This window comes from Pinus tabuliformis, chromosome 1_1 (assembly GCF_031772625.1).
Source record: "Pinus tabuliformis cultivar Carrire ecotype Pingquan chromosome 1_1, CPIR1, whole genome shotgun sequence".
Taxonomy (NCBI): Eukaryota; Viridiplantae; Streptophyta; class Pinopsida; order Pinales; family Pinaceae; genus Pinus; species Pinus tabuliformis.
The window spans coordinates 184,819,365-184,891,453 of record NC_142297.1 but is presented as its reverse complement, the minus strand read 5'-3'; the positions used below and the strand labels follow the sequence as shown (position 1 = coordinate 184,891,453).

The window sequence follows — 72,089 nt, the reverse complement described above, 5'->3', positions numbered from 1 at the left end:
ATTTTTATTTTTCTGATCTTAAGAGGGAAGCTCACATAATTAAAACAAAATTAGTTAATTTTTCTTATATATAAATATATTGTATGCATGAAGATATATATGTTAATAGATGTATAGACATGACTGGAAATTCAAAAAGGAGACACCCTAAACAAAGTTGTCTAACTACTAGACAATTAAGAAGTTATGGTTCTTGGTTTCCTCTCATGGGAGATAAATGAGTCTCAAGGGAAAGGAAAAGGCTTCTTGCTTTTTATTCTTTTTATGAGAGAAAAGAAAGGAAAGGAGATCACACCAACAAGAAGCAGTTGTAGGCTATAGGTGGAGGGAATTTCCTGAGCCGGGTTGGACCTAGTGGAAAACTCCATACCAAAAACTTTGGACTAGACTCTGAGAGGTCTTGAGGTTTGAAAGTTGACCCAGTTGGGAATTGCTCTGGTAGTGGAGCCTCAGGGGAAATTCGGATGTCATTTCCAATCTCATTGGAAGGGTGGAGGGTGCTCTTCTAATTGAATTATTTCAGGCCATAAAAGCATATAAATACTTTACTGTAGTTAGTAAATAATTTTGTTTAGGTATTGTAATTATTATAACATCTGTATGAACTCTTTCTTCTGTAAGAAAGATTAGAAGTATACAGACTAAGGAAAAGAAAAATAAAATAGTAGGGTTCTGTGTTAAATATTTAACTAAGTCCTATGGGAGTGTCTACTCAGTATGTACTGTTTGAATGGTTGTAGACAAAATAAATACAGTTACAAGTAATATAGGTTGATAGGGAAACAAGCTCAAGATTGGTTTGGCAGTATCAGTTAGTCAGTCTTTAAACAATAAGTCTGAAGCCAAAAATCCAATATCTGGCTATAATTATATATGTATTGAGAGGATATGGGTAAATAAAGGTACTTTGTTATAGATTAAAATATACCTGCTGCAGGAATTGTCAAATACTACAATAGACAAGATAATCAAGACCTTTACAGAGAATATGTACATATAATTTAAAAAAAAAAAGACAAATATATCACCTAGAGTTTAATATTTATCCACCAGATAAATTATGCAACAACAATAGAACTAGAATTCCATTAAAATTTTGTGCTTAGTAGAGGAGATTGGGTTCAAATAACATAACAGATTTATTCCATATTTTGAGTAATAAAAAATTGGACAAGTATTTTGACAGTAAGAGAATATAAAGAAAACTTTGTAAAACCCTGAGCATAGTAACCCAAAAAATCCGCACAGCACAGCAAAAAGAAAAGCTATTCATGTAATATGTTATCATTGGAAAAAAACTACTACCAGGCATTGGAAAAATGGGCAAAACTTAAATTAAAATTCAACCTGTAAACTGAACTATCCACCACTAGTAGAAGCGTTCATGTTCGACATGTTCATAACAAGATAGTTTGACAAAATATGGGCCATGATAATTAAAATAAAACGACCATGAACATTGGGCCTCAGTTATTAAATTAATTTTTATAGCATCATTTCCTAAAATAATATGTAACAACACCACACAAAATTCTCAGATTGGGTCGGCACAGCTGAACCCTAACCCTATTACATGCATGGAAGCTAGAAAGGAAAGTTGAAGCTCGAGGTGAAGCCCTTAGGGTTTTCTGAGGATACCCGGTAACCATAGCGGCAATCAATTCCTTACATATGTCAAAGATGCATAGAGTCTAGTACACTTGAAAATGGCAGAGAATTATATTTGTAACATCACAAAACAAGGAAAATAGTTTATGGAGATGTCATAGTAAAATAAGGCTTAAACAACTTGAATAAAACATATATATCACCTGAGCGAAAGGGTGAACGAATTCTCCGTTGTAAATAGTTGGAACCTGCAGACAAGGAAAAACCCCTTATTAGACTCTCCTAAGAAAAACGAAACAAAAGAAGAGATTGGAAAGCTTCATAATCGAATCCACTTAACTATAGAGAAGTCGTCCCGTGAACCCTCATTAAAATACGTGTGATTCCATCGGTGGCTCTGCAACTTGGTGACAGATTCAACCTCATAATAACCTTCCAGGTGTAAAGAACCCTCAACTAAAGTATCCCAAACGGGAGAAGAGTTTACCGGAGGGTTACATGCATGTATGTGGAACCATTGAAGAGGTAGTTTGTTGAGTGAAGTCCAAACCAAACCAGGTCGCAGAGTGACACCTTGCCCCAGAGCAGTAACCAAATGAAGTCACAAGTGAGGGTTTGGGAGGGGTAAAGCCCTAACTGCTCTTCTCGACAGTAGAACCAGTGATCCAAAATATGAATCAACGATGTAGGAGAAGCCAGGTGTCCAACACATGACCACTGGATGGGAGTTCTAGAAACTTCTAAGTGAGCTATGTAAATATATGAAATGAAGTTCAAGTCATATCTTCAATTGCCAACATATATATATATAACCATGTAGACTATGGAGTACATGTATATTAAAGTTTTGTATGGTAGTTAAGACCTTGAGTAATGGAACATAAATTAACCATTATTTCCTATAACCTTTACCATGCCAAATTTATATTAACGATGCAGCTCGAGGCTCTGCTCTATCATAATCATAGTTCGGTAAAGTGATTTTTTTTTGTTAGTTGGAAGGGTTACAGTTGGTATCAGGGCCAAGTTATAAATCTGAGGCTTGAATGGGAAATAGAGAATTTATATGAGTGATATTGTTTTAACAATAGTGTTGTTGTTACACAGAGAAAGTGAAGAAGTAAACAACATGAGAAGAGGAGCAGGAGTCACCCCACCAGAGAAATCGTCAAGAGGAGTTGGGCCCGGATCCAACATGGAAGCCCCACCATAAATGTGAGTTCATCTAGGCAAACACACTTCTAATACAAATGAAATGTTAATGAAGATAGTACATCAACTGCAAGCTGAAATGACAAATATGAGGGCTAATAATGAAAGGTTGAGGCTCGAGTAGGAGAGAATTATGAAGATCATGTCAGATAGGCATAATCAAAGACATCCAAATCCTAGTCTGGAGGATGGAAACATGGTTGAGATGCAACAGCAGGGAGAATAACACTTAGAGTTTGAAGGAGGTCTAATTGAAAATGAAGAGGAAATGGAAAATGCCTCGGGTGCTAAAGTAAATAAAAAGCAGGAAGTAGAGCTCCAAGGGGAATTTAAAAAAATTTAACCTCCAATATTTGATGGAGAGAAGGAAGAGGTCACTAAAGCATGGCTAATCAAAATGAATAAATATTTCCAGATCTATGATTATAATGATAATCTTAAAACTAGATTAGCAATTTATCAGCTACAAAGAAAATCCACACTCTGGTGGGAGGAATTAAAATAGTACGAGGGATCAATGAGTAAGAAGTGACATGGTGATGCAGGAGCATTAGCTCGGGGAAAATACCTTGTATTTTTATTAAACCTAGGGGTCTCATGTTTTTGAGAAATTATTAATTTTATGTAAATATTAATGAGATTTTGATAGGATTTGTAATGTTTCCAAATAATTGGACAACATGAGAGAAATTAGCCTTGAGATATTTAAGAATTAATTATGAGCCTAAGTTAGATTTAGTTTCAAGATTTTAGGGATAAAATCTAGATTGTAGGCGTGTTGAGATATTTGAGGACTTTGTTGAGTGATTAAAGTGATTTGAACCTAAATTGGTTCAATTCAATTTGTATAAATTAATGAGCTTCAAAGGCAAAATAGATCAGGTAGAATTGTTGAAGAGAGAGTGAGAGTGTGAGTAGGGAGTTGGGGTTCTACTTGGAAGCCGTCAGGCAATTGTAAAGGGCCACTGATTGGAAATCAGGCCAAGGAAGGAGATTTTATGTAAGTAGTGTATGTATTAATACAGCGTTTGATGTTCTGAAGTTTATGCCATTATTGAAGTTATGTGTTCAATATATGAAGAACTGATTCGATATGCTTGAATCCACATCGTTTTGTGTGAAAAACTACAATCCATAATCATTGAATGTAAATGGTGTTAAATCTCTACGTGAATGATGGTATTCTAATACATTTGAGACTGTGGTTTTATGTTGAGCCAGTATATTAGGTTCCGCTCTTTTGGATTTCATAATTCTATGTTAGAATATGTTGTGTTAGAATGTTGGGTTAAAGTTGAAATCGGTTGAGTTGTGGTAACAAATCAATAACCAAACCAGCGCTTGCGATTTACTTAGAAGTATGTTTTGGTTTATATTGAGGATTGTACAGGTGTTATATGTATTGGAATCCAAACACTGTGAGGTTGAATCACAGATTGTATATACGGCATTGTAATGCTATAGTCGCAACAAGAGGAAGTACAAGGAGAAGCGTTAATGGAACGCAGAATTAAATGGTAAAGGCATGTGATTAAAAGGCGGAGTTTGGAGACCGAGTAAAGTCGGATGCAGAGAAAACACTGTGAATTCTTGGGAGGTATGCTGTTAGTAACTGGCCTTTGAATATAAATCTGAGTTTTGTAATTGCATAGCAGGATTTGAAGTATGGTAGTGTTGATCAAACTTGGGGGCGTATTATGAATTTCGGACGTGGAGAATTATAAGTCAAGTTTGAAATGGGATCGGGTCCGGAAAGCATCGCATCGCTTATGGGAACAAGTCTCTGCAACGAGCGATCTCCGATCGCCGATTGATCGCATCGGAACGGAGATGGATGCGATAAGATTATAAAGTTTTGTTTGAATTGTGAATTGGGTCCGGTGGACATTGCGACAGCTAAAGGGAGGCAATTTTGGGATTGGCCGATCTCCTATTTCCGATTGAATCGGATCGGAACTGTGGCAAGTGAATCGGGTCGGAACTATTTGTGACATTCAATTCGGCGATTAGTGCTTCCGATTAAATCACATCAGAGCAGTGGAGATTGGCATCGCATCAGATTTCCGATTGCCATCGCATCGGAATATAGGGATAGGCATCGAATCGGAGCTATGGAAGCGACCAACAATTGAACTGCTTTGCCAATTACCAATTTGCATATGTATTCAGGCGTCGAATCAACCAAATCTGTATTGCGTTATGAATTTGATTGCATCTGGTCAAAGATCTAAATATTGTTTAACTGTTATATATAGAGGCCGATTATAATTGTGAAATGTAGATTGAATAAATGCAGTCGAAGGTTCTTGAACAGCGAGAAGTCAGATCGGACCGAGAGATGTTCATATTGCAATAAATCGAGGCCATGAAATGTTATAAGCTCTTGTTGAAGTTAGATCGAGCCCGAGAAATATCATAACACTGTGATAGCAATCACAGATTGGTATTGCATCGGCGGATGTGAAATGTTATATTAAACTTTGATTGATTAAATCGGATCGGAGAGGTAGGAGATTTGGTTCCGATCGGAGTTGGTTGGATCGACGGAACCGCCGATATCTATAGAAGCGGGTATATATGTTTTGAAATCCATATATGTGAATTGGAGCATAATTCATATGTTTTCCATGTAAATGCATTACTTGTGGCAGTAGGGTTTGATGCGTATATTGCATGCTTAGGTTGGTGATTTAGACTTTGATAAGTGGAAATGCCAATGGTAGTGTGTGGAATTCGCTAGACATTGAAGTTTTGATTTGGGGATTTACTGAGATGCATTTTTATTTGCATTGTTCTTGAGAGAGATTCTGGGTTGGCGGGTTAAACTCGCCATCATTTGGTATCAGAGCTGGAATTCTCTGTTGAAGATGTTTTTTTTTTAATGAGTACAGTGAATGCGTGATGAATGATTGAAAGGAAGATCAGATTTTTAAATTTGATATGCAAGCTACACAAATGCAGTGAAGAAGATTGCAGAAGTGGAAAGAAGACAAGATCATGCAGGATCTTAAAGGTGAGATGATTTTTTTGATTTGAAATTTATGATTGAAGTTTATGGTTGCAGAGAAGATGATGGCAGTGAACCTGACATTCAGCTGAAGGCTGGATAGGGAGGACAATTGCAGTGTCCTGAAGAGAAAAGTGAGTTGAAGAGATAGCCTAGAGAGAGAGCAGAGGAGAATGCTCAAGAGGTTCCAGAGGCAGTGAACCAGTACTTACCAAAAGACTGAGTGAGGAGAGCTTGGTGAGGTAAGCGGTGGCAGCAGGAGAGCTTGTTGTTGCAGAGGCTAGTGCAACTCATGGTGAACGAACAACTGATGAAAGAAATGATCATGGAGGATCAGAGAAAAGGTTCAGAGGAATGCCACATAGGTGAGATGACTGATGAGGTCAGAGAAAGAGAGATTGCAGTAATGAAAGTACAATTGCAGGTACTAGAAGAATGGCTGCAAGAGCAGGAAAACCAGAATAGAGGATGGATCTTTCCACTGAAGGGAAAGAGAGTGATTTGGCAACCATTGCAGATGAAGTTGAGGCAGATTGTGATTGCCTTATTGAAGGAAGGACTTAGAATTCTTGAGCCAGAAATGGAATTTGAAAATTCCACATGCAGATTTGTTCAAAGGGAAGTGCTGGAAGGAGCAGTCAAGAATGAAAAGCCTTGTAGTTTTAAAACTAATGAGTTGTGTATGTTTGCAGGTACAGTACAGGGAGATGAGCAAGCTTTAGAGTTTGTTCAAGAAGAGTTGAATCTGAAGGCTGTTCAGATCGATGATGAGATGGCAAGATCTCAGGAGGAAATGAAGACGAAGGAGTCTAATCAGAATGTTGGACCAGCTGATGATTGGTCAAAAGTTGGTGAAGGTATGGAAAATTGTGTGAAGTTTCCAAGTTCTACTCCTAATGAAATTGTTGAATTGTATAGGAAACTAGATCTTCAGAGAAGAGAATTGGAGAGACAGAGGACTTATGCACAGGTTAATTTGCTGAGGAAGCAAGGCAGGGAAGTTTTCATGAAGCAGAAGATGGTAAGAAGGCGAGACTAGCTGACAGTCTCATGGTGAATACAAATCAGCATACTGATGTGCTGACAAAGGAGTTGGGAAGGAACTCAGAGCAGCATACTGAAGTGTTGCCAGAGAAAGCTGAGGAGAAAGCCAGTGAAGATTTTCTGAGTCCTGAAAAAGACTTGGAGCTGCGGATGACTGAATCAACAAGTGAGACCATTGGGTCTCGTGATTTTGAAACTAACAATTTGATTGTGTTGATAGGTGATGTAGAAGACAGTCCATCATTTGGAATTGTCTTGGAAGGAGGTGAACAGTTGAAGAAAGAAGATGAGACCGTAATGTCTCATATGCAGAGGCTTGTTACTATGGGTGACAAGGAAAAGTTGGCTTGTCTGTATAGCCAAGAGAAGACTGGTGGACAAAATTTTGGAACTGTTACAGTGATAGAGGATGAAGCTACCATGTTGGAAGAACTTGATTTGATTACTAGAATCAATCAAGATGATGATGGACAATTACTGAAGATTGTCGAAGAAGAAGATGGAGGTTATGCTAGAGTTAAATTGCAGCATGTTGATGAAATGCTGAAATGTTTGCTGAAGACATTTGAACCAGAGAAAGAAGTTGCAGATGATGAGCAAAAGGATGTTGCAGAGGGATAGGAAGTTTGGGAGGGAGAAACATGTGGGGAGACATTTATGGTGGCAACTGAGGCAACACTGACAGCAACAATATCTATGGGGGCACTAAAGCCTTATGTTTTTTATTCTAACAATTGTTTTGTGAATACAGGTTTTATTGCAGACGCTGGAGAAAATCTATTAGACAAGGAAATTGAACTAATGAAGCGAATGATGATGAAAGTATCCTGGAAGAGGCTAGCAGTGGTGAAACAAAGAAGTAGCAGCAAAAGAAAGACAGCAGAAGGTTGTGAAAGTGCAGCAAGTGGAGCAAGACAACATAAGAAATGGAGACCTGGAGAAAAGCAGCATACGACAGCAGATATAGATGATGAATTACAAAACAAAATGTGGGATCCAGGCGAACAAAAATTTAAAACGCATGATCTGGAGATCATGGTCATTTTCAACCTTGGGAGTCTGATGCAGGAGCATTAGCTCGGGGAAAATACCTTGTATTTTTATTAAACCTAGGGGTCTCATGTTTTTGAGAAATTATTAATTTTATGTAAATATTAATGAGATTTTGATAGGATTTGTAATGTTTCCAAATAATTGGACAACATGAGAGAAATTAGCCTTGAGATATTTAAGAATTAATTATGAGCCTAAGTTAGATTTAGTTTCAAGATTTTAGGGATAAAATATAAATTGTAGGGGTGTTGAGATATTTGAGGACTTTGTTGAGTGATTAAAGGGATTTGAACCTAAATTGGTTCAATTCAATTTGTATAAATTAATGAGCTTCAGAGGCAAAATAGATCAGGTAGAATAGTTGAAGAGAAAGTGAGAGTGTGAGTAGGGAGTTGGGGTTCTACTTGGAAGCCGTCAGGCAATTGTAAAGGGCCACTGATTGGAAATCAGGCCAAGGAAGGAGATTTTATGTAAGTAGTGTATGTATTAATACAACGTTTGATGTTCTGAAGTTTATGCCATTATTGAAGTTATGTGTTCAATATATGAAGAACTGATTCGATATGCTTGAATCCACATCGTTTTGTGTGAAAAACTACAATCCATAATCATTGAATGTAAATGGTTTTAAATCTCTACCTGAATGATGGTATTCTAATACATTTGAGACTGTGGTTTTATGTTGAGCCAGTATATTAGGTTCCGCTCTTTTGGATTTCATAATTCTATGTTAGAATATGTTGTGTTAGAATGATGGGTTAAAGTTGAAATCGGTTGAGCTGTGGCAACAAATCAATAACCAAACCAATGCTTGCAATTTACTTAGAAGTATGTTTTGGTTTATATTGAGGATTGTACAGGTGTTATATGTATTGGAATCCAAACACTGTGAGGTTGAATCACAGATTGTATATACGGCATTGTAATGCTATAGTCACAACAAGAGGAAGTACAAGGAGAAGCGTTAATGGAACGCAGAATTAAATGGTAAAGGCATGTGATTAAAAGGCGGAGTTTGGAGACCGAGTAAAGTCGGATGCAGAGAAAACACTGTGAATTCTTGGGAGGTATGTTGTTAGTAACTGGCCTTTGAATATAAATCTGAGTTTTGTAATTGCATAGCAGGATTTGAAGTATGGTAGTGTTGATCAAACTTGGAGGGCGTATTATGAATTTCGGATGTGGAGAATTATAAGTCAAGTTTGAAATGGGATCGGGTCCGGAAAGCATCACATCGCTTATGGGAACAAGTCTCTGCAACGAGCGATCTCCGATCGCTGATTGATCGTATCGGAATGGAGACGGATGCGATAAGATTATAAAGTTTTGTTGAATTGCGAATCGGGTCCGGTGGACATTGCGACAGCTAAAGGGAGGCAATTTTGGGATGGGCCAATCTTCGATTTCCGATTGAATCGGATCGGAACTATGGCAAGTGAATCGGGTCAGAACTATTTGTGACATTCAATTCGGTGATTAGCGATTCCGATTAAATCTCATCGGAGCAATGGAGATTGGCATCGCATCAGATTTTCGATTGCTATCGCATCAGAATATAGGGATAGGCATCGAATCGGAGCTGTGGAAGCGATCGACAGTTGAACTGCTTTGCCGATTGCCAATTTGCATATGTATTCAGGCATCGAATCAACCAAATCTGTATTGCGTTATGAATTCGATTGCATCTGGTCAAAGATCTAAATATTGTTTACCTGTTATGTATAGAGGCCGATTATAATCATGGAATGCAGATTGAATAAATGCAGTCGAAGGTTCTTGAATAGCGAGAAGTCGGATCGGACCGAGAGATGTTCATATTGCAATAAATCGAGGCCATGAAATTTTATAAGCTCTTGTTGAAGTTAGATCGAGCCTGAGAAATATCATAACACTGTGATAGCAATCGTAGATTGGTATTGCATCGGCGGATGCGAAATGTTATATTAAACTTTGATTGATTAAATCGGATCGGAGAGGTAGGAGATTTGGTTCTGATCAGAGTTGGTTGGATCGACGGAACTGCCGATATCTATAGAGGCGAGTATATATGTTTTGAAATCCATATATGTGAATTGGAGCATAATTCATATGTTTTCCATGTAAATGCATTACTTGTGGCAGTAGGGTTTGATGCGTATATTGCATGCTTAGGTTGGTGATTTAGACTTCGATAAGTGGGAATGCCAATGGTAGTGTGTGGAATTCACTAGACATTGAAGTTTTTATTTGGGGATTTACTGAGATGCATTTTTATTTGCATTGTTCTTGAGAGAGATTCTGGGTTTGGCGGGTTAAACTCGCCATCACATGGGATAGTTTTCAAAAACATTTTAAGGATAAATATTTGACAAAACACTTTTACTATGAAAAAGAAAAATAAGTCCATGATTTGAGATTGGGACATTAGACAATGGATGAATTTGTCACAAAATTTACTTCGTTGTTAAGATATGTCCCTTATATCTAGGAGAAGAAAGCTAAGGTGCAATGTTTTACCAACAGTTTGTCAGCATTCATGAAGGGGACACTTGAGTTTGTTAATCCAAAGACCATGGATGAGGCCATCTGGAAGGCCTGAATCTATTACGAATAGATGAATCAAAAAGGGGAATTTAGCAAAGGATGGAAAAGTAAGAAAGGGCAACTTCTTTTTTCCAAAAACCTAGGAATGTTAAAGCTGCTATAAATAGGGGGGTACGTAGAAAGCAATTTAATGGACCACCTAGAAAGAATTAGCAGAAGAACTGAATGCCAGATGAAAATAAACAAACAAAAGCATTAAGCAGGCCAGAATTAAACCATCCATCAAAGCCTCTTCTGCAATGTTGTGTTAGGATATTCTGACACATAGGAAATAGTTAAGTATAACTTGTTCTAGTGTAGAGTTAGGTAAAGTGTGTTACTTTACTATGTACTTTTGTAACTTACAATCTGATGGTCACAATATGTTCTAGACATGAAGTGATCTAACGGTTCATTCCCTCCTTGGTATTATCGACACTTGATCGGTGGCTTGACACCCGATTGGTCCATGATCTCTATTTAAATAGCAAGGAGGGTCATTTTTAGGGTGACCATTCATGAGAGAAGCTTATGTAAATTTTCTTTATTTTATTAATAAATTGCCTGAAGTGGTCGTGTTCGCTCACGTTGTGGACTGTTTCCCTCTTTGAGGGTTTTAACCATGTCAACAACACTGGTGTATTGATCTGTGATCTGCTTGTGAGCAGTGTCCTTTGGTGTTCTATCTGAGGAACTTACCCTGTAAATTCCTACATGGTATTAGAGCTATTTGAGGGCTGCATCCGTTGGTGATCCAAATCGAAATCCTGTACAACTGCATCCAATTGTTGTTTCCTAGATCTATTGTTTCTGACTGCTTTCGGGCCGAAAGGACTGCTCTGTTATGTTAGCAGCATCTATTCTAGTGAGGAACCCCTTTCATTTCACGTGAAAAGGTTTTCGGTAGCCCTAGCTATGTCATTTTTAAGATCTAGAGGTATATAGTTTTTATTTTTAGTTTTAGTTATTTATCTCTCTATTTATTTCGGTTTATTTATCTCTTTGTTTTTTATTACCAGATCTATACCTTTCATTTTTGTGTATGCTATTTGCCCCGTGACTCTGTGCGATCTAGGCAAATCAGAAATAGAAAGGAAGGATTTTTCTCATGTGTATGCTCTTTTCCGTCGCGCCTTAGCGTGAGCTTGGAAAATTAGAAACATTGAGAAAAATATTTAGTTTCTGACGAAAGCTAACTTCAAGCCATAAGGTTTGGTTTTGTTTGTATGTCCGTGTTGGGTTGTGTGGTTTTGTTTTGTAGGCAAAAGGGGATTTTTCAAGCAAGCACGCACCCCAAAGCTTCAGTGACTAAAAAAAAACCCCTTCCTCTTTTCCAAAAATTACCAACCTTTTAAACTAGCTCACTTGGTCCAAAGTTACTTTATGAGAATAGAGGTCTTGAGTTCAAGTCTTTCTTTTTGTTGAGTTAATTTTTCAAAAATCACATGTAACTTATGTTTTAAAGTTACTTTATGCAAAAGTGCTCTCACCCATTATAAAAAGTGAGTCACTTATAATTCTAAAGTGTCTTTATCTTTTATTTAAGTTACAATTTAGTAGGTAGCTCATAAAGTACCATTGTAAAAGTGACTTTCACTTATTTATAAAAGTGGGTCACATAAAATCTTCTTTTTAAAAGTGAGCTAATTAGATTAAGTTTGGAAGGGGAAGGGGAGGGGAAGGGGGAGGGGGAGGGTGGTGGAATTTTTTTTAAATATAACATTATCATTCACTTCCACACATTCACGCACTTTGTCAGCATTTTCAACAACTTTTCTTCAAAAAGCCATAACTTATTCATCCAGAAGCTGTTTTCAGAGCCATTTTTTTTAATCTACCTAATTTTTCGATATTTTTCCATTGGAACACTTATTTTCAGCATCTACAACTTCAATTTTGGTTAAAATGGAAAGTCCATGCCAATTTATTCTTGACAGTGCCAACTACTTCCAATGGTGGTCCTACATTGTGGATTTACTTAGAAGTAAAGGTATTTACAGATTAGCCTTAGGCTAAGAAACTAAACTTAAATATGAAGATAAGGCAGCCAAATGGGAAAATAAGCATCAAATACATGGGTTGATAGGGATGTCTACTTCTCTAGACCTTAGATTCTATATCACAGAACTTGATACCCCTAATGAAGCAGTGAAACAACTCACTAAAGTTTTTGGAATTAAAAATGAAATTAGAGCCTATCAACTCAAAAATGAGTTGCTTACGTTGGACCCCAATAATTTTTCTTCCATTGAAGATTTTTTGTTCAAGTTCAAGACCCTTAAAATTCTCTTGAAAGGTGTTAAGGTTAAGAAAGAATATGGTAGCCTTATCTATTCCATTCTTACTAAGTTTGGACCAGCCTACTCTATGTTTGTTTCCACCTTCCATTTTACTAAAGAAGCCTTTATTTCTCAAGGACAAGACTAGAAGTCCCCCTCTTTCGTTGCCTTTTGTGATTCTTTAATAAGAGAACAAGAAAAACTCTTACATCTTGGTCTTCTTAATCTTGGAAACTCTTCTAAGAAAGTCTTAGCTGCCTGGCAACAACCAAATTCAAAGAATCCTAAGAAGCAGTATCCTAAAAAGAATGGTCCTAAACCAAACAAGGGTCCTAAGAAATTTCATTCTCAAAATGAAAAATCAATTCAACAAAATGATAAGGCAAATAAAAGAAAAGGGAAGAAGACTAATAGACATTGCAACTTTTGTAATCGAGATGGCCACTTTGAATCCAAATGCATTAAGAAGATGGAAGCCTTGGAAGCAGCAATGAAGAAGCATAACATCCATTTGGAGCACTCTTCAACTTCCACTTCATCTTCAGGAATAACACTTTCTGCATGTGGTTGTCAAGCATCTCGATCTGGTTATGCACTAAATTTATCTTCTTCTTCTCATTCTCATGAGTGGCTCATTGATTCTCCAAAAATATATATGTTGGTGATGATAGATCTCTTAGTGTTGTAGGAACTAGAACTACTCATCTAGAAAATGGTCAATTTAATGATGTATTATGTGTTCCAACTTTATCCTGCAACCTTCTTTCTGTATATCAAATAACTCATTTAGGTGAAGGTAAAACCGTTGAACTCTCACCTCACGATGTTGTAATTAAGGACCTAAGAGATCCTAGAAAGATTTTAGCTACTGGCATTGTTGATGATTCTACAAGGTTGTATAATTTTAACAACTTTGGTTCATCAACTCTTCCCTCGGTATTTGTTTCTCATAATGATGAAGTGAGAAAACTTTGACATGAGTGATTTGGTCACTTAAACTATCGCTCCTTTCAAAATCTATGTAAAGAAAATATGGTGACATGTCTTCCTATGGTATCTTGCAAAGATGGTGTTTGTTTTAGATGTGTACATGGAAAACATCATCAGAGTAGTTTTGAAAAACGTGCATATTGGTATGCCTCAACCCCTTTACAGCGTGCATAGTGATTTATGTGGTCCACTTCCAGTTGTTTCATTCTTTGGCTACAATTATTTCTTAACTTTCATTGATGATTTCTCCAAACGCACTTGGGTATACTTCTTAAAACTCAAGAGTGAAGTATTTAACATGTTCTTGGCCTTTAAGGAATTTGTTGAGAAGCAATCTGGACATCAAATTTTTAAGCTAAGATCTGATAATGGCAGAGAATATGTTAACAACAAATTCATCAACTTTTGCACTGAGCATGGAATTCAAATGCAACATATTGTTTCATATACTCCACAACAAAATGGTGTAGTTGAAAGGAAGAATCACACCTTAAATAAAATGGCTAACTGAATGCTTCAATCTAAAGGAATTAGTATTAATTTTTGGGTAGAAGCAATTAACTGTGAAAATTACTTTGTAAATCACACTCCTACTAAGGTTTTAAATAATATCACTCCTAAAGAAGCATGGAGCTCAACTAAACCAAATGTAAGTCACTTTCATGTTTTTGGAAGTGAAGCATGGGCCCATATTCTAGATGAGAAACATAAAGCTTTAGAACCTAAGAGTGAAAAATGTATTTTTGTAGGATATTCTGAAGATGTCAAAGAATATAGACTTCTTTCACCCAAGTCCAAAAATGTTATCAGTAGAAGAGATGTAAAGTTTGCTAAAAATATATCGGCCTATGAGCCTAGTTCAGCGGATGTGCCTGCTCTCTCTTTCCCTTTTACTTATGAAAATATTTCTTCTTCAAATGATAACAACGAGGATGACAATCCTCCCCCACCTTCTCAAGATCCTCCTTCAGCTCCTCAGCTTCCAAAATGGGTTCGTGCTACTCGGGATGCAGCAAGTGCTCTTGCAGGTGATCCTACAAATCAGTGACGTACACATTCTCATTTCGATAGAGCCTCTTCTTTACTGGCTCAAGCTTCAGTGAATTATGATCCTGACACCTTTGCAGAAGCTTCAGGCCATCTAGATTGGGACACAGCCATGGATGAAGAATATTGTTCATTATGGGCAAATGATACATGGGATCTTGTTCCTCTTCCAAAGGGATGAAAACTTGTTAGATGCAAATGGGTTTACAGAACCAAGTTTGGACCAAATGGAAAATTTGATAAACATAAAGCTCATCTTGTTGCTAAGGGTTTTTCAGAAGTTCAAGGCATTGACTATACTAAAACCTTCTCCCCTGTTGCCAAAATGAACTCTATCCGCCTTGTTCTTTCCCTTGCTGCCTCTTTCAAATGGGAAGTCCATCAGATGGATGTTCAATATGCCTTCTTGCATGGGGACTTGCATGAAGAAATATATATGGAACAACCTTCTGACTTTATACAAACAGACTCTATCCTTGTATATCTGCTTAAGAAATCCCTTTATGGTCTGAAGCAAGCCCCTCAGGCTTGGTATGCCAAAATGGATAGTTTTCTTTTAGATACTGGCATTTCTAGGTGTCATTCTAACAATACTATCTACACCAAGAAAGTGGGTAAGTCCCTTATCATTATTTTTCTTTATGTTGATGATCTTATCCTTACTAGTAGTGATCCCAACCTTATAAACCATGTGAATTCTAGCCTTAAAAAGAAATTTGAAATGACAGACTTAGGACACTTGCATTATTTTCTTGGTCTTCAAGTCTTGCAATCCAAGGAAGGTATTTCCCTTTCCCAGTCCAAGTATTCCTGTGATATTCAATGCCACTTTCACATGGGAGACTGTAAGCCAACCCCTTCTCCCTTTCAGTCTAGAGCCAAACTTTTAGTCACTTGTACTTCCCCTAAAGTTGATGCTACCTTATAATGTCAGCTTGTAGGAAAAATTTTGTATCTGACCCATACCCATCCTGACCTTTCCTTTGTTGTTGGCCTTATTTTTCAGTTTATGAAAAACCCACATGAAAGTCATTGGAAAGCAGCTAAAAGAATACTTCGTTATGTTTGAGGTACAATTCAGTTTGGGATTCATTATAGTGTAGAAGCATCTCCTCTATTGGTTGGTTTCACTGATTCCGATTGGTCTCGTGATCCTGATGATCGAAAGTCTACTGCAGGTTATGTCTTCACTCTTGGTTCTAGACCTATTGCATGGGCTTGCAAGAAACAAAGTGCCATTTCTCTTTTTTTAGCAGAAGTAGAGTATTATGGCGTCGTAGAAGCTAGTAAGGAAGCCCTATGGCTTCGTCAAATCCTATCATAGTTTGGCTTTCAGCAGCAGCATCCGACTACACTTTGGTGTGATAATCAAAGTGCCATTCAACTATGCAAAGATCTAGTCCAACATTAGCACAGCAAACACATTGAACTACACATGCACTTCATCAAAAAGCTCATTCATGACCATGTTCTTGAAGTTCAATATTGTTCAACTGTTGATCAAGTTGCAAGCATCTTTACAAAGGCTCTCATAGAGGCGAAGTTTACTAAACTTCGCTTTATGGTTGGTCTTCAGGAAGTTGTCACTGGGGGGGGATAGGCTCTAATGCCTCCTTCCTTTTCCTGTTGTGTCATATTTGTACATCCTTTAATCCTATCCCAATTTGTTCTTAAGGGGGGATGTTAGGATATTCTGACACATAGGAAATAGTTAAGTATAACTTGGTCTAGTGTAGAGTTAGGTAAAGTGTGTTTCTTTACTATGTACTTTTGTAACTTACAATCCGATGATCACGATATGTTCTAGACATGAAGTGATCCGACTGTTCATTCTCTCCTCGGTATTACCGACACTTGATCCGTGGCTTAACACCCGATTGGTCCATGATCTCTATTTAAATAGCATGGAGGGTCATTCGTAGGGTGACCATTCATGAGAGAATCTTATGTAAACTTTATTTCTTTTATTAATAAATTTTCTGAAGTGGCCGCGTTGGCTCAGGTCGTGGACTGTTTCCCTCTTTGAAGGTTTTAACCACATCAAGAATACTAGTGTATTGATCTGTGATCTGTTTGTGAGCGGTGTCCTATGGTGTTCTATCTAAGGAACTTACCCTGTAAATTTCTACATGATATGGTTGTGGGGAGCCTCACTCTTATAAAAATTGTCCTCACCATTGTTATCACCAAAAAATTGATCATCTAGCCATAACTTACTAAATGGGTCAAAGTACACCATGTAGGGCCAATCTTACCATAGTAAAATTGCTTTCACTATAAGAAATCACTTAATAAACCACATTTATTAAGTCATTTCTAATTAAACCCGTGAAGAATAATTAAACAAATCATTATTTATTTAATTATCTTCTAGGAATAATTAATTAAACCATTGTTTAACTAATGTTCCTTGTCATATTTGACCCAGGTATGAGAAATAAATAGATAAACCATTAATTATCTTATTTTTGTCTAGGAATAATTATTTAATCACTAATTAGTTTTTATTCCTTGTCAAGTTTGACTAAATCCCCTAGGAATACTTAGCTAAATCATTATTTGTTTATTATTCATTAACCATATTCCTTGAGATGATAAATAAATCATTTATTTATTTATTATTTCTAAATAAAAGCATTTAACCAATTTAAATACTTTTTCCCTCCAACAAATATAATAAAATATTCCAAATGGTTAATTCTAGAATTTGGTTAATAATATTTTATTATTTCCCATTATTCAAGTATAACCTAATATTTCGCTATAAATTGGAGGGTTTTATATTCATTCTTCACTTTCAATCATTTTCATTGTTGTAACTTTGATTATTATCATTGTCGCACCCCATTTTCTTTTCCATTTGAGTTCTCATTGAGCTCAAACATTTTGTTTGTTGGGTTTTACGCATTATAAAGGAGAGACACTCTAAAAAATCTTAAGACATTGAGAATAGCTAAGAACCCATCCCATAGAGGGGGACTGATAACATTATTTTTTCCCTTCATAGGTGTCATATAATAAAATATATTCTCTATATATATGGTTTCCATTTGATTATTGGAGTTACTTGCACTTATTTTCTTATTTCATTTTGTTGTTTAACTATTTCTATTGCATAGATCGGGGCTTTGGAAGGTTTTTGTTGTATCATTTGCTATAGATCCACATTGTTTAACAACCATTTTTATTGTTGAGGTTGTTTTTCATCCACAGTCTAAAGTGGTTTCTTTTCATACACGTTCGAGAAGAAGCACTCCAACAACCATACCAGAATAGAACTGACTGCTAATCTCCAAGAAGCCTTTACAGTCAGGGAGGTAACAAGGAGTATTCCACAAATCAATGCTGCTTTGGAATATCATCAATCGGAGTATCAACCGACAATGGTGGAATTTGAAGGTAAACTAGCTAATCACTTTGTCTCAATTTTAATAGACCTTGGGGCTAGTTTGAGCTACTGTTGGGTAGCGGAAGCCCCACGCAACGGGTATGGGGCGCGAAGCCCGAAATTTTGGGTAATAGCAAGGTAAAGACTCTGCAAGATGTGCGGAGTGCGATTTGTAATAAGTCAAAGTCAAAAGGGTAGTCTGCCCAAAAATAATGTAAAGAAATGTAGGTTGAGTCGGCCCATCCATGGACCGCAATCCATAGGCGGGCCGACTCAGCCTACATTTCTTTACATTATTTTTTGGCAGACTACCCTTTGGACTTTGACTTATTACAAATCATGCTCCGCGCATCTCGCGGAGTCTTTACCCTGCTATTACCCAAAATTTTGGGCTTCGCACCCCATACCCGTTGTGCGGGGCTTCCGCTACCCAACAACTACCTTAATCCTAAGGTAGTTGAGTTATGTCATTTGCAAAGTATTAAATTTAAAAATCCTTGGTTAGTACAATTAGCCACTGGGGAAAAGCATAGGGTGGTTGCTAAAATAGAAAATTGCCCTATTGAAATAGAAGGACAACAAGTTAACGTGACCTTAAATGTACTACCTTTGGGATCTTATGATGTTCTAATTGGCATGGACTGGATGGAGAAGCATTGGTCCCTAGTAAATTGTAAAGAAAAGACTGTTAGTTTCCTTACTGATGAAGGAGACATGCAAGTTTTGTAAGGTATTTGAAGGGGTATAAAGTTGTAACCCATTACAGCCAATTAGTTAAGAAAATGTATTCGAAAAGGATGTGAACTCTATGTTGTACAGGTTGGGTATACCAATTCCAAAGATAAAATAACAGCTCTAGAAAACATACCTGTGATACAAGAATTTGTAGACGTGTTTTGGAAGAGATACCATGATTACCACCTAAGCGAAATATAGATTTTACTATAGAGTTGGTTCCAGGAGCAGCCTCGGTAACAAAGTCTCCTTACCGCATGAGTATCCCTAAGTTAACAGAATTAAAACTATAATTGCAAGAGTTACTCGAGAAAGGATATATCTGCCCGAACATGTCCCCCTGAGGAGCTCCAGTGTTGTTTATAAAAAATAAGGAAGGTATCTTTCAGTTGTGCGTTGACTACCGATAACTGAATAAATTGATTGTTAAGAAAAAATACACTCTACCAAGAATTGACGATTTATTTGACGAGGTGAAAGGCACGACCGTGTTTTCTAAAATAGATTTAAGGTCCGGGTATCATCAGATAAGAATAAAGGAGGATTATATCCACAAAACCACATTTTGAACCCTCTATGGTCATTATGAGTTTGTTGTCTTGCCATTTGTCTTACTAACACCCCGACCACATTCATGAGCCTAATGAATGGTATTTTTCATCCTTATCTGGATAAGTTTTCTTTGATCTTTATAGATGATATTCTAATTTATTCAAGGAACTTAGAAGACCATAAGGAACATATTCAGATAATGTTGCAAACACTAAGAGAAAACTAGCTCTACGCCAAGTTTAGTAAATATGATTTCTTTAAGGAAGAAATTCAATATTTGGGACATGTTATTTCCTTTGCAAGCTTGGGAGTGAACCCTGAAAAGATCAAGACCATTATGAACTGGTATGTTCCCAAGAACATAGCAGATATCAGGTTCTTTATGGGTTTGGCCGGATATTACCTTCGTTTTATTGAGGGATTTTCTAGGATTTCTTATTCTATCACTTGCAAAATAAAAGAAAAGTTCTTAGGTGGACAGAAGAGTGCCAACACATCTTTGAAAAGATGAAGCATTTATTATCAATGGCCCCTGTGCTGAAAATTATAGACCAGAACAAAAATTTACCATGTGCAGAGATGCTTGCCGAGAAGGAATTGAAGGGGTCTTAATGCAAGATGGAAGGGTCATAGCTTATGAATCCCTCAAGTTGAAGGAGCATGAGCACAGGTATTCATCTTATGACCTTGAGCTAACTACAATCATTCGTACCCGTAAGGTTTGGTGACATTATTTATTGGGGTAGAGATTTCTATTAATGACAGGTCATAGTAGCTTAACCAATTATTTTAAGCAACCTAACTTAAATGCTCATCAAGATAGATGGACTACATTCCTAAGTGAGTTCGACTTCGACATCAAACATTTGAAAGTAAAAGAAAATCGTGTAGCAAATACTTTGAGTAGAAAGCTACACCATCTCTATGAAATTGCCTACAGTCGGGGAGAGGTTGACTTTTCTAAACAAATTGAAGAAGCTGCCCTCAGAGATCTCGAGTATCAATTTTTGTGGCAACAAAGTAAAGAAATGAAAAATGTAGGACAACAATCTGATTATGATATAAATGAGTGTAATTTATTAACTTTTAAGGGGATAATATATGTTCCCAACCAAATGGAAACTAAAGAGTTTCTATTGGATGAATTTCACCGAAGCCCTTATGTCGCACACCCTAGATATCATAAATTGTTCTCTGCAATTAAGAAGAACTATTTCTAGACTGGTATGAGGAAATATATTATGGAGTATTTAGCTAAGTGCTTAGAATGTCATCAAGTCAAGGTGGAACACCAGCACCCAGCTAGACTACTTCAACCCCTACCTGTACCTGAATGGAAGTGGGACATTATTACATTGGATTTTATAACAGGTTTTCCACGGTCCAAAAATAAAAATGACTCCATTATGGTAGTTGTGGATAAATTGAGCAAGGTTGCTCATTTTATTCTTGTCAAATCTACATTCTGAGTTGTTCAAATCGCATATACATTCATGCGGGAAGTATTTCGGTTGCATGGAATACCGAGAGAAATAATTTATGACTGAGATGTAAAGTTTACATCTACATTTTGGAAGGCTCTCTTCACTGGATTGGGCACTCAGGTTCAATTCAGTACATCATATCACCCACAAAATTATGGGAAACATAATGGGTTTATCAAGTACTGGAAGACATGCTTCACATGTATGTAATGCAACAACCAAAAAAGTGGGAAGAGTATCTTCATTTAGTGGAATTCACATACAACAATAGTTATCATGAGTCAATAAAGATGAGTCCTTTTGAGGTAATGTATGGGAAAATATGATGAACCCCTATCAACTAGAGTGGTATGGAAGATAAGTTAATTTTGGAACCTGATCTCCTAATAGAGATGGAGCAAGCAATGAAGAGGTTACAACAAAATTTAAAGAAAAAGAACACACAAGGAGTTTCAAGTGGTTGATCATGTATATGTAAGGGTTAAGCCCAAAATATGTACCCTCAGATGGGCTAGGTGTACAAAGCTAGCACCCTGCTACTGTGGGCCTTTCCAAATATTGGAAAGAATCAGACTAGTAGCATACAAACTTGCTTTACCAAGCTATATTCATGTCCATAATGTGTTTCATGTCTCTATGCTTAAGAAATATATATATGACCCTAGACACATCATAAATTGGCAAGATGTACAGGTACTTAAGCTAAGTCTCATGATGTATGCTTGTTTTAAGTTCATGACTTAATGGAGCTAAAATTATATTATGCATGTTATGCAGGTTGAACTGGAAAGAGAGTTTCTAGTTGAACCCCTATGTATTATAGCAGAGAGAAACAAGTTGTGGAGGTGAGTTATCAGCCAAGTTAAAGTGCAGTGGAAGCACTTTAGCCCAGAGGAGGCTACTTGGGAGGATCAGGAATTAGTGCGGCAAACTTATCCTAGCCTGATTCGTGGACAAGATTAAAAACACCGAGGACGGTGTTTCAAATAAGAGGAGGAAGATTCCACACCCCAATACATAGAAGTTGGTAATTATTTTGCTATAAGAGTTAGGTTAACTATTTTGCTATGATATTTTTATATACCTGAGCTTAAGAGGGAAGTTTGCATAATTAAAAGAAAACTAGTTAATTTTTCTTATATATAAATATATATTTATATTGTATGCATGAAGATATATATGTTAATATATGTATAAACATGACTTAAAATTCAAAAAGGAGAGACCCTAAACAAAGTTGTCTAACTACTAGACAGTTAATCAGTTATGGTTCTTGGTTTCCTCTCGTAGGAGATAAATGTGTCTCAGGGGAAAGAAAAAGGCTTCTTGTTTTTTATTCTTTTTCTAAGAGAAAAGAAAGGAAAGGAGATCACACCAAGAAGAGGAAGTTGTAGGCTCTAGGTGGAGGGAATTTCCTAATCTGGGCTGGACCCAGTGGAAAACTCCATACCAACAACTTTGGACTGGACTTTGAGAGGTCTTGAGGTTTGAAAGTTGACCCAGTTGGGAACTGCTCTAGTAGTGGAAGCTCGGGGGGAGATTTCAGATGTCATTACCAATCTCATTGGAAGGGTGGAGGGTTCTCTTCTAATTGAATTATTCCAGGCCATAAAAGAAGATAAGTACTTCACTAAAGTTAATAAATAATTTTGTTTAGGTATTGTAATTATTATAGCCTCTATATGAACTTTGTCTTTTGTAAGAAATATTAGAAGTATACACAGTAAGGAAAACAAAATGAAAATAGTAGGGTTCCGCGTTAAATATTTAACTAAGTCTTACAGGAATGTCTACTCCATAGGTACTGTTTGAATGGTTGTAGACAAAAGAAATATAATTACGAGTAAGACAAATCAATGGGAAAACAAGCCCAAGATTGGCTTGGCAGTATCGGTTAGTCAGTCTTTAGAAAATAATTTTGAAGCCAACAGTCTGATATCTAGCTATAATTATATATGTATTGAGAGGATATGGGAAAATAAAGGTACTCTTTTATAGATTAAAATATACCTGTCGTAGGAATTTTCAAATGCTGCAATAGACAAGATAACCGAGACCTTTACAGAGAATATGTACAAACAATTTAAAAAAAAAACAAATATATCACCCAGAATATAATAGGAAACCACCAAATAAATTATGCAACAAAAATACAACCATAATTCCATTAAAATTTAGTGATTAGTAGAGGAGATTGGGTTCAAATAACAGAAGAGAGTTATTCCATATTGGGTAATCAAAAACTGGACCAATGTTTTTATATTAAGGTAATTTAAAGAAAACTTTGTAAAACCCTTAGCATAGTAACCTGGAAACTTGCACAGCACAACAGAAGAAAAAAAAATGTTCATATAATACGTTATCATTGGAAAAAAAACTACCTCCAGCTGCTGGAAAAATTGACAGATATTAAATTAAAATTCAACCTGTAAACTGAATTTTCCACTGCTAATAGAAGCGTTCATGTTCAATAGGTTCATAACAAGATAGTTTTAAAAAATATGGGCCATGATAATTAAACTACAATGGTCGTGAACAATGGGCCTTAGTTATTAAATTAACTAATATAACATCATTTCCTAAAATAAGTCGCTGCAACACCACACAAAATTCCCTGAACGGGTTGGCACATACGAACCCTAACCCTATTCCAAGCATGGAAGTCGGCAAGGAAAGTTGAAGCTCGAGATGAAACCCTCAAGGTTTTCTGAGGATACCTGGTAACCATAGCGAAAATTGGTTCCTTACATATTTTGAATATGTACAGAGTATATTACACTTGAAAATGTTGAATAATTATACCTGTAACACCACAACACAAGGAAAATAGTTTAAGGAGATGCCATAATAGAATAAGGCTGAAAATAACTCGAATAAAACATGTAGGTCACCTGAGGGAAAGGGTGAACGAATTCTCCGTTGTAAATAGTTGGAACCTACAGACAAGGAAAAACCCCTTGTTAGACTCTCATAAGCAAAACACGACAAAAGAAGAGACTGGAAAGCTTCATAATCAAATCCACTTACCTGTGGGGAAGCCATCCCATGAACCCTCATTAAAATATTTGTGATTCCATTAGTGGCTACACAACCTGATGATAGAGTAAACTTCATAATGGCCTTCCAGGTGTACAAAAACTTCAACTAAATCATCCCAAATGGGAGAAGAGCTTACCGGAGGATTACGTGGGTGCTTTTGGCACCAAGGTTGAAGAGGTAGTTTGATGAGTGAAGGCCAAATCAAACCAGCTCGCAGAGTGGTGCCTTGCCCCAGAGTAGCAACCAAATGAAGTCGCAAGCGAGGGTTTGGGAGGGGTAAAGCCTTAACCACTCTTATCGACAACATAAACGTTGATATGAAAGATCAATCAAAGATGTAAGAGAAGCCAGGTGTCCAATGCATAACCACTGGAGGGAAGTACCAAACTTCTAAGTGGGCTATGTAAATATATTAAATGAAGTTTAATTCATATGATCGATTGTCAAAATATATATATAATAACCATGTAGAATGTGGAGTACATGTATACTAAAGTTTTGTATGGTAGTTAGTACCTTGAGTAATGGAACATAAATTAACCATTATTTCCACCGTCCAAAAGGGAGCGGTGAAAAATGGCTCTGAAATCTCACATCACTATGAAGGTTAGTGAGAGATTAGGGCTCAGGTAAATCTTGCAGAGATCTGGTGATATGAATGCGAAAGGTGTTGTCGACGGTGAAGGCGTAAGGTGTTGTCGACGGTGAAGGCGAAAGGAGTTGTCGACGGTTGAGGAGGACGCGACAGTCAACTGTAGGAACTTTCCACAAACCTGAAGGTGACAACATCCGCATTGATAAGGTATCATTGGAATCTACTCCAGTTTTTTGCACAAAGATGGAAGAAGAGCTTGTCGATTATTCGACAGATTCTATAGACTCCATGTTGATCTGGACTGAGGATCCACCTTAGCAACACAATATGATTTCACCAGCTGCTTCTAGGGAACCATTTGTTCGGGTAATACCTATATCATTGTTATGGATGAAGGGGAGGCTTCTTTAGCCGCCCTATGGTTTTCACATCCTTTCTCTACTCTTGCTTTCGTTATATACTATATCTTGTTGGACTACCAGCCGCATCTTGTCCTCACTGCCCCATCCCCATCCGAACTCCAATCATGGGAGATCGACCAACTATCCAAATTGGCATCTAGTCCAGAAGAGACATCCATAGTGACAGAAGGGGTTTTTAGATCTGAGGAAAAATCCTTTGATTTTGAGTATTCAAGGCATAGAAGAATAGGGGAATCGATCCCAACATCTTGGGTACATCGGCCGACATAAATGGTGAGAACCTTTGGCTACTTTGAAGGAGTTCCTCACAATCCCCCGGTGTAAGAGGAGGTTAGGGTCTCTAATATGAAAGATGTTATGCCCCGAGAAGTAGAGCAAGAGAGGAAAGTTTTACCCAAAAAAGCGGGGAAAAATTCTAAGTGTACCAAGGTCAGAGAGAGAGGGCGGTTACTAGTTTTTGGAGAAGGAATCAACATGGCTCAGGTTGCAGACACAAAAAACATGGTTTTGGTTGGAAGAGTGTGGGGGCATAACTACACTACGGTGCAACTCAAGCACTAAGTGATGGAAATTTGGGGTCAAGCTCTTGACCAACTACCCTCGGTTCTTACCATGACAAGAGGTTGGTTTTCCCTTATTTTCGCACAACCTAAGCAGGCAAACTGGGTCATATCTAAATTCTGGCACATAGAGATGGCACTAGTACCTTGCCTAGGCCCAAACACAGGACGATCGCATGGGAAAAGGAAAAGAAGAAAATGGATGAGACAACACTGCATCACATTGAATCTAAGCTATCCACTCTAGTAGACTCAGACAACTATGGTTTAATATATATGGCAAATAAACTCCATCTATCAAGATTAGAAGCTAAGAAGATTAGACTCTTAAGGCGGAAGGAAGAAGAATGGAGATTTAAGAGCAGAGCCATCCGACTCCAAGCTGGGGATGATAACACCAATTTTTTTTCAGCAATGTGCGAGAGGCAGGAAGATCACTAACACCATTTTGTCACTATAAAATGGTATGGGTACGGAGGACACTATTTTCAATCAACTCGCAGACATAGGAAGTAGAAATTTTAACCACTTATTTCAAGATCCCCTGGAAGCAACTGTAGAATAGGTGCTCATGGTTGCCAAACATATTCCTCAGTTTATTGATGAAGATGAGATTGAAAATCTAAACAAACCAGTCACTCTAGCAAAAATTGAATCTGTCCTAAAATGGTTTAAAAGAGATAACAGTTTGGGACCTGATGGTTGGCCCATTGTATTCTACCTAACTTTCTTCGAATTAATTTTGGACGGGATCTACTTCTGGCTATTGAATATGGAAGATTAAGCGGTAGAATGTACGAAGGTTTTAACTCCACTTTCATTCCCCTCATTCCCAAATCTGACAAAACCCAATCTTTTGATGAATTTCAGCCCATATCCCTATGTAACTGCATATACAAGATCATTTCCAAAATCATTGTTCTAATATCAAACCTATCTTATCCCATCACATATCCAAAGACTAATTTTATTTCCTCAATCATTGGTGGATCCATGAGGCCATAGGTACAGCCCAAGAAGGTATCCATTCGATCAAGACTAGGAACCTCAAGAGAATCATCCTCAAAATTGATCTATCTAAAGCTTTCGATAGAACCAGTTGGATCTAACTTTGCCTCATACTAACTCACATTGGCTTTCCTCATTCCTCACCAACTAGATCATGTGTTATGTTTCCTCGACTTCCTATAACATCCTCATAAATGGAGCTACATAAAAAAAAATTCATGCTGAGCACGGACTCAGACAGGGTTGTCCCTTATCGCCTCTGCTTTTCTTACTGATTAAGGAAGGATTAAGTAGAATCCTTTCCGATTCCAGATCGACTCAGGACATACTTGGGGTAAAATTTACTGATGTGTCTACTCTCACCCACCTTTTATTTTTTGATGATGAACTCATGTTTCTTAATGGATCCATCAGAGATACATCAAATTTTTTGCATATCCTATCTATTTTCTGCAAAGCTACAAGTATGCTACCCAACCAAAACAAATCCACCATCATGATCGTTAATTTCTCAAACAATGATCATGTTTTTTCACAACAACACTTTCAGTACAGGTACCTTGCCGTGAGGATGGCATCAAATACTTGGGTTATAGGCTCAAACCAAATAATTATCGCATTGCAGATTCGATATGGTTTATTGCAAAAGTTGAATCTAGAATTAATATTTGGCAACAATATTGGATGTCAAGGGCTGGAAGACTGGTACTCATCAAATTAGTCCTAGAAGCCATACCAGTATACTAGATGGCCGTAGCTTGGATTCCAAAAGGCATCACCAAAAAAATTCAATAAATATATCGCAGATTCTTATGGAAAGGAAGCCATGAAGGCAGTACTTTTGCCTAGGTGAGATGGGACTGGATTGCCAAACCCAAGAAATGGGGGGGCTACGACATGAAAGACCTCAATTGTTTCACAAAGGCGCTTTCTACAAAAATGGGTTGCTAGCTTCTCACATCCACCAATCTCTGGAAAGAGATGGTATATCACAAATACATATATCCCTCATCGATTTTGGACTAGATTCATAGCCCGATCAGGAACAAACCCAACATTTCTACAATATGGTGTGTAGTCACCCAATCTATATCAACCATAAAACAAGGATTGACTTGGCATATAGGGACAAGTAAAAATGTTCGTATTGACAGAGATGCATGGTTGGGATGTGGGAATGCCCACCTCCTCCTGCTTGAGCTTAGGAATTTTCTTGATTTAGCAAGTATAAAATACCTATCTCAGATAGCTGATGCTGAGAACACATCGATGATCAATCAAGCATGGAAATCGGCTCCATACCTCATGATTACCAATTAATGGAGACAATAATATAACAGATATATAAATGCCTTTGCCGAAACCCATGTTAGAATATCAGATCGGGAGGATGAACTAATATGGTCCATCTCCTCTCATGGTCGATACACCCCAAAAGAGGGATACACTTTTATATTCTCAAAGCATGAACCTAAGATAAAAGACTGGTGGTGGCGACCTCTATGGAAACTAAAAGCACCCCCAAAAGAAAAACTCTTCATGTGGTGTTTGATAAATAATAAGGCTCCTACCTATGACAATCTACAAAGAAGATCCATTCATGGTCCCTCGTGCTGTTGTCTATGTAAGGACAATGCTGAATCCATTGACCATCTTTTTTATTTTATCCCATGACACAATTTGTATGGCATCAATTATATCATTCTCTCAAGATCAATCTAATATGACAAGGGGGAAATTTACAGTCCACTTGGCATTCATGGTGGCATAACACAAATGACCCCAAACTACACAACCTTCCTCTATTTGTCTGTTGGGGCATTTGGATAGAAAGAAACAAACAAATTTTTTAGGACATCCCCATCAATTGGAACACAACTTGCACTAACATTGAGGCTCTATATCATTTAATTCCAAAAGAAGAAAAATTGCATCAGATCCGCCATATCTCCCCCTAATTCATCGACAAATCCTTTCCCTAGGCTTATTTTGATGGATCTACCCAAGAAACTGGATGTGGAGGTGGTGTCATCCTATATTTAACAGAGGATCATTTTTATAAAGTAAATATGGGATTTGGTAGGGGCACTAGCAATTACGCAGAACTAAACAACCTTAGACTACTCATTTTTTCACTTGAGAAGAATTACAGTCTTATTAGATCTTTGGTGATTCCAAAATTGTCATCAATTGGTTTAATGCACTATCTCATTGTCACATGCACACACTCAGAGGACTACTGGATGAAATTACAACATTAAAATCTCATTTTGATGTTATTATTACCCTCCTCACATGCTAATGATTGTTAAATTTCTATAAAAGTGATTAGACATGCTACTAATGAATTATAAAAATTTGATAAGATAAATATGTACAAAGCTCTTATTAAAAGGAAGAAAAGACACTATATAAATAGAAAGCAAGAGAAATTACCACACATTTATAAATCTGACACTAGAAAGTTTTAGAGGAAAATTTTGATTTGTAAAACTAAAAAAAACAATTTGATTCCCTTAAAGAATTGGAATATTTACCTTAAAAACCTCTATGAATAGCCCAATATCCTAGGCACCATAGGATGATATCCTTCCTTTGGAAGACATTGAATCTAGGATTAAATAACTCATTAATGGGAAAGCTAATTATATTGAAGGATACGAAACAATTTTTTTTTTTTTATGAGAGGACCTATCCTCATCCCGCACATGCACAAGATATTCAATTTGATAGTGAAGCAAGGCTTCCTTAAGCCTTGGATAGAAATGGGGATTCAAGAATTTCCTCTAATTATAGGATGATTATGATTAGTCACATTTTAACTAAGTTGTATAGAGTTATTTTGGAAAAGAAGATTAGCCTTTAGCTTGAAAGCCATGGTAAAAGAGCTAAAAGCCAAGTTGGGTTTAGGATATATCATTAAACTATGGACCATATGTTTACTCTTAGGATTATTATAGAGGAATGTCACAATAATAGAAATGACCTCTTTGTCTTTCTGTCAACTTTAGAAAATCTTTTAATGTTGTTCCTAATACAAAACTATGGAAGAGATTATAAGAGATAATGGATCCTCTAGAGTTTAGGGTTGTTGTGACAAGGTTATATGGGAACGTTACTGCTAAGTTTAGGACCACTAAGGGTTGGTCGGAAGAAATTAAATGCAATATTAAAGTCAAGAAAGGGTGTCTCTTATCCCCTACCTTTTTTGGAATATATATTGATAAGCTAGAAGAGTGTTTAGAAAAGGGAGGTTGTGTTGGCCCCATGCTCACTAGTATTGTCATAACTCTTCTCCTTTATGCTGACGATATTTTTCTTTTGGAATGGAGCCATTATGATCTTAGCAAGAAACTAAGAACCCTCCAATACTTTTTCTCCAAGATGGGTATGATTTTTCATACTGACAAAACTAAATTCATGATAATCAAATCCAAAAAGATCACCTATGATACTTTCATTTATGACAACAACTACTTGGAGGAAGTTCCTTCATACAAATATCTATGAGTTCACATCCATCATAAGCTCAATTGGATTTATAACATTGAGAAAATGATAAATGGAGATTGGAAAGATTATGTGGGCTTGAAAACAATTGTAAGTCGATAGATCTTTGGATATGAGATTAAAAAAAAAACTCCTCTTTGAAACTCTTATCACTCCTATTATTTTATATGGATGTGAGGTTTGGGGTTGTAGTAGATCTATTGGGTGTGTGTTATATTCTTTCCATGACTAGTCTCACGCGATGTAGATTGAGTCGGGCGCAGTGGGGGGTTCACGGGGGGCGACAGCCCCCCCTGTCGGGGGTTTGTAGGTGGGCGGTAGACCCCCTACATAAGGTCCGATACAACACCCCGATAAATTTTTTTTTTATGCAAACCCAATAATAGTTAGGCGGACCTATCCATGGTTTTGGGCATGACTTTTGCACATGGTTTGGGGCATGATGGTTTTCTTCCCATGGTATTTTGTAGATCTGGTCAAGGGAACTACGATTATGTTCTAATCCAGGGTTAATGGATTGGTGTTTATGAATGCTTTGGCATGTATATATATGTATTGTAACATTGAAAGGAATATAATGAAAAATTAATTTGGTAGTCTCGGTTTTTTGGATCCAGGGGAAAAGCTCTGTGTATATTTGATTTATGTTCTTGCCATTGTATATTTTCTGTTTTAAGAATTCGTTTGCAGGTAACTTTTGTACAAGGTTAAAACCTACAATATCTAGAGAGTCATGGAAGAAGATTGAACATCCAAAAGTATTTTATAACTTGCAACTTCAAGATTAAAGGAAATACTCCCTACCGTATCTTCTTGATTGAAGCAAGCCTTCCCCCCATTTAAAGCATGAATATGACTATGTATCTTATGTATAAGAAGAAGTTATAGAACACGGAAGCTAAGAGGTTTTCTAATATTTCTTCAACTCTTTCTAAAATCCCCTCTTTTGGCTTAAGAAAGGATGGCTTAAGGTGTTGAGTCTTTGCTGGATCATTTGGGGGCAAAGGAAGAGATCATCTTGTGGAATAAGGATAATATTAAGAAAATTATTACTTCCAAATTTAAGGAGAAATTGTGGGGCAATAAGAGTTAGAGGAAAAAATGAAACCAAGATATTATAATGAGGTGATCACCCCCAATCTCGAAAACCAAAATTATCTCTTTGTCTCGACTATTATTAACAAGGAATGAACATTGCCATGATAAGAATTAATTCTCATGAGATTCATAGTGAAACTGGGCATTGGTCAATTCCCAAAATGTCATGGGATGAAAGAGTCTCTCACTTGTGCGATACTAAGAAGGTTGAAGATGAAAAACACTTTATTTTAGATTGCTCATCTTATACTCATATTCAATCTAATTTTCAAAATATTTGTCACACTCCCAACCTTCTTGACCTTTTAAGTCAATAAAACTATAATGATCTAAAAACACTTCTCCCACTTCTTTTCAAGCATAAAAATAAAATATTAAAAAATTCCAATTAATTTTTTTTAAAATTAAATAAACCATATAAATTTTAATAAACATTAATCATCATCATTATATAATAAATAATTTTAACATATTTATTACCATTTATATATAAATACAAACCTAATATATTGTCTTTAATTTTTTACATACCAGATTTCTAGTTTGAAAACAAGAAAACCTTAGCTCTTGACTTGCATTTATATTTTCTACTTCCTCTTCAAATTTTACCTTTATCTGTATGAATGTGAAAGAATATACCTTAATATAATTTCCATGATTGTTCTGAGTTTAGCTCTATAAATAAGACTCAAATGAAACTCTTTAACTAAATATATGGTATGGAGTTAAATGAAAATATTTACTTTTAACTTTACTTTCTTAAGTATATTTAGATTAGTAGAGTGAGTAGTTGCGAACACACAATTGAAATATTTTTTTTGTTGAAACGTGTATATATATGTTTTTATGATTATATAATCAAATCATAATAATAATTATTTATTTTATATAAAAAAATAAAATTTTATATTTTTAATATATATAATATATTTTGAAAAAAATTATTAAACATTTTTATTTTATTTTAGTAATTACATATTTATTTTTAAAATTTTATATTTTTGGTACTCGGTTTTAATTATTATTTTAACTTTATTATATTTTTGGTGGTTAATGTTAATTATTATTTTTATTTTATTTTGTACATGCTCATACCATATTTATATGTTCACTTTTAGTTAATAGAATCTATAAAAAAGCTTAGGGCAATAAAGTAGATCCCTCTCATGATGAACGATTATTATAGGTTATCTTTGTTGTTTTCTCATCAAATGTCTACTAAAAGTACCAGTTTTCTTAGGTAGTATTGTATGTACAAGTTTTATACTAATCTCATAGGTATCACTTTATTTAAAATATGTAGGTATCACTTTAGGGATATTTTTAACATGTTATGAATATAAAATAAGAGTTTTATAAATTATTTTTGTTAAACTTTTAGTCACGGGTTAATAAGTTTTTAAATATTATTTGTTATTGTATTTTAATCTATAGTTTATTTGTTTATTTTTAAATTGAAATTATTTACTATAATATATATAAATATTTATCAAATATTTGTTTATTTTTAAATGAAAATGATTTATTATAATATATATAAATATTTATCAAATTATTTATATAATAAAACTATTTTTATATAATTAAATTATTTATTTTTTTATTTTTTTTATTATGACAGTGGATGATTGTGTTGTGATATTTTTTAATTATACTCTTACCTTTTTTAAAAATGTTTAATTAATATAATTAAAATTATGAATATCAATTTTAAATTGATATTATATATATATATATGATTTTAAAATATTGTTTAGACAAAAAGACTCAAAACTATTTTAAAAAATATTTATTATAATTTCAAAATATCACATATCATAATATTTCTTGTAAGCATTTAAGTTATTTTTCATATATTGGGAAATTTTATCACAAGTCAATTGTCAAACTAATAGTTGTTATCCACAAATGCAGCTTAACTTGTCATTGTTATTCAAGGAAAACAACACCACCTGGAATTGCCCCATTGCTGGTCCATAAGAGGCAGGTTTACAATCCTGCCAGATGTCTCTGAGTCTTGAGTTATTAAGTCGTTTCCTTATGTCTAAGGTGGTCCATAAGAGGCAAGCTTATAATCCTGCGAGATGTCGAGTCTTGAGTTATTAAGTCGTTTCCTTATGTCTAAGGAAGACCAGCTCTTAGCCAAACAAAAACAATTTCCAAATTTAATTTTATTTAAAATCAATATTGTAATTGTTTGGTCAACTAATTCTTATAAATAATAATCACAAATATTATACATCTACCATGATATTTTATAAAAAGAAAACCAAAAGTAAGATAAATAAACATATAAACAAATGAAAAAATGGTACTCAATGAACCATTCAAAAATTTATCCCTCGTCAAATTGTAAAATGTATTTTATATTTTAACAATGTTTAATTTTATTATCAATTGATATAAAATTAAATTTTCTAGATGCATGACTAGCATGTATTCAAAGATAAGGATCACATGGGTTTGTTACAATAATGGCTTAAAGTCGTCATAACTGAGCAAAAAAAGAAAAAACCTAGCAAGAATGCCTAATGACCTATATAGTTGTAGAAATCATCCACTTTTCCTTCATTCTCTCTTCTTTTTTACCACCTTCCAAACCCCTGGGGCGGGTTAGACAATAGCCAATGCCAATTCCATCGAATTTGGTATAGGGGTGAGCTCCTTTTATGATTATGAGCTCTCTAGTAAATGAGATCTCTTAGCTCTTGGTACCATTTCATCCTTTGTTGTTACTGCTTCAATTACTGCAAGATTTTGTGTGACTGACATCTCTATGTTCTAATTAGGATCTATGGTTCGTAGAGGGTGCTAAACCTGTGTGGTTGTTTCAATCATTTCCCCATTTTCTTTGTTGGGTGGATCCTTTTTATTTTCCTCTTCTGCATCATCTGAAAGAGGGGTCCTGTAGGGCAGTCAGTTCTTTAATTTAACTCACTTCCCTTTCCTCTTATTTGTTGATTTTTTGCCAATGAATAGTTGTCTTGTAAATGTCCTGATAGGTTACATATACGATATCTGAAAGCCATAATTTTGTAATCAAGACTTTGTATCCATTGGGAATTTCCATTATTCAGCTATATGTGATCTAGCAACTCCTAGCTAAGGTCGATCTCTACACAAATGCGAGCGTATGTGAAAATCCCCTTTGTTATTCTCTCACTGTCTATTTTTATAAATACTCCCAGTGCGTTTATGATGTCTTCTAGTGCTTGATGATGCCAAAAGGGAAGTGTGAGGTTTGACATATGAATCTAGACATGCATTTTTGTTACTTCCATGGTTGTTGAGTCAAATTATGGAAACCAGAGGGTAATGAATAACCCAGCTCTTCCCTAGAACCACTGTCCTTCCTCCATAATTTTTTGGTAATCTTCTTTTGAAGAGGGGTGTACTATAGAATATGAGAACATGTTGTTAACGTGTGAGTTCTTGATCTCTAATTGTGGGTATTTCTCCATCTTTTCCACTATGTAAGGCCCATACATAGTCCCTACAAGGGTTGTGGCCTTAGTATGTCTTGCTCCTCCTCTAACAACTTCTTTATATGAGACTGATGGGATTGGTCCTACTCCTCCACATAGTCTCGAGACCAAGAAAGAGTCACAACCTCTACTAATTTTTATTATTTGAGTATCCTCTTGTCTTGTAACAGTTTCCCTTCTGAGATGAGCCTTTGCTTTGCTATTGGGAGTCCCTCATGCTGCTAAATCTTGTTTTTGAGGCTCTCCACTTAGTCCTCGTCCTTGACCCAAATAAATATGGATCTACCCGATAGGCTTTTAATGAATATCTAGAAGGCCTTATTTTCCTTTGTGCATGTTGGGGATTGGATCGCCTCTGATCTATGATGGTACCTCTTATCCCTAGTTGATATTTCTTTCGATCCAAGGCCCGCAAGTTGGGGATCAACTCCTCCTTTGTCCCCGAGTCTCCTCCAACTCAATGCTTCATCCTCCTCTCCAAGAGGATTTGATGAGGAGATAGAACTGGATCCAGAAGAAGGAAGAAAAAAAGGCCTAAAATGAGGTAAAAGCACAAATTCACTGTTAAACACCGGTGCATTATCCATAAAACTATGTCGGCCAAGAAGAGGAAAACCTCCCATTATGCAAGAAAGATCTAGATCCATAGAGTATATGAAGAGGAACAACCCAAGCATTGAACGCCCTCAATCCATAATCAACTTGTGGAGAAGAAATTACACAACTCAGAAACCAATCAGATCAGTGCACAAAAAGCCATCCTCTGAGTTTCTCCGTTGAGTACAAAGATATGAGCAGAAGATTGACGAAACCTGGCCAAAACGATAGAGCTTCCCCATGATTTGCCTATAATCTGGTTGTATAATGCACATAGGTATTCCTAATGAGGTGAAGCCTCTAATTCCTCCCCACAATTGAGGAAACAAAGATCAATGTTATAGATAAAAAAAGTAAAGAGGCATCTTCATACATAAAACAAACAAACAAACAAACATGTCTTAAAAATTTGCCCGCCTCAACAGATAAATCAACAATTTCGAATAGAGGCAAAAACCAAAACCCCTTCTCCGTCAAGAAAAACTCTTATGATTATATTGCCATCACGTGAGACCTTTACATCAACTTAAAAAAGTGCATCTTCCTCCTCCCTTCTTTTTCTATTTTAACAATATTAAAATAAATATTATTGTTTTAATTTATTATCTCTCATGATTATATTGCCATCACATGAGACCTTCACATCAACTTAAAAACCCACATTAAAAAACTGCATCTTCCTCCTCCCTTCTTTTTCTATTTTAACCATATTAAAGTAAATATTATTGTTTTAATTTATTATTGTTATTTATTATTTAATTTTAATTTTTTTTATAAATTTATATTATCATTACTATATTATATAATCGACTCTTGCTAAGCTGTTAAAGGGCATGAGCCTTGCTTCTCTCCTCATTATAACAGCCCGTCACAAAGAGTGGCATCGATATCCAACAACAATGTTAACTCTGAAAATCTTAAAAAATTCATGCGTTTGGCTTCTCTCGTTCTGATAACAACCCCTCACAAAACGTGACATGGAAATCCCACAAAAATAACTATGAAAATCACAGTTGCGTTGAAATCCCACTTGAGTTTGGAGGAGGGATTCGAACACTGCACCAAATCTGGGTTCTATGGTTAGTGTCTCTGCCTAGCCTGCCCCTGCTTCCAAATACGTCTAGAGTTTGTAGATTTAAAAACTTCTTCCGATAGAGACCGAGAATCTATATAACGGCTTTAGTTGAAGGAGGCCGATGCGATTCCCATCATGTTCATCCACCCATGAAAGTGGAGCCATAATGCTTTGAATTACGCTGCCCAAGAATTTCGCCGGTCAGAAGAGCAACGGGATCACGCGAACAAATTGGCGGAATTTTTCAGCCCGGCCAGGTAATTTCTAGCAGTTTCTTCTCTCTCTCTTTCGCTGCTGGAAACGATAATTTCAGTACCCTATTTGGGGATTTAAATCTGAGTTGCTAAATTTCTGGAGTTTGTGAATTTCCCTGCTTCTCTGTGTCTTTTCTTTCCTTATTTTCCTGAAGGATTGAACCGGTGAATGCTGTTTTTCCCATATATTTTTGAGCCCCTGTACATTTTTTCTGGTGCTGAAAAAGCCCCGTTAAGGAAAATTTTTCGATGTATTTTGGGGGAAATTATTGGTGAAGGTGCCTAGATTATTTTGAAGGGTCCTCTGCTATAATATACAAATTCTGTTTAACTGCCTGGGCAGTGTAAATGAAGATCTGGTGAATTATCTTTCAGCATACGCGTTTCGACTGAAACACTTGCCTTGTCATCAGGATTACCGATCTGGTTATGTCGTTTGCAGAGTACTACGGTGTGAATTTCTAAATTTTTTTTGGGGGCTGAAGGCAATTCTTAGCCCCTGATAGAGTACACAAAAAGCTATCATTACCTTAATTTAGCCTTCCCACTGCCTAGGCAAGCAAGTAGGGCAAGAGCATGATATCTAGCTCCCAGGCAAGCAAGTAGGGTGCAAGCATGATATCTGGCTTTTAATAGCTATAGTTAAGTGGATTTAGGCTTCTGTGATCTATATCTGGTATCAGAGAAAAAAATTTCCGGTGAAAATTACATAAAGATCTCATTTGTGGACGTTTCAAACCAGCCAGTGTGGTTCATCCTAATTATATTATTATATTGGTAATCCAGAAATTGGTCAAATGTAGCTGTTTTCAATTTAGCCGTTGAAAGAATTTACCTCTCTATTTAACTTGCTGCCATGATCTGATTCTTTATCTTGTCCTAACCACACCAAAAAAGATTTCTCTGATACTAACTATAAATAACTATAAAATCTAGAATCCAAAACATATGGATTTTAGTTATTCTTCTTTCGGCAAATCTTGTGCAATAAATAAGGTTTGATTTGTTAGAGGGTACCATATTTTCAACTTTTTTTTTTCAGAAAGAAAAAGCTGAAATATTTATATGAGGGATATAATGTTCAAAATTTACATCATGTGTACTCCCAATATAAGAGAACCATGGGAGTATCCAGTGAAATAGTAGGGAGGAATTGACTGATACATAGAGATCTGGGAGATTACCAAAAAAAAAGCTTGAGCATATGAGAAACAGGAAGCATATGGTGTACAGTAAACATCGTGTATCCCATCCAAAAATCAAGAAAGACATCCACATAAAGATCATAGACCCGTCCAAGAAAAACCTGTTATGAGGAAGAGAAATGAAACTAGAAGTCCGGCATATTAAACTCCTGGATATGATAGCTTATTCCCTCAGAAAGGACCTGCAAAAAACAAGAACCAGTAGCCTCCTGTAGACCTGCTTTAGACAAAGAATCTGCCAGATAATTTTTGTCTCTGCGAATATGGTGAATAGAGCTACCATCCATGGAATCCCAGTAGTATCTAATCCTGCCCATCCAGCCATTCAAGTGAGATGCTGTGATATGGATCTTACCAGAGATGCAGTCAACCATAACTTTCGAATCCCCATATATCGAAACATGCTGTAGATTAAGGAAGAGGCAAAAGTATAATAATCCTGCGAGAGCCATGGCCTCCGCTTTACTATTAGAACCACTACCCCCGTTCCAGTGAAAGGAGAACTGAGTGCTTTCATCTACCATGATCAGGACACCACATCCACATAAGCCTTGCTGTTCAGCACCGTTGAAAAACGCCTTTGGGAAGGGAGAGTTTTCTACCATATTTTCAACTTTGCCTGCTGCATAGTGCGCTGCACTGTGTTTTAGGGTATTTGTGGAAAATTTCACTATTTCTTCAGTAGATCTGTTTTTATTTCTGGTAATGTTGAATTTAATACTCTTGTGTGGACATTGAGAGGGCTGTTTTTGTGTTGTTGGGCCCTATTTCAAGGTATGTACTAAGCTTATGTTTCGACTGTTAGTCTGTACGCTGCCCTTGTGAGGTAATGGTTGCATTTCTCGAAGCACCTTTCTGGTTCATTCTCTTTGATAAATTGGCAAGGGCGCAATTTTAATATCAGGCATATATTGTAGGTTCTGCTCAGATCTAAAATTATCCCAACCCTGTGCAAAGGCTGTTGAAACTTTGAGCGTTTGTCAACAATGGGAGGCAGCTCACCTTTTGTGATCGAAGCAGATGAGGTTCAGCGTTTGTGTAAAGAAACAGGTCTGTCGGAAATGCAGTATCTTGCTACATTGGTAAAGCCTACTCAACTTCTTGCCAGGGTTCCCATCTCCAGATTTTGTGTCGGAGCTGTCGGCCTTGGAGCGAGCGGACGCATCTTCAAGGGAGTAAATTTGGAATTTGAAGGTCTTCCTCTGAATCATTCTGTTCATGCCGAGCAGTTTCTGGTAGCCAATGCAGCGCAACACGGGGAGGCCCAGCTTAGATTCATTGCAGTCTCAGCGGCCCCATGTGGGCATTGCAGGCAATTTCTGCAAGAAGTTTGGGGTGTGCCTGAGATTAACATATTGATTGCTGATGAGCATGCCGAGACCCGGTCTCTACTGTATTTCCTTCCCCACCGATTTGGTCCAGATGATTTGGAGGAAAGCACGCCACCAGTTTTTCAAACTCACTTTAATGGCTTGGCATTCCGGTCTATGAATTCTCCTGAATTGAATCTTAAGTGTAATGATGGAGATGTGAAGGAAGATGCATTGAACTTGCGTACCGGTGATGGAGATGTAAAGGAGGAAGATATCCACAACCCTTCAGGCTCTGAAGATTTGCATCAACTCAAGGTAGCAGCTCTTAAAGCTGCAAACTTGTCACATGCTCCATATAGTAAGTGTCCTTCTGGAATCGCTCTGATGACAACAAAAGGGGACATTTGTACAGGATTTTATATTGAGTCTGCAGCATTCAACCCCAGCCTTTCTCCCTTGCAAGCTGGTATTATTGCATTTCTTTGTCAGGATGGAGGAAACTATGAAGATATTGTTCACGCGGTCCTTGTGGAGAAGGAAGGAGCTGTTGTTCAGCAAGGTGATACCATTAAACTTGCTCTGCAGAAAATTTTTCCCAAATGTTCTTTTCATCCGTTCAACTGTTACAAGGAATGATCTGATCACACTCTTAGTCATTTCCATTTAAGATCAGTCAAAGGTTCTAGGATGATTACATCACAAGATTAGGCAGGGCAACTCAGTTGTTCTGACACATCTGTTCCAATATGTAATTAGTATCTAATATGGCCATATACATCTCTCATGTGTCTACGTTACTTTCAGACAATTTTCAGGCAATAATGAACTCATTAGTCAGTCTACTCAGAAAAATCTAGTATAATGCTTACAAGCCCATACGAAGAGAACACATGAGAGCAAGTCTTTTTAAGTAAAATGGGCTCATAATTCTGAGTCATTTTTATTTAAGACCGATCAATGATTCGACAATGGTTTGCCATGCCTTCTGTATTCTGTAGGACATCATAGGATCAGGCATTTCAACTCATTAATATTAATCTATAAATCTTGTGGGACATTTGGCACAATATTGTAATCAGTATTTCATAGGTTTATATACCAATTACATGATAGAAAGTGATTTTCAGCCATAATGAACTTATTAATTAATAATGAAGTTATTAATATTATTTTTATAATGGGTATGAGCAAGAGATAGCCTGTGGTGGCATTTTCAACTACAGAGGTTGAATAAATAGTAGCCACTCATGTAAGCAAGAAAACAGTTTAGTCGCAGAGAATGTGTTCAAGTATAGGGCTAGTAAAATGAGCTATAGAGATAGACTGTGATAGCCAAAGTGAAATTTTCTTGGCGAAGAACCCTGCTTATCATTCAAAGAAAAAACACATTGATGTTCAGTGTCACTTTGTGAGGGATATGATTGAAAAGAAAAAGGTGGCGCTGGTAAAGGTGGACACTTTAAAGAATATTGTAGATGCATTGACAAAGTCTATGTGCACTGAGAAGTTTTTAGATGTATAGAAATAGTGACCAATGACTAAGCTCTTATGTGATCCCCTGTGTGGAAAGAAAACAAGAAGTGGGAGAATGTTGTATATGTGCTCTGTTCTTTCCACTGCTAGTCTCATGCACTGTATGTTGCGTTGGGGAGGGGGCTGGCGATGGGATCCATTGATAAATGTAGATAGACATTAAACATCATAAACATCAAAATACTTATTTCATAATATTATTATTAATTACAAATCTTATATATATATATATATATTTAAAAATAAAATAATGTAACATGATTTTTAATGATGGAGATTCACTCCCAGTGGAGATTGTTTATATATAAATAAACGTTATAATATCATGATTTATCAATACTACTGCCTAAAAATGGAGAACTGATATGTATAACACTTATTTTTAATTCATTTTTTAATTAATCAATTAAATTAAAAAGACAAAAAAACCTAACTAGTTCTAAAATAAGTTATTATTAAATCATCATCATCCATATAATAATTATTTTAATTAAATTGAAATTCTAAAAGTCCTATTCCAAAAAAATATACATAGAAGTATAATAATAATATAATAATGCTTACACACTCATGAAAAATGCTTACACACTCATTGAGAAAGTATTATTAAAACTTTTTATGTTTTTTTTTTTTAAATTGAAATGAAATAGGTTTTTTCAATATTATTATTTTCATGATCTAATTATTTCGATTATTAATATATATTGTTAATTAATATTAGTTGAATAATTATGAAAAATATTAGTGTTTTCTTTACCGAATTTAATTCTTACAAATCTATTAAATTCATAACAAATATTTTTTATTTTTGAAATTTATTATATCTTTTAATCCCTAATAATCTTATGATTCAAAAAAATTAATTATATATAACAATATGTTTTCAATAAATTAGTTATATATAACAATATGCTTTAATGAATTAATAATCAAATTAAAAATTTCTCTCAACAACATTGTTAATTTATATTATAGAAATTTCATTTTTATTTATTTTTAACAAGAACGGTTGATTTTTATTAAAAAGTAAGGTTGGGCCTGAGCCAAACAACCCCTATTACATTAGGCTTCAGTTGTATGATTCCTAGCGATTCAGAATTGTCAAAATCTGGCTTTATCCATTGGGCCTTCACTGATACAATTGATTTACTTGGAGTTCCTTGATTAGCACTTCGGGACCTAAGTATACAAGGGAGACATCTAAGGATCCTGTTCAGCTTTTCTCTGGCAGGATAAGGCAAGCCTGACATTGCCAAAATCGATTCCAGTAGCTCGACAAACTGAATCCTCTGCTTATGAAAATGTTGTTGAGCCGATTCATTATCTCACTGTTTGAGAGTTATATGCTTGAGTGATGATCACGCTAGCTGTGTCTAGCCCGTTGTAAGGTTCTTTTTATGTTGCTCTAGCAGCGATGAGTCATTGCCATGCATCATCTGCAATCATCCTCATTTAACCAGCGTTTGTCAACATGTAACAGGGCCATGGATCAACATCGGTCTTCAACGTTCGGTTGGGTTTTGGATGTATGCTGCCTATGCCAAGCTTTGGGCATTCATGGAGACAAAGACATTGCATAGGGAGAGCGAAACATTGGCTGCCCTGACCTTGCACTGCTGGTCTTCTCTGTTAAGGGATTGGATGCCTTTCTATTGCTTCATCATTCTTTGACAGAAAGCCTTGAGCTAATAGACATCCCTTATTTGCCATTATGTCAGCTTCCTTGTTCAGAGTTCGAAGGATATGGTAGAATGAACAGTTAGTGAAATTCTGAAGCAGATTTCTTAGGCTTTCAAGGGTCTTGTTGAGTACTGAGCTATTGAGTTGATCGCCATTGTTTAGGATTTTTATCAGGATTTCTGAATCCCCAAAGACTTGAAGGGTTTCCCCTCTGTTCCCCTGAGCAAGCTGACATGCTTTGAGCAGTCCTAGAATCTCGGCCTGGTTATTAGTGCTTTGTCCTAGGCCCCAACTGAAGCTATCCTTTTTGTGCCCGTTTAAGAGTAGATTACTCCCCTTGCCCCTGATATCCCTGGGTTTCCTTTGGAGGCTCCGTCGAAGAATATCGAAACTTTGCCCTGATTTTTCCACCACTTTTGAAAGTCCGACTCAGAGATTCGAAGCCGCCACTCTGGGTTGAGGCAAGGCTGAGAGGGGTTCTTTTTATTGTTAGCCCACCCTAGGGACTCACCTAGCCAGCTGATCTCTTCGGGGAGGAGAGAATTGTTTGACTTATGAGGTCTATTTTCGTATGTTTCCAGTAGCAGAGCTTTTGCTTTGGCTGTCACTACATTGGTGGATTGTAATCTGTTGTTGAAGATGGCTTCATTCCTAGCTAACTAAATTTCCCAACAGATGTATTTTGGAATTGCATTCCATATTTTGGCCCATGTTGATTTGCTCTTCAGAGTGTGAGGATAACGCTCTTTCCATGAGACGAAGAGACTAACTACTGAAAGTTGCGCTGGAATTTGGGCATTGAGCCCCAGCATTGCTTGCAACCATACTTCTTGAGTGAAGGGGCATTCGATGAACAAATGTTCAATCATTTCCTGAGCCATGCAGTAGAGAGGGCATCTATGGGGACCTATAATTCCACGTTTCACTAAATTATCTCCAGTGAGGACCCTTCTGTGCATGAGAATCCAGCAGAAGAAATTGATTTTTGGGAGACCAAAGGGGTCCCAAACATGCTGCCAAAGCATTGTAGAGTGGATCTGAGGTTGTTGTTCTTGAAGAGCTGCAAAGCCCTGCAATGTTGAGTAAGCTCCGGTCTTCCCCCAACCCCACTTGTCCCTCGAATGGAGATGCACAGGAGCCAGACCAGAGAGCTTAGCTAGAAAGAGGTGAAGTTGAGGGAGCATCCAGTCAGGGGGGCGATGGAGAGCCCAATTGCTCCAGTTCCCTCCAGAGTCCCAAGAGCATATATCAGCAAGCTTGTGAATACCTTTCTGGATGAGCCATTCACGCAAATCTGCAATTTCCAGGGAAAATTTTAGGGGTTGGAGGCCCATGATCTTGTCTTCCCACAACCCAATTCTTTTTCCATTTCCTGGGATTCTGTAGAGATGGTCTTTAAAGAACTCCTAGCCTTGGCTACAAAGCTTCCATAGCGTGGTTCCTTTGTAGGAAGCTCCTTCATCCATATTATTTATTGAGAGTCCATGCAGATACTTTTTAATTAGAACTTGGCTTACAGGATGTCTTTGATTTGTGAAGATTTTCCAGAGAATCTTGCCTCCCAAAGCCAGATTGGCCAACCCGGGATCTCTTACCTGTAGTCCGCCTTCAGATATTGGCCTTTTCACTATGTCCTAACTTACAAGGTGAATTTTTTTTTGGTTCCCCTTTCCTCCTTGCCATAGGAAATTTCGAATCAACTTAGATAGTTGTTCGGTGATCATTTTTGGAGCTAAAAGAAATGAAGCCTGGTAGATAGGAAGGGAGGAGAGAACAAATTTAACAAGAATGAGCTTCCCGGTTGTGGTAAGCCACTGGCCGCCCCATGCTGTTCCCAATGTTAAAGGCAGGCCTAGGTACTTGAATTTGTCCCAAGAGACGTAGCCTGTGAAGCCTAGGGCTTGGGAAATCCTGAGAATAGTTTGTTGGTCTACTGCCCAGCCATACACATCGCTTTTCCTCTTGTTGACCATAGCTCTGGAGACTCTGTAGAAGCTTTGGATTACTTCATTGAAGGCCCTAGCAATTTTAATGGAGGCTCCTCCCATAAGGATAGATTCCTTTGCGAACAAGGCATGATTAATTGGTGTTGTTCCATTTATCGCCCTGATACCTGGAAGTGACCCATTGAGCTTCTCTGTTGTAAGCTTTTGGCTTAGGGAATCTGCCATCAGAATGTACAGGAAGGGGAACAGTGGGCAGCCTTGCCTAATGCCCCTCGAAGCTTTGAAGTAGTTTGTCGGCCTGCCATTTACTAGAGGGGCTATCCAAGGTTGCAACCAAATGCAGAAAGAACTTGGAGGAGGAAAGAGTGCCTTACTCGGTCAAAGGCGTTCACCATGTCTAGCTTAATAAGCATACCTTGCTCTTTGCGTTGATGGCTGGAATGGATGATTTCTTGCACAAGTATCACGTTGTCTAGGATATGCCTGCCTTTGACAAATCCACCTTGGTTGGGAGAGATGAGTTTTTCCAGCAGCGACTTTATTCTATTTGCAAGTAACTTGGTGAGTATTTTGTAGGACACATTACATAGCGAGATTGGCCTAAAGCGGTCGAATGCCATTGGGTTCACTTCTTTAGGGATTAGAGCTAGGAAAGTGGAGTTTGTGCTTCCTCCCATTTTGGATTTTTGGAGGAAGCCTTTGATCATTCGGTACAAATCAACCTTGATGGTGTCCCAGCAGATTCTATAAAAGTGGATGGAGAACCCATCGGGTCCTGGAGCTTTGTCTGGTTCCATCTTCCATATGACATTGCTGATTTCATCTTCAGTGAAGGGCTTCAGGAGTATTGAGTTATCCTCCTCGTTAACTAGTCTTGGAACGTGCTTGAGGAAGTCTTGTGATTCCTCATCATCATCCGCACCTTCTTCTTTGTACAACTGCTGGAAGTGAGAGGTTGCAACCTCTTTTATCAGAGTTGTGCCTTTGAGAACAACCCCATCCGGTGAGGTGATTTCAGCAATGTGGTTTCTAGAAAGTCGAGTTCGGATTTGCTTGTGAAAGAAGGCTGAATTTTTGTCTCCAGACACAAGCCAAAGATTGCGTGATTTGAGTCTCAAGGATTCTTCCTCCTCTCTAAATGATCAGAGAGTGCTGAGTTGGAGTTCTTGCTCGATCTGAATTTCTGAGCAGGTGATGTCTTGCAGCTCCAGGCCCCTTTGCAAATCAAGCAACTGCTTTATATTATGTTTTCTATGACTAGTGGGGGAGTCTGTGGGATTTTTTATCCATTATTTCAAGGATGTTTTGGTGGCCTTTAGCTTTTGCTCCCACACATAGCTGGGCGATCCAAGAACATGGATGGACTAGGCCTTCTTGACTGTATCCATAAACCCTTCTCTGTCTGCCTAGAGAGGGCTGAACTGGAAGGGGATTGGCCCCAAATTTTCCTCTTCTTCCAGCAAAAGAAGAATGGGTTTATGATCTGAAGTCAACTTTGGCAGAATTTTTGTGGAGATGATCTTCTTTTCGGAGAGGAAGGTGCTCTGGAGTAGGAATCTGTCCAACCAGGCTGAAATGTGCTCCGCCCCAACTCTGTTATTTGTCCATGTGTAAAGCCCTGTTTTTGGTTGTTGAGAGGGAGTAGTTGGCAAGGAAGAGTGATTCTTTATGTATTTCCAGGAGTCTCAATTGGTATGATATGACATGTTAGATGCTTAAGAGAAGGATCCGAGGAGCATGGTTGGAAGGAACAAGTCTTTGGATTAGATCCTGAAGTATGTAGCAGGGAAGCATTTTAGTTCAAAGGGAGTAGCTACAATAATGGATAATGTGGTAGTGTTCTAGACATATCTAGGTGGAAGAGGTTCTTCCAGAAGTATCTCCTTCACTAAGAGGGAGTGATGAGTTTTGTAGCTTGGAAGGTACTTCTAGTCTTGTATTTTGACTAGAAAGACCTTGCTTTTCCTCTTTAGAAGCTTGCATGCGACACGCAGAATGTGCAAGTGAGTTGCACACATGTGAATGTGTTGCATGTGACATGCATGAGATGTTCATGCAAAGAAACCTAAATTTATGACTTGTACTTGAGTTAAAGTAAAGAAAGCTAAAGATAAGATTGTTAACTAAAGTAAAGTCACTTATCTTCAGTTAACTTGACAAGCTAATTTTGGTTGTCAATCTTAGCTTAGGAAAGTTATAAATTGAGCTTAAAGTGAGGAACTAAGACACAACAACAACACAATATTGAGAGAGGATTCTCAGTGAGCATGTACTGGGTCTGTGAGAGTGCAGTGAGGTTGGTGATCAATTTTTTATTTTCTCAGTTGGAAAATTATCCCAAGATGGGAGCCCAAGTAAGTTTTTTTATTAATTCATTATGAAGAACTATAGATTGGGCATAAATATGTTTGTGTATGTGATTCAGATTGAGTGATTTTTCTTCCGACAAATATTTTGGTTAGGAACTTAGTTGTGCATTCATTCAGTTAATAATTGTTGGGAACCGAATACCGGGTGTTGGATTCAAGAAATTCTAACAAGGATTAGGAATTAATGGGTTATAAATTAAGGGGCTAATATATTAGGAGTTAGTATTTATGTGGATTAACCTTAATAAACTAGGTGTTCTGTTGCATGGGAACTCATCCCTACTCGAAAAAAATCGTGTACCCATCGTTCCTATGCTTTGAGTACTTATGGACCCTTAGGAAATGTCTCCAATTTTTTGGGGGCTTCACTAGGGACTTGGGGCTTGTTCACTGCCCAAAGATGTTATGGGAAAATTTTAGGGTGTTCCAAAGATATTTTTTGGGCATATATTTAGTTTTGACAATCATCAGTTCAAGAAAAAATTTATATGATAGTGACATGGATTGTACAATTGGCAACTCAAAACATAGGTTTTGTATGATGGGTTTCGTTTTTGGTTTATGGTGATTTAAATATTGTATTTTCAACAACAACATTACAATAAGAAATGCTTCCATGTCAAGAAGAAATGAAAAGTGACATTCCAAAGGGATGATCCTTGTGGTTATTGCTTGCATTCTTCTCATTTTTTGGGTCATCTCAGCTTTTACATATTGTACATAGGTTTTCGGGAGTCACTCAAGTCTAGTGCATCCATCATATGAACCTAAAACATTGTGAAAATAATCATATAACAGTGATTGGGATCAAGTAATAAATGTTTGCACCTTCTTAATCTGAAATATGAATCTAATCTCTTTATAGAACCAAAGTGTTTTATGGTGGTTTTCAACATAGTTATTAAAATATGCAAAATCTATTAAGAAGGGAATGTCTTTTATGTCTTATCATAATCATGATTAACAAGAAATATGAGAAAAAAATAGTTGCTATAAAGAATTCTTTGTCTCATAGGCCCTTCATGGACCTTATTGCAAATTGCAAACATTACACTTTAAGTTTTCTAAAGCTAAATTTCTCATATCTAGTGGCTAATAATGGAATGCCACTTTGTCCTTTCTTAAATTGTTCAATTTTTTTTAGAATTGGCAAGTATAAGGGTGTGCTTAATAATAATATATATATATATATATATATATATAGAGAGAGAGAGAGAGAGAGAGAGAGAGAGAGAGAGAGAGAGAGAGAGATTGCAGGTTCCCACTTTGAGCTTTGAACCTCTAAAACCCTAAATAACCTCCTGAAATCCTTGATGTTGTTTAGATATAGGGGACCTATCCCCTGTGCCCCCCTTATGCCTTGACATCGATGCATTTAATGCTCTTATGTTGATCAGTGCTCTAGAATCCCAAGGTCTCGACCTTCCAAATTCGTGAAGGCTAAAAAAATTCCAAAATTCATGGTGAATGTTTCCAAATTGCACACTATGGTGCTTTTTTTGGTGGATCGAGTTTTTGTGTGTTGGAAATTAGGCTCAACACTCCTTGTGTGTTTCACAACATGGACTCACTACCTCTTATGGATTCTAAATCTAGATATTCTAGTGGAGACTAATACCCATGGGTTTCGATCTAATGATAATCGTGGTTCGTATACTGGTATCAAAGATATAGTTCTTGAGTTTGAAACTCACTTTACTCGCGTTGGAGGGAGATTTTTTAGACATTGGTTTCAACGCTCCTCGCGATATGGACTAACCGCTCCTTGTGGATCCTAAATTTGGTGATTATAATGGAGCATAACACCTCTGGGTTTTGGTCTACAGTTGTGATATGTATACAAAATTGTTGGGCATTGGGTTCAATGCTCCCCATGTGTTTTGCGACATGGACTAACCACCTATCGTGGATCCTAAATCTAGTGAGGGTAGCCGAGATTGACGCCTGCAGGTTTTGGTCTAATGGATTCAATTGTGGTCCATATATTGGTATAAGAGCTATAGGTCTCGAGTTCGAAACTCACCTGACTCACATTAGAGGGGAAATTGTTGGACATTGCATTTAATGCTCCCCATGTGTTTCTCAACATGGATTAACCGCTTCTCATGGATCCTAAATTTGATGATTGTAGTGGAGTATAATGCCTTCGAGTGTTGGTGTATTCACAAATGTTGTTTGTATACCAATTATCTAGGATCTGACATTTGGAAATTTGTAGTGGATGGTTATATAGATCCAAAAACTCTTCCATTTGGTTAAGATGGAAAGAAGGCTTTTGAAGATAATGCAAAAGCCATAAATGCCATTTTGTGTGGTCCATCAAGTTCAAATATTATTAAGGTTATGCATTGTTAAACAAATAAAGAGATGTGGGATGAGTTGCAAAACAACTGTGAAGGAGATGAAATTAAAGAAATGAAAGAAGTGGAGAATCTGAAGATTGATGAACTACATGGATCTCATATTGCATGTAAAAATAAGACAAAAGAATTCAAAGCCTAAGATCATTCCCGAAATGAATTAGATGCAAAATAAGTGCAATCCATGAAAGAAGATATGAAAAACACAAAGGTAAGCTACCATTTTGTTGTACTTGTGGTAGAATAGTTCATCTTGCTTCTAGATGTCCAAATGTAATTTTAGAAAATAGTAGCAATAAAGAAGAACATGAAGATAAGAGAATATCTTATAAGCATAAAAAGGAAATATGTCTCAAGAAGAAAATCTTTTATTCCAAATAATATGGTGGCTCATTAGAATAAAGTAATGAATATGCATATAATAACGACAAAGAATAATTCTAACTTGTGGCCATGAAGGCTCAATATTATACTGATCAAGAAGATAAAGACAATTAGAAAGAGATATCATATTCAAAGGAATAAGATGTTAATGGAGAGGTAGATCTTGACGGAGAAATTATTATTACCTTAGAAGAAACAAAAAGGCTTAGAAGAAATATTAAAAAGTAGAAGGATCTATTACATAATTATGAGAAAGAAAAGAATCGGGATATTGATGAATCATCAGTCTCTCTCATGAAGTTACAACTAGAAGAGGCAAAGAAAACAAAAGAAATGTTGTGAAGCCAACTCATAGAAAAGGAAGGACATTGTGAGAAACTAGAAGTTGAGATTGTTTCATTGAGAAAGGATTTAGAAAAATCCAATGATTAGTTGACTCAAAATTTTATGTTTGGAAAGAGTACTGAAATATTATATGATATTCTTAATTTTTAGAAATCTCCTTTTATTAAAACATGTCTTGGTTATCATGGAATTGTTAAGGGAGAATCAAGCTAAATAACATTATAGAAGAAATGAAAAGAAGATTCTAAAATCTATGCTAATGTGCTCAAAGGATTTAGAAGCAATGGATGCAGAGTGAGAAATAAAGCCAGGGATGAACAAGAACATGACCCTATCGTCAATACTAACAACACCAAAAATGAGGTAAATAATCATTAGAGATCTCAGTTTCCTCACAAAAAGAGTTAGAATGGGTTCAGAAGAATTATTCCCCGAAGAAGTTCCTTCTCATCCAGGTATCAAAATTTCTTTTATGGGTATTTATTTTCATGTAATAATTTTGGTCATAAGGCAATAGATTGGAGTGCATATCCAATAAATGACTATATGAGGAATAGAAACAAGGGATCATATAAGATCTCAAAGAATGGTTGTGTGAGCAACAATATTAGAAGTTTTAATGAGAATGCTATAAAAAATTATAATTTATTTTCCCCCTTATTATATCATGTTTAATGTTTAAAAGCAAATAAAAATATATTATTAGAAATAGAAATCAAAGAACAAAGATATGGATAAGGAAGCAAGAGAAGTAGGAAGAATGTGGTCTAGCTCTATATGTTCAAAACAAAGAAATCCAATGGTGTATAGATAGTGGATGTTCAAGTCATATGAAAAGTGATATGAATTGGATAATTATATTGTTTTTCATCCATCTCGATGCATTTGGAGTGGAAAAAGTGGAGGAATCAGCTCACGGGACCGTTTTCATCGCTCGGACCCAGTTTGGCAAAACGAGGTCCGAAACCTTTTGAGAGTGTTTTGAGGCATCAAACGACTTTTTTTGGGGGTAAAAATTTACCGCATAAGCGCGAACCTTTTTATGCTATTCTACACACATAGATTTTTCAAAAGGCACAAGAATTGCATCAATTAGAGTTTGTATGCAAAAGTTATTCCACTCAGAATTTGACCTTCCTGTTTTCACACCTATAGTTTGGGAGGATTTCACGTCAGCCCCCATTATTCATGGAAAAGGGTCTAGCCACATGTTTGTGATGTAAAAGACTCTAGAATAGTCTATTTTGTAACTCTAGTTAAGAGTTGATGTAGTCAAACCTAACCACTAGTAGGTTACCAGGGTGTGTTATAATCGGGCCACTAGGAAGAAGAGGCATTCCATTCTTTCGAGAGAATTTTGTTTCATAGTTGAGCAAATATAGCCAAGAGAGATAGGAAGTAGAGCACACAGAGAGGACATGTGCACTGTAGCAACCCACAGGCCACAGACATTACTTCTTTGTATTTGCAGCGATATTTCCAGACAGAAAAAGAGAGCGAAGCAAGATCACCTTCCAATTAGGTTTTCTCCTGAAAGGGTTTCCTAGAGATATCTTGTGTATTATGTGTGTGTGATCTTATTTTGTTGTTCTCTACTTTTCTGCTTGATTTACTTTTACATGCATGCACTAATTACAATTAATTTTACAGTTCTAGAAATTAAATAAAACTGTATTAGTGTAGAATCTCATATTTTTAATATAATATTATCAGATATGTTGTGATGGACTACCTAGTGGAATATCCACGACAGTTTACGGATCAACAAGAGATAAAATAAAATTTATCTCTCTAAAGGAAGTCAAAGGAGCCAATGCCATTCTTGAAAATAATAATTGGAAAAGGCACAATCAGTCTTGTCGATGGAATAACAAAAACACATAATGTTCTGCTTGTTGAAGGTTTAAAGAACAATCTATTGAGTGTAAAACATAGTTACCGATCAAACATGAACTATTACCTCGAAACGGGTACTCGAGCCCAAAAACCCCAAAAAAACATGAAAAAACAACCCAAAAATGAAAATTGTTTATGCGAGAACAATGCTTTTTTTTAGGGTAAATTTTCAACTTTTTGTTAAATGGAAGTAAAAACCATTTTTGTTTTGAAAAATGGATGAAAAAATACCCTTAAAAAATTGTTTATAATGGAATAATAAAAAAAAAGCCGGGTTACAATTTTGACATTTTTTAGCAATGGAGTTAAAGAGAAAATATCCAAACTTTGAAAAAATGTAAAATTCCAACAATTCTCGGACATGATGTTAAGGATAAAATATCATGTCTCGAATCCCGATAATTCTAACTATTTCCATCCATGTTGTTAAAGATAAATTATCTTGACTCTAAAAAACCTTGAAATTGTAATTGTTTTCGACCATAGCATTAAAGATAAAATATCATAATTCAGAAACACCTTAACATTTTGACAAATTTTCAACCTTGTAATTAAAAACCTTCAGTTTGTAACCTATTTCAAGCATGAAATTATGGACAAATTATATGAGTAAAACAATTTTTAAAAATGAAAAAGTAAAAGAAAGATTCATTATTCCAAGATTAAATTTTAGCAATGGAGTTAAAGATAAATTATTTGGACTTTGAAAAACTATAAAATTCCAACAATTATCGGACATGATGTTAAAGATAAAATATCATGTCTCGAATCCTGATAATTCCAACTATTTCCATCCATGTTGTTAAAGATAAAATATATTGACTCTAAAAAACCTTGAAATTGTAATTGTTTTTGACCATAGCATTAAACATAACATATCATAATTCATAAACACCTTAACATTTTGACAAATTTTCAACCTTGTAGTTAAAAACCTTCAGTTTGTAACACATTTCAACCATGAAATTATGGGCAAATTATATGACTAAAACAATTTTTAAAAATGAACAAGTAAATGAAAGATTCATTATTCCAAGAGTAATTTCTAGCAATGGAGTTAAAGATAAAATATCTTGACTCTAAAAAACCTTGAAATTGTAATTGTTTTCAACCATAGCATTAAAGATAAAATATCACAATTCAGAAACACCTTAACATTTTGACAATTTTCAACGTTGTAAATAAAAACCTTCAATTTGTAACACATTTCAACCATGAAATTATGGACAAATTATATGACTAAAACAATTTTAAAAAATGAACAAGTAAATTAAAAATTCATTATTCCAAGAGTAATTTTTATTTCAAAGGATAAAACTATAGCTCTTTTCAAATTTTAGCTTAAGATAACTTATCCTATTGTAAGAAAAACCTAAAAATCAACCATCAAAATGAAGTATTATTTTTAATGAGGTATTAAAATTTCAACAATTTTAAAACTATCTTATACCAAATGATAACAATAAATAATGTCATTGCAATATCACTGTATAATTTAAAAAATCAACATTAATTTATAATATTTATTTACTTTTAATCAAAATATCAACTTTCGTAGATTGAATATCACATACATTAAAGCATATAATCCAAAAAACATAGAAAAGACCCATAACTTCATATAAGATCATATGGAAGTCAAAAATATTTATTTCAAGTTACCATGAAAACATCTCTAAAGACATAAATTTCTTTTAATTAAAAAATTAAATCCAACAAACATAGAAATGACTCATAACTTCATGTAAGATAATATGGAAGTCAAAATATTTATTTCAAGTTACCATGCAAAATTCATTTACATAAAATGTCTTAGACATTTATTCAAAATCATCTATAGGATCTGGCACACCATCAAAATCTACATCTTTAGATGAATGACTAGATGCAGATGAAGATGACCCATATTCTTCTCTTTCATCAACTAGAGCCCCATCTGAGTCAACATGCATGCCCACCATTTCAGGTTTCAAAAGTCTTCTAGATCTACGACTAGGTTTAGTAGACTCCCATCTCAACATTGTTCCTTCTGGTAGCAACTTCTTCAAAATATCTATGGTCTTGAAGCGAAGAGTTCCTCTCTTTGTTAAATTGAAGTCATAGACAAGTATGTCAACATCCTTCAGTTTTAATAGGTCTGTGCGGTGACGATTTATATTTGTACCCTTTCTTTTTCTCTTTCTGTGAATTTGTTTATCAACTACCATCTCTGGCTTGTACACACCATTGAATGGGTGGGTATTTGTGGCATACCAATGTACCTCAACAACTATAATATCTTCATTTTCTTTAATGAGTTTTATAACCTTCGCAACCCAAAATGGATAGCCAAGTGGATCTCCATCTGCTAATACTGCTATCATGCAACCCTCCTTAACATCCTACACAGAACCCCTGTAAAGGTCTTCCATGGCTTCACGTTGTGCATGTGATCTTCTAGAACCAATATAGATTTCTCTTTCCTCTTCCTGTTGAGAATTAATAATGCCTTGAGATCATTGTTGTTCAACAATGTGTCTTTCCTCCTATTCATTTGGCATATTTTGAGGCCAAATAAATGGAGTCTTCAAAAGTGTATATTCATTTCATGATATTGACATGATATCACTTTGATCATTGAAAAAATGCTCCCACCAAACTGAATCAACAACATCAAAGTAGTCATATGTATCTCTAATACATTTTTTTTATTTCTTCCAGACATTCAGAATAATTTATCTCTCTCTTATGCCTTCGTGCATTATTGAGTTCAACAACTGATTGTAATAATATTATCTTTGATGCAAATATTGGATGATCTGGAATGAACTTCAAAAATGCTAAACCTGATGATGGCCCCCATTCTGCAACAATTGAATACTTCTTGCCCCATATAAGTGTTTTTCCATCAATTTTTTTGATACAAAATTGATGCTGGAAGTTAATGTCATTAATTTTTTCAATGCATTTCTCCTCACCATGCGATCCCAAAATAAACCTTCGCATGTCAATAGTTTCTTCCAACACATGAAAAACAGGCTCTGGAATATATGTTTTCTTAATACATTCAATTAATGATGGAAGGCTCCCAACATTATTCCTCCTCAATATTATTGAAAAACGCCTAAACATATTATCAATATGGTAATGAGTGTGCCCAACAAGAAGGAAACCAACCTTTACATTTTTAAAAATTCCCAATTGAACAAGCATGTTTAGATATCCAAAAAGAACTTGATTTTTATTTTCAGGGCTTGTGTTGTCCAATTACAGATACAAAACTTCAGGAAGAATACCAGACCAATGAGAAAGCACATCATGGATTATAGTTATGGTAAGATTTGCATCATTATGAATATTTGGAGATGTGAAGTAAACCCTTGGCAACATCTTCCCATTAAAGACCATATAGCCAACCAAGTGAAATTGAATAAAATTTTCTTCCTGTAATTTTTTTGGTGTGCAGACAAAATGTGGGAAAAGTGTTTTCTTTTGGTCCATATCATCAATTATCAAACCCGAATATTTATTTGGATTATCATAACACTTTTTCTACGTTTATACAATTTCACTTGTTTGTTGATTGCGATGCTCTTGATGTGCTTTGACAATGGAATATGCACATAAAATAAAAGAAAACTATTAATAAATATATTTTCATAGTTGATAACTATCCAATTTTTATAAATAATGTTATGAATGCATGCCTCTTTCTGCCCCTTGAAATTTATCTCCTTTTGATTTAAGAGAAGCACATGTACTGCAAATTCCCATCCTTATCTTCTTAGGAATATGAACATTGTTGAATTCGTTCCTCCATATCCTTGTAAAATATGAATATGTAATAAAATTACCATCTCTTTCAACACCTTCTGCATATTCTCTGTATAAGTTGTAGATTTCTCGTCTTGAGAAATTATCTGGAATATGTATTGTGTCTTTATTTGGCATACACTCTCCATGCTTTGAAAATAAGTCTTTCATCCATGAAATTGCAGTAATTTCTGATGGTCCAACCTCTCTTTTATAATGTACTTCTGAATAATATGTAGGGTCTTTTTCAAGTCTTTCTTGGATTCTTGACAAATGAAAATTACCAACTGAATGCAACATTTTGAAAGCCTTTCTACATATCAATACATTCGAAATATGATAATCATAACCCGCCAGTGTAGATTGCATGCAACCCACTAAAAATGAATTTTGCATGCTTTTATTTATTGACAAATATTTCTTCCTTTTCTGTAAAGCAAACTTGAAATCCACATGTTTCAAGCAATCCTTTCGACAACATTCACTTGAAATCATATCACCAACAAAACTTCTACTTGTGAGATATTTTTTCCTAACCCTTGTATAACCAGAATATTTTGGATTGATATGAAAAGGCCTACTCCTACTCCTAGATAAAATATTTGCTTGCAACGTCTCCCTCATTTCATTATTATTTGCAGAAGCATTTTCATCATTAGTAGGAGGAATATTATACTGACGAAGATAGTTATAAAATTCATCACCATCATTGCTTGGAAAATATTCATTACCATCCTCACATGAAGGAAATTCTTCACTAGCAACATCCGCGTTGTTGAAATCTTGACTCAGACGAAATTCTTCACCATCTTCATCCCTACTTTTGAAAACCTCCCTTGGAGGGCTCATTGAATTCATCATCACCACGACTACCTTTGAAACACTTACTTAGAGAAAATGCATTATTGACATTTGTGCCTCTAAAATTATCATTTTCAAGAAACTCTTCATCCTCCCCTTCATCACTGGTGCTCACATAATCCTTAGGATTATGACTAAGTGGAAAATATGACTCTCTATTCATAGTCAAATTATTATTTGCACAAAATTCTTCATCCTCCCTTCATCAGTGGTGGTTACATAATCCTTGGGATTAGGAACAAGTGGAAACTTTGAATTTCTATTTAATGGAAATTATTCATCCTCCCCTGCGTTAGTGGTGCTCTCATAATCCTTAGGATTAGGACTAAGTGGAAACTTTGAATCTCTATTTAATGGATATTATTCATCCTCGCCCTCCCCTTCATCAGTGGTGCTCTCATAATCCTTAGGATTAGGAGTATGTGGAAACTTTGACTCTGCAAATTCTTCATGCCCCCCTTCATCAATGGTGCTCTTATAATCCTTAGGATTAGGAATATGTGGAAACTTTGACTCTGCAAATTCTTCATCCCCCCCTTCATCTGTGCTGCTCTCATAATCCTTAGGATTAATACTATGTGGAAACTTTGACTTTGCAAATTCGTCATCCCCTCCTTCATCAGTGCTACTCTCATAATCCTTAGGATTAGGACTATGTGGAAACTTTGAATTTGCAAATTCTTCATCGCCCCCTTCATCAATGGTGCTTTCATAATCCTTAAGATTAGGAGGAAGTGGAAACTTTGACTTTGCAAATTCTTTATCCCCCCCTTCATCAGTGCTACTCTCATAATCCTTATGATTAGGAGGAAGTGGAAACTTTGACTCAGGAAATTCTTCATCACCCCCTTCATTAGTGTCACTCTCATAATCCTTAGGATTAGGACAATGTGGAAACTTTGACTCTGGAAATTCTTCATCCCCCCCTTCATCAGTGATGCTCTCATAATACTTAGGATTAGGAGGAAGTGGAAAAATTGATTCTCTATTCACAGGAAATTCTTTTTTCCGCCCTTCATCAATGTTGCTCTCATCATCCTTGAGATTAAGACCAAGTGGAAAATTTATCTCTCTATTCATAGTGAAAGAATTCCTATTACATTCATCAAAATTAATAGAGTAGTTGCATGATGAAGATGTCGATGCTAAAGAAAGAAAAACTTCACTATCAGAAGAATCCATGACCTTCAACTAGAAGATGTCGAATGATACAAATGCACTCTCTCCCAATGACAATATATAACTTAGAGATTGAGAATTTCCCCAACAAAAAGCAAGTCCCATCACCAACTCCGTCCTCTAGAGTTTTGGTGTTTGGAATGGATTTGCAAAGAGTCCCACCTGTGTTCAAATCTCTGGAGGCGTCACCCATACACCCCTAGTGTAGGAAGATACAAGCAATAAAAAAGCAAGTCCCATCACCAACTCTGGCCTCTAGAGTTTTGGTGTTTGGAATTGATTTGCAAGGAGTCCCACCCGTGTTCAAATCTCTAGAGGCGTCACCCATACGCCCATAGTGTAGGAAGATACAAGCAATACAAAAACAAGTCCCATCACCAACTTTGGCCTCTGGAGTTTTGGTGTTTGGAATTGATTTGCAAAAAGTCCCACCCGCGTTTTAAAGTTCCCCCCCAAAAACTTTTCACCGAAAATTTTCCCTCCAAAGTTTTCCCCCAAAAACTTTCGCTGAATATTTTCCCTCCAAAACTATCGTTTTTAAATATTTCCCTCCAAAATTTTCATCTATAATTTACTTGAAAACATATTACTAAACTTTTGGTTTTGGAAAATTTCACCTTAGTATTCAAAATATTGATAGAAACTCAATTCTTTTTTTTCTATTTAAATTATTTAACATTTACTATGTAACTAAATTCATTTTTACAATTAATATTTTTTTTATCCCATAATGAATAAAAACTAACCTAAAGCTCTCTCTCTCTCTCTCTCTCTCTCTCTCTCTCTCTATCTATATATATATATATATATATATATATATATATATATATATAAGTTTAATCCTACATTCAAGAAAAGATAAATCAATCCCACAATCATCGCTATAAAATACAATTCATCATTTCTATTCATCATATCACATCAAGTCTTCTGGGTCCTGTTAAAAAGTTTCGAGTGATTTTGTGGAGGAGCTACGAAGGAGCTGCATTATCGTAGATAGCACGTTCAACGAGAGTTTTACGCATTTTAAATGTTAGTTTTCTTTCTATTTCGACTATTTACAAATGAATTTGGGGAATTTTTGTGTTTTTACGGCAAAAACCACATACAAAACTCTTTTTTTTTAATAGGGATGAAAAGGAAAAAAAACACAAATTTGTAGGATTTTTAGGAGAAAAATTTAGATTTTTTTATTTTAATTTTTTTTAATTTTTAGGCTTTTGAAATGAAAAATAGGTGTTATTTTTTTTTTTAAATTTTGCTTAGGGAGCATTAAAATTATTGCATGGAAAAAAAAAGTTCAATTAGAAAAAAAATACATTTATTTTTTTGTTAAATATTTGTAATTTTTAAATTTTTTGTTTTTTATTTTATTTTTCTAATTGAAATTATATTTATTAATTACTATTAATAAAATATTATTTTATTTTTATTATTCTTATCTCGTTTGTTATTTTAAATTGAATTTTTTTTTTTTGTAAGCTACGATAGTTCCTTCTTTTTCTATTTATAAACCAAGTTGTTCCATGTACAGAAATTTGGTGGCCTCAACTTGCCCAGATGGGAAACCAAGTCTGTTGGCCACCTGAGTCTGTTATATGCCATCCAGTAACAAAATTTAACCAGTCTTTCAATCCAAGCTAAATAAACTTCACATCTAGAAACACTATTCAGGTTCCAAACTAACATAAAACACAGGAAAAGAAAATGCTATCCGCTAAAAACCCAAAACTAGAAACTGAAAAAACTATTCCTTTCGATCATCTTTGTCAGATTCCACAATAGCCAGTGCGGTAGCAGAGTCACCTGGCGCTGGAGACAGCTTCATCAAACGTTGTTGGATCTCATCCAGCTTACTGTCTTGCATAATCAAGATAATTTGTAGGTTTTTCATGTCCTTTTTGATATTGGGCATGCCTTGTGCTATTTCTGCCATCTCCCTCGCCACCTGCTCTAGGGCTCTGGCCAGTAAGCGCTTCATAACCCAATACACGTGCAGGGCTTGTCTGTATAGCGTCATCCTACCTCTGGTGTGCCCTAGGTCAGGGACTATATCCCCCCATTCTTCCATCTTTGGCTCAAAATATTCTTCCATGACACTATCCTCCATCTCCCGTATTAGCTGATGAATGTTAGCATCCGTCCCCTCTCTATATGCGCAAGCGGCTTCATGGATAGCCGTCCTGTTAGCTCTGCTACAATTTGCAACATCTGATGGGTAAAATCAAGTCAAATAGTGCTAGTTCGGTTGAAAAGGCTGGCAGCAGCTTTTCACGATTCTCTCCTTCATTTGCCCTTCTTCTTTACAAACCCCCACACCTCTATTTCCACCTCCTCGTCCGTCCTCCTTACTTCCCCTAAATCCCACTATTTCCACCTTCCTCGTGCTTCTTTAAACCCCGCCTAAACCCATATTTCCCAAACCCCCGGGCGTAAGGTTTAAATCCACATGACCATATTCATTAACCCGGCGGGCCCGTACCTGTCACTTCACTCCAAACATGTGCATTAAATCCTGTCTGTCCAATCCTCCACCTCGGGATCTGACGCTGTACGCTTTCCCCGCTCTACGAAACTACACGTCATATAACCCGCGGGGAAGTGGTTTCCCGCCAGCCACGTGTCTTGCCCTCATTGTATCACTCCTCTGCGTATGCAAACAGCCTCTGCCGAAAAGCGGTGCAGGGAAACTGCCCTCCCGCAAAACCGCCGCCTCCTCGTCCGTTAGCTCCTTCGCATCTTCCGTTCCCGTCAACCGTCGGATCTGCCCGACAGCGATCCGATGGCCATCGTTCATCCATCTTCGTTTCTCCCCGACGACCTCCAAAATTTATTCTCTGCCATCCGATTTCACGATCCGACTGATTTTATTGATCCCTACACCTCTGTGTCAACCACTGCCTCCCGTCATCAGATCTAGGCCGTACATTTTTCCATCCAACGGCCAGCGTTCATCCTCGACTCTTCGTCCATTTTTGATGTATTTTGCTATGTTTTTGGCCTGTTTGTGCGTGCGAAGAAGCAAGAGATGATCCGGTTTTCAGTGCATGAATTCCTCAGCTACCACAGTTAAAGAACAACATGGTCAAGGACAAGAAAGTACTACCTCGAGCAGTTGAATTCATTCAGCAGTTATGGACATTTATTCATGAAACATTCCACCTGTTCAAGGAGTACATCAAAGTACAAAAAGAGCCATTTTGTTCATTAAAAACAATCAGCAGACTGTATCAGAACCCATATCTAATTGTAAATGCGGTTGGTGGCCAGTTATGACCCCTCCACACATAGGCTAGCAGAGATTTTTTGTGTTCAACCTCCATATATACCTAGAAACAGAAGGATGATGGTTGACGAATGTTATTTTGTTGTAAGCTTCAACTTCTAGGGACTGTAACTACTACGATACCTGCAGCATCTGGTCTTCATTTTCAACTAATACAAGCTTCTTTTGTTGTTAATTGCTCACTTTACACTTCTTTCTTGTTCCAAGCTGTGCCTGTATTGCATTTTTAATCTGCTTTGATATTTAGCATTAGAGGGGTTCTCATCCCACCTCTGTGTTAGAATCTAGTTGGTATTATTGAATGTGTATGCAGGTTTCTATTGTTTTAATGCCAGAGAGCTGTCATCCTGTCTATGCATTAGGAAATAGATTTACAGACCTTTAACTGGTTGCAGCCGGCCATCACAGGGTCCTGTGCATCTGTTAGTGTGGTCAGTCTTCTCCAACATCAAATTTTCCTTAAACTGTGAGTAATTGGTGGTTAAAATCCTTGTATTCTAGGGGTGTTCACCCATGTCTGGGGTCAAGCATAGTAGAAGTGGTTATCTGGCTTGAATATGAAGCATTTCTTTCATTCATCCACCATTTTTCCAACATTTTTGTTGAGTTTGTAATGTTCCCGAGCATCTCCGAGATACAACCTAGGAGAGTTTCTTGGGGTGATAAAATTAATTGGCGCCGTTGCCGGGGAGAGGAGAATTGAAGCTCAACTTTCCTGGGAGAACGACACAGTTCCAGATTTTGATGATAGACAAGGTCTGGGCACATACTTTGGTTGTAATCATCTATCTGGCGACTCCACTGGAGGAAGACCAACCTTTGGTGACTCCACATTGAAGTTCTGGCTCAGTTTGTGAGACACACTCGAAGAAATCCTCATAAATCACCAGCTGAACCAGTGCCTGACCCTGAGAAGACTGTCAAATCGAAGAAAGCTTCACAGAAAGGGGCATTAGGATCAGGGAAGCCTAAAAAATCTCATTCATCTCTGAAAGATAAAGTTGTAGCTGAGGATATACAGTTTGAAGATTTAGAGCCCAACATTGTAAATAAGGAAATTCCTTCAGAGATTAATTCAGCCCCTTGTGTAGTTAGTTCCCCTTTGAATCTTAGTCCGAAGAAAGCTTCCCATTCAGTCCAAAACATCCCTTTGTCTCTGCCATCCATCACATTACTTCTTGCCATTCAATCTGCCCCTATTCTTCCACATATCCCAATCATGGCAGGACAACAAGCACTCACGAGGATAGAAAGAATTGTTGCTACTAGATATGGACCTCTGGTCTTGCCTGTTCCTTTGAATCCTATGCCTATGGGAGAATATAAAAAATATATGCCTAAATTCACTGGTACAGAGGGAGTAACAGCAGAAGAACAACTTGAATCTTTTTACAGTTATGCTGATAATTTAGATATATGTGAAAATGATGTGTGGATGCGAGTTTTTGTCCAGAGCCTTGATGGAGAGGCCATGAAGTGGTTCAGAGAATTACCCCAGAGATCTATAATAGATATTGAAGCCTTAGATGAAGCATTTTTGAAGCAATGGGGAGATAAAAAGGACTTGCTGTATTACCATACTGAGTTTGGCAACCTGAAGAGAGAAAATGGGGAATTTTTGCCTGATTTTAATAAAAGATTCAATCGAATGTATAGTAAAATTCTAGCTGAGGTAAAGCCAACCCCAACCTCTGCCAAACTCACTTATGCCAATGCTTTTGAATCTGAGTTCTGCCTATTATTGAGAGAAAGGAGATGTGCCACTCTAGCTGACATGCAGGATGCAACACTAGAGGTGGAATCTAATATTATCGCTGCAGAAAAGCTAAAAAGTCAAGCCGACAGGAGGAGACAGAGAGGTCAGGCTTCTACTTCTTCTGTATCGTCTTCAGAGCCTAAATTAGACAAAATGACTAAGATGATAGAGTCATTGGCTACTGAAATTTCTAAGCTGAAGGTTGAGCAGAATTCAGGAAAGGCAAGGCAACATAACACATTTGCTCTAAGAAATCAGAATCCATTCAGAAGAGCAAATGAGCAATCACAAATCATTCAGAGGAGTAAAGAACCAGTTGAAGAACAAAAAGTTAAGGCTCCTTTCCAGAATGTAGTCATGGAGGAGGAACAATTTGAAGAAGATGAGGATGAAATTCACTGCATGGAAGATAAAGGCAGTGCTTCCTTTTTGACATTGGCTGCTTATGAAGAATCATTGCTGCAAAAACAAAACAGTCAGGAGTGGGACAGAGAGGTTGTTTTGCAGACTGGTGAACAACAAATATACAATCTGAGGTCGAGTGCCAAGAATTTCAAAGAGAATCCTGCCCAAAGAGCTACTATCCAAACAGAGTCACAAAATATCAGGCAGAGAAGGACAACAGCTGATCCAGTCATCCTCAAAGCTCCAGTTCAAGAGGTAAGAGGTCCTGATAAGTCCCCTTCCCCTTTCAGTTTTGAATCAGAAGTCCAGAAGTTGAAAATATCTGTGCTTCTGGTAGAATTGGTAAAGAGTGAGGTGTTTAGAAAGCCTATCCTTGAGGCCCTTGAGCTGAAAGCCATACAAACCTCCACCGACTCTGTCAATTTGCAAGGTGATAAGCCTGTTGTTGTGCTTAGCCCTATGATTGAGTCCGTTGATAATAATTCTCCATCTTTTTATGTCTCATTGACCATTCATGATAAAATCCTCCACAATTGCCTACTAGACACAGGGGCCAACCACAATTTGATGCCTAAAGCTGTCATGGAAGAGTTAGGCCTTGATATCACTATACCATATCATGATTTGTTCTCTTTTGATTCAGGGAAGGTGAAATGCCTAGGATTGATCAAAGACCTGGCCATTACCCTAATTCAGATGCCCATGAAGAGTATGATGATGGATATTGTGGTAGCAGATGTTCCTCCCAAGTTTGGCATGCTGTTGTCTAGAGGGTGGATGAAGAGGCTAGGTGGGACATTACAGAATGATCTATCTTATGCCACTATCCCAGTCTTTGGAGGAGAAAGCAGGAGATTGTACAGAGAAGCACAACTGGCATATATCATTAGTGATGAGAAGAATCCTACAAATCATTCCATATATGTAGTGGACACCGATTTTGGAGCATGTTTTCTCCAAATGGAAGAATCTCAGAAGGCCTCAATGCAGCTCAGAAAACCAATGGATCAGGCCGAAGAAGAGTAAGGAAGTCAGGTTTGGGAGATGTTCTTTGATGGAGCATGTTCCAAGGAGACTGCAGGAGTAGGGGTGGTGCTGATATCTCCAAAACAAGAAATCACAGAGCTGTCCTTTAAGTTGGTATTTCAAGTCACTAATAACATAGCAGAGTATGAGGCTTTGTTATTGGGCCTTAATGCAGCAAAAGATAGAGGTATCAGGAATATAAAAGTGTTTGGAGATGCTGATTTGATAATTCAGCAAGTAAATAAAACATTTCAAGCTAAGCACCCGAGGCTGAAAGCATACAGAGATGAGGTATGGAGACTCAAAGATTCCTTTGATTATTTCTGTATTTCATATATTCCTAGAGCCCAAAATCAGCTTGTTGATTCCCTTGCTGTGTCTGCTAGTCTATTTATTCCTCCCATGCCTCCCAGACTAGTTTATAAAGTGCAAATGAAGTATAGATCGTCCTTGCCTGACAATGTCCACCATTGGAAAGTTTTTGAAGATGATGATGAATTGAAAAGATTCCTTCAAGTCATTGATGAGTTTTCCGAAATGCAAATTGACCAAGAGAATGAAGCCTTGCAAGAAAACCCCAAAGCCCAGCTTAGAAATAACATTGGTAAAAATAGCATTGTCCAGCTTCCCAACAATCATATTCCTAAGGGTCTAATTCCTCTTGAAAGATTGTTTGACCAAAATGATGTGCCTTACAAGGCTGCCCAAAAAGAAGATCAATCTGCAGTCTGTAAGTATGATATAGGAAATCCAGGTCAGCCTAGATATGTAAATTTGTCCACTCATTTGTCTGCTGACCAAAGCTCTGAATACTGCAAATTAATGAAGCAATTTGCCGATGTGTTTGCCTGGGAGAATAGTGATTTGAAAACGTATGATAAAAGCATAATTCAACACAAAATTCCTCTGGAGAAAGACACTATTCCTTTCAAGCAGAATCTAAAACCAATAAATCCTATGCTTCTTCCTCTGATTGAAAAAGAAATTAAAAAGTTGCTCGCTACCAAGATCATAGTCCCTCTCAGATATTCCAAGTGGGTAGCCAACTTGGTGGTAGTGAGGAAGAAGAGTGGAGAAATCAGACTGTGTGTTGATTTCAGAAATTTAAACAAATTCTCAAAGAAAGACAACTATCCTCTACCCAAAATGGAGCATTTGCTGCAGAAGGTCTCAGGAGCCAAAGTAATGTCTTTCTTAGATGGACTTTCAGGCTTTAATCAGATTGCTGTGCACCCAGATGATCAAGAGAAGACTGCATTCACCACTCCTTGGGACACTTTTATGTATGCCAAAATGCCTTTTGGATTGATGAATGCTGGAGCTGCTTTTCAGAGAGCTATGGATATAGCATTTGTGGGAGAGAAGGATAAATTTGTCCTTATCTACCTTGATGATATAACAGTTTACTCCAGTAGCCATCAAAATCATTTGCAGCATTTGAAAAAAGTATTCTTGAAGTGCAGGAGGTTTGTTGGAAATAACACTGAGAGGGGGGGTGAATCAGTATTATCAAGTCAAATATTTCCTTTTTCAATTCCAGATGATATACGCTACTTCAGTTAATAAAAACTGCGTATATACGCAGATACAGATAAAGAAACCCGCGTATACAGAGAAGACTTATAATTGGATTTATCTTTCGGATGTCAGTTATTAATCTGTGTATCATAAACAAATAAACAGTACCAGAAAGAGCAGAAGACAGTCACACACAAGAACACAAGATATAAGGAGGAAACCCAATGTGGGTGAAAACCCCCCACTGCAATTCGTCTCTATCTTCTTTTTAATTAGAAACTTTTCTTTACAATGTTTTTTACTGGTGCAGTCTTTACCAGTACGCAGGCTGCAACCTGCAGAGAGCTACAACTCTCTCTCGTTCTCTAGCTTTCCTGGAAGGGAGCTCCAACCCCCTAAGTTCTTGTACTAGCTTGAGATACTAGTACGCAGGCTCCTACCTGCAGAAGGCTGCAACCTTCTCTTTGCTTTCAGGGACCTCGTTTCATTAATTTTCAGATTGGATCCACAAGTAACATCAATCAAACATCAAGAATTTCTGCATAACCCAAACTCCTTTTTACCAATCAAAAGCTGAAACAAATAAGCATTTCTCTGACCATTGTACCCAGATCACTGTAATCAAACACCAATTCGGAACCCAAAACACTGCAGCAATAAAACAGAAGCAACTGGAACATAAATCAAGATATATACGCTACTTCACTGTTCCGAAACCTGCGAGTATACGCTTCTGTACCACAACCAACCTGCGTATACGCTTCTTTCATTCACAGAAAAAGTGTGTATACGCACCTGCAATTCACTGAACCTGCGTACAGATCTATAAGGGATAATTTATTCTTTAAAGCATTCAGACATTAGTTAACCCAGATTTATAGATCAAGAGAGCGCCTCATATAATAGATCAAAATTATACAGAGATACCAAAGTTCAAGCCTTGAGATTTTGATCTATCAATAGCCCTTATCCTTCTTGCGCTTAGGTTCCTCCTTTTCAGATCTAGATCTGCACCATAACCCGATCACATGTATTCCAGATCTAGCACAATATCAGATATTCAATAATTCGGATGGTGATTTTGCCTAATGAATTCCTTCTCCTTTTATAGCTTTAGGCCCTTCTCAATACCACGGATCAAAACCATAGTAACGCAATACCATCAACTCAATACTAGGGATCAACACGACTGTTGAGATACCATGGTCCAAAACATAGGTTCAAATTCCAAGGACTAACCGCCACGGACCAAAGGTAAGTTTCCCAACATATACGCTATTTTACTTGCATGAAAGTGCATGTATACGCATACGCGCCTTCAGAACATTAAACCTGCGTGTATATGCTACTTTGTCTAGATAAACCCGTGTATACAAGATTTCCTTCATCCTGAGAACCTGAACTGAGATCTGTCACCAAAGTGAGTTGCCATCAAGGACAACACCTGTACCATAGCGCTACACCTGTGCCAAAATGCCAACAATCTCCCCGTTTGGACTTGATGGCAACCCCAAGATCCTCAAAGTCATTCTCCCCCTTTGTCATCAAGGGCAAAGGGCTGTGCTCCCCCTGAGTACATGCTGATATCTCTGCTCCGCTGTGCTGAACATGCTCCCCCTGACTGTAGGCAAGATCTGCAAAAAGATGTTCTTCAAGAAGAACAATGACTTATACATCATAAAAGACCTTCTTATCCAAAACGACTCAATACATACAACCATCACCCAACCAAGTGGGGATCATCCACTCAACCAAGTGGGGATACATCAGAAATTTACATATGACAACCGATCACATCAATCATCCCAGGCATAGTGGGGAAATCAAAATAGGCCGTTACATGACCTTGATAGACAAAAATACATGACATAGAGATGAAATATCAAGACTTATGACCAATAACTACTATCAACAGCATCTGACAATCACTGTACATATCAGCAATCATGATCACCTTCTGACCTTCTTTCTGCAGCTGCTCCACTTGAGCCAAAAACAGCTTGAGTACAAGAACCAAGAGCTTCTAAGGTAATGCCAACAATGCATTATTAGAAGATTATCTGCTCCCCCTGAACCTATGCCTGATGGACTCTGACAGATCCATATCAGACTCTCTGCAACCAGAGTCTGTCCTTGCTGATTTTCTTCAAAACTCCATATACGCGACTGCACCTGCATAAACCGGCGTATGTACGCGGATTCCCCTTATCCAACTCGCGTACACCAACTTTTCTTTGAAACAGACAAGCTTCAACAATAGGATGAAGCATCAACTACTCCCAGCTTCTGTCTGAGGTATTCAAAAGTTTCCCTGGGCAGTGGTTTGGTGAGTATATCAGCAACTTGTTCCTTAGAAGGAATATACTCCAACTTGACTTTTTGCTCAAGCACTTGTTCTCGAAGAAAATGATATTTGATAGGTATGTGCTTGGTCTTTGAATGCATGACAGGATTCTTTGAAATGCTTATTGCACTTGTATTATCACATAAGATAGAGACAGGTGGAGTACAAGTGATTTGAAAATCCTGCAAGGTTTGCATCATCCAAAGGAGTTGTGTGAAACAAGATGCAGCAGCCACATATTCCGCTTCAGCTGTAGATAAAGCAATCGAACTCTGTTTCTTGCTGAACCAAGATACTAATCTGGAACCCATAAAGAATGCACCGCCACTTGTGCTCTTCCTGTCATCCACACTTCCGGCCCAATCTGCATCTGTGTAAGCATGAAGAGTGAGATTTGTATCTCTAGGATACCATAAGCAATAGTTTTGAGTTCCTTGAAGATACTTGAAAATTCTCTTTACTGCCTAAAGATGAGTTTCCTTTGGATTTGCCTGAAATCTTCCAACTATTCCTACTGCATGCATGATGTCTGGTCGGGTACCTGTCAAATAAAGTAGACTTCCAATCATAGATCTATAGGTTGGTTGATGCACTATTGCTGATTCATCATTTTCACTGAGGCTGCATCCTGTAACCATGGGGGTACATACTAGTTTCGAATCTTCCATGCCATACTTCTTCAGAATCTGTTTGAGGTACTTGGTTTGAGACAAGAAGATACCGCCTTTAGTTTGTTGGATTTGCAATCCAAGAAAGTATGTCAGTTCTCCAAGCAAGGACATTTCGAATTCTTTCTGCATCACCAATGCAAAGCTTTGACTCATAGCTTCTTCATTGCTTCCAAAGATAATATCATCTACATATACAACAAGTATTAGCAATTTGTTATTTTCAATTTTTATATAGAGGTTGCTATCTGCTGATCCTTTTGAAAAACATTGTTGATGAAGGTACTAGTCCAAACGATAGTACCAAGCCCTTGGAGCTTGTTTAAGCCCATAGAGAGCCTTTTTAAGTTTGCATACAAGATTTGGATCATTCCCAAGGATAAAGCCGTCTGGTTGCTCTATGTACACTTCTTCTTCTAAGTCTCCATTTAGAAAGGCTGATTTCACATCCATTTGGAATACTTTGAACTTTTGGAAGCTAGAGAGAGCAAGGAACATTCTGATGGCCTCAAGTCTAGCAACGGGAGCAAAAGTTTCTTCAAAGTCTATTCCTTCCTGTTGAGCATACCCTTTACAAACAAGTCTGGCCTTGTTTCTAATCACTTCCCCATTTTCATTCAACTTATTTTTGAAGATCCATTTTGTCCCTATGACATTTTTGTCTCTTGGTCTAGGAACCAACTCCCAAGTGTTGTTCTTTTCGATCTGCTCAAGCTCTTCATCCATTGCCTTAACCCAACACTCATCTTGTAGGAATTTACAGGGTAAGTTCCTCAGACAGAACACCAAAAGGAAATTTGAAATGACAGGCTTAGGACACTTACACTATTTTCTCGGTCTTCAAGTCTTGCAATCCAAGGAGGGTATTTCCCTTTCCCAGTCCAAGTATGCTTGTGATATTCTACGTCATTTTCACATGGAAGATTGTAAGCCAGCCCCTTCTCCCTTTCAGTCTGGAGTCAAACTCTCAGTCACTTGTACTTCTCCTGAAGTTGATGCTACCTTATACCGTCAACTTGTAGGAAAACTTTTGTATCTAACCCATACTCGTCCTGACCTTTCCTTTGCTGTTGGCCTTGTTGCTCGGTTCATGCAAAACCCCCGTGAAAGTCATTTGAAAGCAGCTAAAAGAATACTTCATTATGTTCGAGGTACAGTTCAGTTTGGGATTCATTACAGTGCCGAAGCAGCTCCTCTATTGGTTGGTTTCACTGATTCTGATTGGGCTGGTGACCCTGATGATCGGAAGTCTACTGCCGGTTATGTGTTCACTCTTGGTTCAGGACCTATTACATGGGCTTGTAAGAAACAAGCTGCCATTTCTCTTTCATCAGCAGAAGCAGAGTATCGTGGTGCCGTAGAAGCTAGTAAGGAAGCCTTGTGGCTTTGTCAGATCCTGTCAGAATTTGGCTTTCAGCAGCAGCATCCGACTACACTTTGGTGTGATAATCAAAGTGCCATTCAGTTATGCAAAGATCCAGTTCAACATCAGCACAACAAACACATTGAACTGCACATGCACTTCATCAGAAAGCTCATTCACGACCATGTTCTTGAAGTGCAATATTGTTCAACAGATGATCAAGTTGCAGACATCTTCACAAAGGCTCTCACAGAGGCGAAGTTCACTAAACTTCGATTTATGGTTGGAGTTCAGGAAGTTGTCACTAAGGGGGGATAGGCTCTAGTGCCTCCTTCCTTCTCCTATTGTGTCATATTTGTAAATCCTTCAATCCTCTCCCAAGTTGTTCTTAAGGGGGGATGTTAGGATATTCCGACACATAGGAAATAGTTAAGTACAACTTGGTCTAGTGTAGAGTTAGGTATAGAGTTAGGTAAAGTGTGTTTCTTTACCGTTGTACATTTTGTAACTTACAATCCGACGGTCACGATATGTAGTGATCTGACGGTTCATTCTCTCCTCGGTATTACCGACACTTGATTCGTGGCTTGACACCCGATTGGTCCATGAATTCTATTTAAAGCGCATGGAGGGTCATTTGTAGGGTAATCCGTGCATGAGAGAAACATATGTAAATTTTCATTCTTTTATTAATAAATTGCCTGAAGTGGCCGCGTTGGCTCAGGCCGTGGACTGTTTCCCTCTTTGAGGGTTTTAACCACGTCAAAATACTGGTGTATTGATCTGCGATCTGGTTGTGAGCGGCGTCCTTTTGGTGTTCTGTCTGAGGAACTTACCCTGTAAATTCCTACACATCTTTGCATGCTTCTTTTACATTTTGCGGTTCAGTGGAAGAGAGCAATGCCAAATAGCTTGAAGCTTCTGCTATTGTTCTTCTTGTTTGTATACCTGCCTCTTTCTGCCCCAAAATTTGAGATTCTGGATGATTCTTCTGAACATATCTGGATGGAGTCTTCTCTTCTATCCTTATTTGTTCCTCTGGTGCCTCTTGGGGTTCTTCTTCTTCATTATCAGTCTGATTTGGAGGGTAGTCTTCATCCTCTTCGATATCTTCATGATTTACTTGCCTAGGAATGTATCCTTTTTCATCAACCACTATATCAATGCTGTCAACAATTCTTCCAAGTCTTTTATTGTAACACTTATATGCTTTGCTATAAGGCGAATAACCAAGGAGAATGCCTTCATCTGCTCTAGGCTCAAGCTTGCCAAGCTGTTCATCAGTGTTCTTAATATAGCATTTGCTTCCAAAAATTTTAAAATGCTTTACCAAAGGAGTCTTACCATACCAGAGCTCATGAGGAGTTTGAGTGCTGTTCACTCAGACATTTGTTTTGTTGAGAATAACAACAGTGGCATATGCAGCTTCACCCCAAAAGGTTGCGGGAGTTCCAGACTCATCAAGCATGGCACGGGCCATTTGTTGGACTGTTCTGTTCATTCTTTCCACCACTCCATTTCGCTGAGGAGTCCTTGCTGTAGAGAATTCCCTTTTTATTCCATGTTCTTCACAGAAATCGAAAAATTCATTTGAGGTAAACTCCCCACCTCTGTCAGACCTGAGACACTTAATTTTGTGATCTGATTCATTTTCGACCAAGGCTTTGAAGGATTTGAATTTTTCAAATGCTTCGTCTTTGTGCTTCATAAGTCCTAACCAAACAAATCTGGAGAAGTCGTCAATGAATAATATAAGGTATTCCTCTCCTCAAGGTGTCCTTGTCCTAAATGGACCACATACATCTGTATGAATAAGTTCGAGCGGTTTGTTGGCTGATCCTTCCTTCTCAGGGAAGTTAGTCCTGGTTTGCTTACCAAATTGACATGATTTGCATATTGTGTTGTCTGGAATTTTGATATCTGGAAGATCAAAAACTGCCTGATACTTGCATGCTTTCCTTATTTGTGAAAAACTTAGATGCCCCAACCTCCGGTGCCATAACTAGTGCTCATCATCCTTGCTCATATAGCATTGTTGTTGTCCTTCTTCAAATATGTATAGATTATTTGGAGTTCTTCTGCCTTTGATTACTGTTTCACCTGTATCGAGATCACGAACACGACATCCATTTGATCTAAATATTACCTCGGTTCCTTGATCGCACATCTGACTGACACTTAGAAGATTATGTTTCAATCCATCAATGAACAAAACATTTCCAGCTTTGACCTTTTCTTTCAATTGAGCAATACCTT

The 72,089-nt window shown here is 36.9% G+C and overlaps 1 protein-coding gene and 1 long non-coding RNA gene across 6 annotated transcripts; one reads left to right on the top strand and one right to left on the bottom strand.

The window, feature by feature from the left end:
• Positions 1 to 1,470: 1,470 nt before the first annotated feature.
• LOC149212161 (uncharacterized) lies at positions 1,471 to 2,343 on the bottom strand. Its single transcript, XR_016250211.1, has 2 exons — positions 1,949 to 2,343; positions 1,471 to 1,856 (listed from the first exon to the last, which is right to left on the bottom strand). It is a non-coding gene; the product is annotated as an uncharacterized LOC149212161 (long non-coding RNA).
• A 33,789-nt stretch (positions 2,344 to 36,132) lies between these two features.
• On the top strand, positions 36,133 to 40,070 carry LOC149212160 (cytidine deaminase 1-like). 5 transcript variants are annotated; one of them, XM_089391742.1, is made up of 3 exons: positions 36,133 to 36,607; positions 38,584 to 38,635; positions 38,738 to 40,070. In XM_089391742.1, the coding sequence occupies exon 3, from the start codon at positions 38,796 to 38,798 to the stop codon at positions 39,756 to 39,758; it is 963 nt and encodes a 320-aa protein (XP_089247868.1). In that variant the 5' UTR covers positions 36,133 to 36,607; positions 38,584 to 38,635; positions 38,738 to 38,795; the 3' UTR covers positions 39,759 to 40,070. The 5 variants fall into 5 exon arrangements, with proteins under 5 accessions (XP_089247868.1, XP_089247866.1, XP_089247867.1 ...); XM_089391740.1 differs by having other exon boundaries at positions 38,727 to 40,070; XM_089391741.1 differs by lacking the exon at positions 38,584 to 38,635.
• The last annotated feature ends 32,019 nt before the right edge of the window (positions 40,071 to 72,089 follow it).

Excerpts from the sequence above, each read along its gene's own strand:
- LOC149212160 (XM_089391741.1), top strand. The coding sequence starts at position 38,796 with ATGGGAGGCAGCTCACCTTTTGTGATCGAAGCAGATGAGGTTCAGCGT.